This window comes from Setaria viridis, chromosome 6 (genome assembly GCF_005286985.2).
Source record: "Setaria viridis chromosome 6, Setaria_viridis_v4.0, whole genome shotgun sequence".
NCBI lineage: Eukaryota > Viridiplantae > Streptophyta > Magnoliopsida > Poales > Poaceae > Setaria > Setaria viridis.
Window position 1 is genome coordinate 21,783,536 of NC_048268.2, and position 72,089 is coordinate 21,855,624.

At 46.0% G+C, this 72,089-nt stretch overlaps 2 protein-coding genes and 2 pseudogenes across 2 annotated transcripts; 2 read left to right on the forward strand and 2 right to left on the reverse strand.

Annotated features, from left to right (window-relative positions):
* The first annotated feature begins 21,045 nt into the window (after window positions 1–21,045).
* LOC117861807 (F-box/FBD/LRR-repeat protein At5g56420-like) lies at window positions 21,046–23,702 on the forward strand (annotated as a pseudogene).
* Window positions 23,703–25,655: 1,953 nt separating this feature from the next.
* On the reverse strand, window positions 25,656–28,063 carry LOC117861808 (cold-regulated 413 inner membrane protein 1, chloroplastic-like). The gene is made up of 4 exons (XM_072294747.1): window positions 28,047–28,063; window positions 27,260–27,355; window positions 26,960–27,058; window positions 25,656–25,671 (listed from the first exon to the last, which is right to left on the reverse strand). Exons 1-4 carry the CDS (start codon window positions 28,061–28,063, stop codon window positions 25,656–25,658), a joined length of 228 nt encoding a protein of 75 aa, XP_072150848.1.
* Window positions 28,064–28,719: 656 nt separating this feature from the next.
* LOC140223207 (uncharacterized) lies at window positions 28,720–30,238 on the forward strand (annotated as a pseudogene).
* Window positions 30,239–30,872: 634 nt separating this feature from the next.
* On the reverse strand, window positions 30,873–37,500 carry LOC117861528 (myb family transcription factor PHL7). The gene is made up of 7 exons (XM_034745099.2): window positions 37,329–37,500; window positions 35,920–36,137; window positions 33,868–33,944; window positions 33,726–33,768; window positions 33,575–33,632; window positions 32,787–32,856; window positions 30,873–31,600 (listed from the first exon to the last, which is right to left on the reverse strand). Exons 2-7 carry the CDS (start codon window positions 36,119–36,121, stop codon window positions 31,142–31,144), a joined length of 909 nt encoding a protein of 302 aa, XP_034600990.1. The 5' UTR covers window positions 36,122–36,137; window positions 37,329–37,500; the 3' UTR covers window positions 30,873–31,141.
* Window positions 37,501–72,089: the final 34,589 nt, after the last annotated feature.

Genomic DNA, 72,089 nt, shown 5'->3' on the forward strand with positions numbered 1-72,089 from the left:
TAGTTTTAAAAACTCATAACTAATTCATATACACTCGGATGAAGATAAACTTTACATGAAAATTGTAGATCTCGACGAGATATACAACTTTTTAGTTCAAACTTTTTTTATTTGGTATCATCTTTATGCTCAAATAATCGACACAAGTTTCAGATCTAAAAAGTTGATAAACTTGTGTCGATTATTTGAGCACAAAGATGATACCAAATGAAAACAGTTTGAACTAAAAAGTTGTAAATCTCATCGAGAGCTATAATTTTGATATAAAACTTATCTCTATCCGAGTTCATATGAATTAGTTATGATTTTTTTAAATGTGTGCTGCCCAGTTTCATATCTAAAATTTGAATTTTAGATCTGAAACTTGTGTTGATTATTTGAGTACCAATATAATACCAAATGAAAAAAGTTTAAACTAAAATGTTGTAGACCTCGTCAAAGTCTACAATTTTCATATAAAGTTTATCTTCATCCGAGTTCATATAAATTAGTTATGATTTTTGGAAGTGTACTGAAGTTACCGCCGGTTCAACTGGCGGTAGGTTGCTTCCTCCGTTTCATTTCATATATTTTTCTAACCATATATTTTTGCAAAATACTAAAATAAAAATAAAAAAATAAAAAAATTCCTTGCACTGTTGGCCTAACAAGCGCTACAGGCCCAACAGGCGCAGCAGGCCTGATGCTACAGACCCCTACTGCAGGCCACGGTTTGCAGGCTCCTGATTCGTGGGCTCCGCCTCCAATTTTACAATCCAGTAGCCGGCCCATCTTGGGATCAGCAGACCTTGGCGTCTAGATTTATCACCATGGCGTTCTACCAGTCCTAGTTGTACTTCGATTTAGGTGCTACTTCCCACGTAACTTCTAATGCTGCTATTCTTTCATATAATTACCATTGTATCGTTTTCCTTCATCTATTATTATGGATAATGGCTTGCTTCTTCCTATTACTGCTACCGGCGTAACCTTTCATGGTCCTTGTCTTTAGTAATGTTATTATCTCTCTGAACCTTATTAATAATTTATTTCTATTCGTCAATTTACCTTTGACAATAATTGCTTAGCGAATTTGACCTCACCGGTTGTTTGTGAAGGGCCTGCAGTCTACCGTGCTTTTGTACTCTAGCATGTGGCAAGGGATGTCTAATGACATCTTAGACCTCGTGACGGATGAGGTGTTACATCGTCCTCGTCACTTTGGTATCATGATCAAGAAGCCCTATATAAGTTGGCATTGATGATTACGTCTTGTAATAAACAACAAGGGGTGATGATTTCTTCCACAAGCTTTTCGCGTGCACTGGAGACCCTCGTCAAGCAAAATAGTAATGAGGGCGTACCAATTGAGGTGGAGAAGTCCGTCGCGGCGTGGGAGACTGGTAGTTGCGGTTGCTGATAGGATGAGGGCTACCGCTTCCCCTCCTTCATGTGAGAGATCAGGCACCCAAAATGAGGGCTCTCTCAAATGTCGGGGTTCATATGAGGATATTGTTGGAGCATATTTTCGATGTTTGGGCCCTCAAAGCGTAGGAAAGGGGTTAAGATGAAGGTTTCATTGGAGTTGGTCTTACACAAACTAATCATATATAGGTGCTACAAGAATTTGTGACACTTAACAGAATTTGTGGCACCATTATGACGAGTAAGTAAAGAGATACTTAATATTTGTTATCACTCAAATCAAGTCGATATCCAAATGCGTATCTAAATTCGAGCAATCTGTTTTGTATTCGAATTGGAGAACATCTGAATTGATATTTGTATTCGAGTAAAAAGGTGGTAAAAGGTGATATCCAAATCCAATTCCATGCGAATCTGACCCGATTCTATCCCTAGTTCACACATAGCCTAGATCACTGAAGTTCTTTATTAGTTGCCAGTAACAGAGCGCTGTAGTAACTATTGGCAATTTTTGAAACCTTTGAAAAAACCATAGCACAAATATGCATCCCATGGTTATTGGATCTTCGTTCTTCTATAGCAGTGTTGGTTTTATGAATTGCATGCAACGGGATGAGGCTGCTGTGTATGTTGAGGTAGTTGCTAGTGGTAAACCGCTATGTGTCAATATTGATGCTGCTCTGAAAGGCACAGAAGCACTGAAAGTTCTTCTCCAGCAGCTCGGAGGTCTTGACGACAATCACAAGAAACGTTCAAGGTTTTCATGATTCTTGTGCTGATGAAATCACTCTCAAGTTTTCTAGGGCAAACAGATAAGGATACTTCATACTCAGCAACTTCTTAAATCCAATTCGAAACAACAAACTCAAGGGCTTGGCTACCTTGTCCCGATGGACTGATGATGGCCACGTTAACTGATTTGTTTAGAAGGAGCAGTTTTGCTAAAACTGCAGAACTGATGTTGTAAAGGTCTCATAGGAGTATAGGACTAAAAAAGATATTCTTCAGTTGAGTGTCTTATGCTGAAGTTGTTGCAGATCAAGGCTTCTAATTAAGCTTAGTAGTTCATTCAGCTGTATGTTATCCACCATTAGCAACAGCATCATGAACAGCACTATCTGAATGTCTTGTTCATGCTGCCGTTTTTGCTAGAGGATGCAGCCTGCTCTTTTGTTAGATTGAAGATCCATGATGATTATAATTAAGTACAACTCCTATAAAAGTGCACAGCTCCAGCTCGTGGAGGAATGTAGTAGACCTCCAATGTGCTCGGGCTAGATGCTATGAGACGCTCGATGCTAGAGTGCTGCCGGCAATGGAAAAGTGCACGATGCGCCGCACGGACATAAGTCGTAGCATTAGGCATCTAACTGGTTGCTGGCTCTGCCAGCATCACTGCCGCTGGGTCACACAAAACCCGCCGTCGTTTGGGTTAGGGGTACACACGGTGCTGCCGTTGTTGGACGAGATCAAGAGAGGTGAGCACTGAGTGCAGTCAAAGGACGCCACCAGACTCCAGTCCAGGGCGAGCGAGGTGAGCTCGGCGGGTTGAAGGGAGAATGGCAAACGGAGGCAAGTCGTCCAGCAGGTGGCTTCTTCTGGCGCAGGGACGCGGACGTGCGCCGGTGCGCACGAGGATGCCACCGCCGCAGGGACGCGGACGCCCTGCTCGAGCCGGCACGATGCCATCGACGGCAACGCAGCGGCCAGCAGGGGCACACATGTAACGGCGTCGACGACGAAACGGCGTTCGCGTAATCACGTCCACGCGCTTGACACGACGTGAGCGGCCAGATGTGGCAGAACTGCTCTCAAATTAACTTAGCTAAAGCACTCTTAAGTCGCCTAACACGCGATCATGTGCTTTAATCAAGTTAACTCGGTGGTCCGTCGGATTTCATCCGATAAACCACTTAACACAGGATCAAGAAAGCAGAGCTCACACGAAGGTGAGTGGTTCCAGAGATTACAATAGTCCATCTAAATTAAATAAGTGCATCAATTATTACAACATCGAGTTCGAAATTCAAACATAGTTTGCAAAGTTTCAAGCAGCAGAAATAAATAATCGGAAGCTAACGTCGTTGCAGGATATCATGAATCATGATATCAGTGATCCTGATCCTCGCCGTCCGGGGAGGGATCCCACTTGACCGTCCAACCAGGAGGAAGCTGGGGAGGTCAAGTGTCACTTGCAGCAAGCTCAGAGGCATCAACACACCTGAAAAGATGTGCCACAATAAGGCTGAGCGACTATGCTCACCGGTGGTAATACTCCACCAACACCTAGACATGCAAGCTTTTTAGCTAGAGGGGTTTATTTTTGCCAAAAGCGACTAGTGTAGGTCCTTACTTTCAATATTTTAGCCACAAATTCTATGTCCGTTTACCGGTCTAAGTTAGCATCTAGACTAAACAAGCGTAGTTTCCAAGCAATTAATGCAGGTAATCATATTAGATTATCATCGTCCTTCATTCTTACTCAATGTAGCATAATGATCAAACAGTCCCAAACTGTGAGAGACAGACGAATCGATTCGAATTTCTTAACTATGCATGGCAAACCTAATCTCACGACATCCGCGCACCGCAAAGGGTCGCTTCATTTGTCAGCCGTCCCCATCAATTACCAGACCCATGTCGGGCCCACTTCCCTTGGTATAATGCTCCATAGACCCGGCCTCTACCGTTCTATGACCGCACTTGTCACCACATGCTGCCGCAAGGGAACTCCGTTCCAGAGATAGTGGAACGATCCACTCATGTTCCGATTCAATCAGGTACTAGGCTTCCCCATCCTAGTATGTATGAAATTAGTACTCTCAACACTTGATCATGAACACTATCACATCTCGACCTTAGTCCAGTTCCATGTAGACAGACGAGGCAATCCACCGACCACCAAAATAGTTCACAGAGCCCTGCCTCGTCCATCGTCCTTATAGTTGTAACAAAAAGGAAAGCAAACAACTCCTACAACTCGCGAGTGACAGTCAATCACTCGACTTTTACCGAGTCCTATTAAGCATTGCAACTACTCGACTTAACATACTAGTGTTCAGATCAAGGGTACTATATTCATGCATCTATGGTTTCAATCAACTCCTAGAACGTAAATGCGCAATCAAAGCAATCAATTATATTGCAAGTATTTAAAGATAGTAAATCATGCTCCGAGGCTTGCCTTCACGTGGGGAGGTAGCAAACGGGTCTTCGGCTTGCTCAGGCTCGGCTCCGACGGGCTGCAGATCGGCTACGGCTCCTTCTTCTAGCGCGGTGAAGCTCGTAAGTCCCGTCTGCGAGGTTCAGCTCTACACGAAATGCAATGCATTAAGTTAATTCCCAAACTTTCTCATAGGATGTAAAATACGAGTTAGTGCTGAAGAAGAAGTTATATTAGGGCCACATTCACCTAAACAAGGTTTTACACCATCTTTATCTACATAAGGAAGGTGGGGTGTGGTACAAGCTGGGGGTTGATTTGATGGCGATTGTGTACATATAAGCACTTACTTTTATTAAACTTTAGATCGGAAAGTTATCCTATTTCTGAATGTTCTTTTGTATCTCTTCCAATATTACCTTTATTATCTTAAGGTAGCTTATACTTAAACATTTTTATAGTAGAAACCTTAATAAAACTGGACAAGAAACCTTAATGAAACTGGACATGAAATTTTAACAATGACTTATAGGGGTGATACAGAGCCTTTGATGAATTTTTCACAATTTTTTTCACATTTACCCTATTTATTCTTCCCTAAATAGGAAAGTGGTTCTTCTTTATATTTCTGGTTGGTTCCATATTTTTCCCACAAATGACATTATACCATTGACTTATTCCAAAAGGTTTCATATTTTTATCCTTTCTGATTTAATTATTATGCAAAAAGGCAAAAACAAGCTTAGATTTCCATGGCAAAACTAAACAGAGAATTAAACATCTAAGCTGGGCTCCAAATCATTTTTCCAAGCTTCTACTATCTAAAACAAACACTTGAGAGTTGGATTTAACTTTTTAGCATTTTTCTATGATTTGTTATGATTTAAATAACTTAAAAAAGAATTAAAATACGTAACATTAATTCTAGCAGTGACATGTGCTAAAAGTATTTTTATTCAAAACTACTCTTTATACTGAGTCTAGCAAAATTGGTTTGACATTTTTCTGAATTTTCTACGAATTTTGGTGAATTTTCAAAGTTAAACATATATTCTGCTGATATAAAAAGATAAACCGCGGCAAACTTACGGTCTAGCCCCTAGGTCTACGGTTTAATCTCACAAAGGCCCCTAGCTTTTGCACTAAAACCCCTTATTCGACTTCTCGATCGCAATTGGGTCCTTGGGTGCGGGTGGCAGCGGTCGGCCAAAATTCCGGCGACTCGCTGACGACCTTAGGGCGGTAAGGGGCCGGGAAGGCTTACGGGCTCACCTTGGATCGGTTTGAAGCAGTTGGGGACGACGGGGAGGCTCGGTCGAGGGAGAACGCGGCGGCGGACAGCGAGCGGTGGTGATGGCTAAGGGCGGTGGTGTTTCGGTGGTGGTGGCACTCGTCGTGGGCAACAAGCAGGCTCTAGAGCTGCGCGAGAAAGGGGCGAAGCAGCTGGTAGTGTCGACGTGGTGCGGGGTCGAGTGGAGGTGGGGGCTCCACGGAGGACCGAGCGGTGGAAGCGGAGAGCGAGGACAGGGGAGCTTCGGCGAGGCAAGGGCGAGCGGGGAAGGGGGCACTGGCTGCGCTGGGCTTCCATTTATAGGGCCAGGGCGGAGCGGCAAACGAGGTGGGGCCGTGGCTCTGGCGGGCGGGACCGGAGGGGAGTCGAGGTGCTGCTGCGGCCATTAATGGTGGCGACGCCATTGGCGGACAGAGGAGAGAGGGTTGTGTGGCAGGCGAGGCGTGCAGGCGCGGGCGAAACGAGGAGGCGTGCGTAGTGACATCGGCTTTGCTGGGACGCGTCACTGGCGAGGCAGGGAGGAGTTGTCACGGCCGGGGCAACGGTTGGCGGAGATGGCGGCACTCTGGCAGGTGGGCACGGGGGCGCGAGTTCGACAGGGCAGTGGCGGGGCGTGCGGGCGGAGCGGGGCGCGGCACAAGTAGGGCAGGGCGACCGCGCGCTCATTGGGCGTGGGGCACGCGAGGCGCCTTCCTGCCGCGGCCGAAGATCGGCGGAAGCGCTACGCCGGTGAGCAGCGTCCACGCGGCAGGTGGCGAGCAAGGCGCGGCGCGCATGTGCACGGGCACGCTCGGGCCGAGGGATCTGCGGGATCATTTCGCTGGGCCGATTTCCAAGCGTGAGATCTCCCAAATCTTGAACACAATATTAACTCCCTTTTCAAAAGTTGTAGTCCTCAGACCAAAGTCCAACTTTTGTAATTGAATCGAGTTCAAATTCACGGTAGATTTAGAGATACAAAGCTTCAAAGTTTGGAGGAACGCCGATTTTCCGGACTTAGAGGAAAATCAGCGGCCTAGCTGTTTTTAAGGTGTTTGGCTGACCTGAGCTTCAGTTTGGAAAAGCTTCGGAGGCGAATTGGACTAGAGTCCAATTGATAAAGTTGTTGTATAAGCTTAGTTCTCAAACTCTTATAAAGGATTTTTTTGATGTTTCGTTCAACTTTTGAGAGATAAGTTTGTGCCAAGATGTAGGGTTGATCCGATTTCTAGACTCAGTCTAGATTGCAATTTTTGAGCTGAGTTAACCAAACTAGGTGACTTTGATCTAGATTTTGAAGGCTTTCGGGCCAGATTTAGAACTTACTCCTTAAATCAAAGTTGTTAAGGTCTCAAAGATCTAAAACTTTGATATAGAGCTCAGCTGTATTTTATATTGGACATTTCGAAATAAAGAGCCCCAAAGTTGGGAATTTGTCTGTTTTTCTTAAATTGATACAAATTTGTACTTCGAGTTTTTGAAGGTCTTCTGCTTAGATTCCAGCAAAACACCAAAAATAAAAATTGTTAGGAAAGTTTAGTTCTACAACTCTTAGTTGGACATAGTTTTGAGTTCTTAAGAAAAAAATCAAGTTATGATTTAAACAGCGGTCAAGCTTGCGAGGGGCAAAAATGCCTTTTTACTTGCCTTCACTACTACCAAAGTTCTTCTTTATGCGCTAATGATTTTCTTTAAGATTTAAACATGGCTTAATTAGGCTAGGTTGTTACACCAGCGATCATGGAAACCCGTGACACACGCCGCTTTGCGTTCCCGCGATGGCGATTTGTTGGCATCGCGCTCGCGCAGCACCTTCGACGAGGAGGCTCTCTCGGTGGCGACGCGCAGAAATGTGGACTTCCTGGCCGCAGTGGACTTCAGCAGCGGCGACTCTCTCTAAGGGAATGTGAGCACACAGGGAGCTCGCCGTGGAGCGGCTGCGGTGCGTGCGTGCATGGAGGATGCCGCGCTACAAGGAGCCGAGGACACGATGACCCTAAACCCCAAGCAGCCGCTATGCCCTCGACCACAATGCGGCGGCCAAGAGGGGTTTCCAGTGCCGCACAGGGGCGTCGCGCGCGGCATCTTCGACCATGAGGCTAGCTTTCTTGGTGTGATGCACCGCAATCTGGACGTCGTGGCCGGAGGGGAGTTTAACAGCGGCAACGAATGGTTGAAGGGAATGGCGAGCACAGGCACCTCGTCGTGAGCGTCTTCATGTGGCACGGTGCGGCGGCGGCACGCGCATGGAGGATGCCCTGGCCGCGAGGACACTGGCACTGAGGCCCTGATACAAGGCGCCGCGAGCGATGCCGTCGATGGCAACGCAGAGGCACAAAGGGGCGCGCCGGTGCGGATGCTATGGTGTTGGTGACGACAGGGCTGGGTTAGCGTCCACGCGCTGATGTAATGAGGGCGGCCGGTGGTGCTGGAAACCCGAGGCACGCACCGCGCTCCCGCGACGGCAACCCGAGGCTCTCGCGCAGCATCTCCAACGATGAGGCTGCCTGGGTGGCGATGCCGATGCGCCGCAACGTGAACTTCCTTCCCGGTGCGGAGTTCAACAGCTGCGACGAATGGCTCAAGAGAATGGCGTGCACAGGCACCTAGCAGTGCAGCGGTTTCTTGCGGCGCGACATGACGGCGATGCGCGTGCTTATGGAGGATGCCGCGGCCACGAGGACGCTGATGCCCTGGCCCAGGCAGCCGCGACGTCGTCGACGGCAACGCGGGAACCAACAGGGGCGCGCCCGTGCGGATGCGATGGTGTCAGCGGCGACACGGCCGGCATTCACGTCCACGCCGCTGACATGACGAGGGCCGCGCGAGGCGCTGGTAACCTGTTGCGCGCGCGCGTGTTGGCGGCACAGCAGCGGCGGCGAGGGCGCACGTGCCAGCGGCTGATTGATTCGGTCGGTTGGCGTGATCGTGCCCCGCTGGCGCTTCCGCCAGCTGGCCGCTGCCGGCACTTCCTCTTCCCTTCCATTCCCTCCAGCAGCGCTCGCATTTCAAATGCCCCCCCACCTCTTCTTCCTCTTCCGCTTCAACCCCCCTCCACCTCCATCGAGAACACACGAAGCAACTTGAGCCACAAGCCTACCACCCCACCTCGGCCGAGATGCCGGGGGAACCGGAGGCCCCGCCGCATCGCGCTCTCGCGACGGCGCGTCGTGCTCGGAGTCACCGCCTGCTCCCCGATGGGTGATCCTCCACTGATTCCCGTCCGCCGTCGACGCCGGATCCCTTCCCGACGGTTTCGGCTTCCACACCGACCTCCAGGCACCCCCGCGCGCCACGACGATATCGGTCAGCCGCTCCGCCATCCCCGAGCCCAGGAGTGCCCGCGCAGGCCCACTTCTCCGGCTGCACTGCGTGGACTCCACGGGGCAGCTCCTCCTCCTCTCCGCCATGCTTGGGTCCGAGCCCGCGCGGTTGCTGGTGTGCCGGGTGGGCAGCGGCAAGGTTGCCGCCCTCCCCGTGGTGCCTGCCACTTGGGGTGCTGCCATCTCGTCCAGGAGCGCCATCGCAATCGTGGCCGATACCAGCGGTAGAGGCGACGAGTACTTCGTCGGCCACCTCTTCTACGGGACGGCGCCCTTGTCGTCCGCACCTTGGGCCAGCACCCCCGGCTTCCGCGCCGTCCTCCTCCGCCTCGTCCTTGTCCGTGCCCGGGCCCGTACCTGCAGCTTCCGCCCGGTCCTCCTGCGTCTCGTCAGCGGCCGCGCCCGGGTCCGTACCCGCGGCTTCCGCGCCGTCCTCCTGCGCCTCGTCGGCGGCCGCGCCCGGGCTCGTACCCGCAGCTTCCGTGCTGTCCTCCTCCGCCTCTTCGGCAACCGCGCGTCCACCAACAGCGCCCATGCCACTGCCCCCATCTGCGCCTCTTGCGCCTGCTCCCACGGGGCTTCATCTGCGTCTTCTGGGTTACGAGAGCGCGGCAAACACTTGGGGCTCGAAGGCCGTCGGCATCACGATACTTAGCTTCCATCCTGACTGCGTCGTCCCGCACCGTGGGAACCTCGCCTTCTTCGACCTGACATGCGGGGTAATTGTCTGCTCTCCTGTGGTCACGCACGTTCGTCAATTTCCCAATTCCCGGCCAGGCCACTAGAGATTTTGGGATTGGGATGCGGCGGTGCTTTGCTCGAAGTGATGGGAAGCTGGTGCTGCTTGTAATCCATGAGCTTGCTGAGATCGGACCAGCGATTAGTTGTTGGGCATTTCCTGATGTTGGGGAGGACTTTGTGGCAGAGTACCAGGTTCTATTCCGTGACATTTGGACGAACAACACGTACAAGGCAGCCGGACTCAACTATGGCTTAGTTCCTGCACTGATCCTTCCACATCCTCTGGACAGCAGCGTCGTTTACATGTGCAATGGAGCATCCATATTCTCAGTCAACCTCGAGAGCAGACACATTGTTGAATTTCCATAGCTCTGCTACTGTGTTTTCGTTGGGGGTGAAGCATAAACCCTGGCATAAATTGGTTCAAAACTCCTGAGCATTCGGATGGTCAAGAATGATTGGATTTTTAAGGGGGTCACCCCATTTGTGCAGATTTGTTTGGTTAAATTTAAATTGATTTTTACTTAGATTATTTTTAGAGTAAAAGAGGATTGGAAATCTCCAATGTCTTAGGCCTAATCGGAACAGCTAGCTGCAGCCACTATAGCAGCTGCTGGCAGCACAAATTTTTTTAGACACAAAATAAGGTCGGGCATGTATTATCTAGATGCAGATGGCTGGGCAGCCGAGCAGCTGCGCTATTTAGCTGCAGCTGAAGCATTAGCTAGAACAGATCCTTTAACCTTTTTGATCTTTTTTGTTTCTTTCTTTGTTTCTTAAGTTCTGGGCTGTAAGACTTTTTCCTGTCTTTTTATAAATATATAGTCAGTATATCCCCTCCTGTTTTGTCAAAAAAAAAAAACTCTGGCATAAGAATTATGGCACGTATGCTTGGAATCTTCTGCAGAACAACAGGAGGTACCTGGATATGGCACAAGGAGGAGCAGGATGGCTCGGGCCGGTTATTGACCGCGCATTGCCTGTCCCAGTGTGTGCTATGGCTCAAAGTGCATCATCCTATCTCACGAACGGGATCCAGATCGGTGAGTTAGTGGGTCCTTTGCTCCCACATTCTACTGGTGATCAATCTTATTTCTTTAGTGTGGCCAATGAAGATCAAGCACGGGACACCATCAACGAATGGAAGGAATCCGGGAAATTAGAGCAGATGTTTGTTTACTTTGAGGATGATATGGATGCTGCTGATGTTGCTTCGCTGAAGCAACTGTTCAAAGAAGAGGGGGCAGAGAGTTTGTTACTGCTCTGTGACTGATTCAGTTTGTGGATAGAGCTTCCTGTAGTTTTTTCTGAAAATAAGCAACAATATAAGGGCTTGTAGTTAGCTATTCATCTTGTTTGTTAGATATTCGGTCAAATAAGATTGGTTTAGCCGTGTTTAACAATGAAGCACTGTCTGTACTGCTTGAACTGCCTGTACCTCATGCCATGAACTTGCTTCTTTTTTCCGAATTTCCAGTATGCCATGAACTGCCGGTTCGAGTATTAGTTGTCCTTCAGTGTTGTTTTTGTTGGAGGTATGCCCTAGAGGCAATTATAGAGATGATGATATTCCATTTGTATCCATGATTTGTATATTGTGTTCATTGAATATCCATTAAAGGCTACTTGAATTGATTTACAATTATGTGAATTGTATGTGAAACTCTTTACTTGTATGGTTATTCTAAAGTTGTCCCTAGTCGGAGTTCATGTGAGGACACACATGAATATTAGACTAGCATATGTATTAGTTGATGACTATGTTTCACAAGTCATGGACATGGAGATGTTGAACTAATAATGTGGACACATGTGGAGACATGTGTTAGGACTGACCCAACACGAGAAGTAGTTCTCTCTTTAAACAACATATACGCTTTGTCCTTAGACCTGAGATTGTCGCATGTATTCTAGATGTGGATCGACCTACTTAGGGGCTATCAAACACTACGCCGTAACAGGGTAGTTATAAAGGTAGCTTTCGGGTTTGTCAAGAAGCATGCTATGAGACATGGTCAATCAAGATGGGATTTGCCCCTCTCTGATTGAGAGTGATATCTCTGGGCCCCTCGAGTGATCGGATCCGAAAATGCATGGCCATGCTACGTACGGTTAAGAGTTAACCTACAAAGGGATTCCGAATCACAGGATCGAGAAAGAGCGGTCGGCTTGAAGCTAGACCAAATATCGTGAGGCAAAGGGAATAGCATGTATATTATGTTGTGATGGTTCGTCTGATATGATCTTCGTGTGCGTATAGGAGTTGGCACGTCTTGCTAGAGGCCGCTACCGACTATTGGGCCGAGTAGGAGTACTCGGGCCATGTCTATACGTATCCGAACCCATAGGGTCACACACTTAAGGGGCTGGAAGCCCAATTCGGATCTGATCCGAGTTGGATTAGGTTTAGGAGTACTAATGGGCCTCGGATCCAGAGGCCCATCAGGAACCTCTATAAATAGAGGGGTGGGGGCGCCCTAGGGTTTACACTTTTTGGAGAAACACGTCTGCCGCGCCTCCCACGCCCTCGCCTGTTGCAACTCGCGGATCTAGCAGTCCGGCTTGCGACGCTTCCTCCCTGCACGTGTGGATACCTTGGAGGTGTTGCGCCTGCAGCACTTGGACGAGCCATCGACGAGCCGCCGACGAGCCACGACGAGCCGACGACGAGCCGCGGCACCGGAGGCGATCTTGCTGCACGTGGGAGCTGCTGGACGTGACGTGATCGACTACGTTGATCGACTACGTACGACTACGTGATCGTCTTCACTGCATCGACGCATATCTACATCTTCCGCACTAGTAGTGCGTCGAGTGGTAATCCCGTGATCCTTATACGGCAGTTCTTCCTGGTTATACGCGGTAGAAATTTTGATTTGCGCTAGTGTAGCCTACCTCGTATCCCAACAGTTTTAGTGTTAGGTAATGATGGAGCTCTCTGCAGGATTCGGTTGCCATTAGCCTTGTCTTCGGTAGTAACACAGTACCTGTTGGATATATAAGCACTTTTAGTTTTAATTTAATTCAGAAATAAATCATGAATATGATGAACAAATAGTAGATTAAACTAGACATGTCTACGCAAGGTCTACACAAGTCTATCATTGCAAATAGAATCACACATTCTACCATACTATCCAGTGCTATCAGACTGCAACAGATCATAATAGCTAGTATGAAAGACATAATTTGAGATAAGAGATCGTACGTTTCTTTCTTGATGAAGACCGGCTCCTGGACGACTACCGGATACAGTAGGCGACGACGATCAGCAACCTGACATTGTTCGCAACGACGAGTGACATCCGAGCGACGAAGAGGTAGACGAGCCATGGTGAAGGAGTCGACGAAGAACTTGACAAAGCGGAGGAAGCGATCGAGCAGTCGCGCAGAGCGCTTCCCAAAAACCTTATTCGCCTTCTCCTGATGCAGGATCGTTGAAGACGACGGTTCCGGAGACCTGCTCTCCCCATCGCCGGTGCACGCCGACAATCGGGATGGAGTAGACTACGGTGGCGGTGCAGCAGCAAGAGGAGGCAAAAACCTAACAAGTACAGACCACCTTAGGGATACCCTAACCTGGGGGCCTTCCCGTGTAGTAGTCTATATTGCATCTTTTTCATGAGGGAGGTGGTCCATATATATATATGGAGGAAAAGCCCCAACACCCTCATCTATTAGCAATATGGGACTAATAGATGGTGTAACCCCTCTTTACGCTAATGGGCCTTTGAGATTTATTCAGAATTATCATTTATATGGGCCAAGCCCATATATCTAACAGTACCAGCACGTACTAATCTTGCTAACTGCTTGTAGTAGAACATATAATCTTTTACCAAATTGTACATGTCTAACTTCATACAGAGACAACAGGTCAGATCAGTTCAGAATGGCTGCCTGCTATCAACTACGCTCATGTAGCCTATCAACTGCCTGCTATCTGTTGTTCAGTAATTTCATAGCCAATCCATGAGTTTAGAACAATCTTAATTTCATTATTGAACAATTTCAGCATTCTGATCATAGTTGTACTTATGCAGTTGAAAACATGTTTGACAGAATAGCACTTCTAGAGAAAATGTCATCACTGCTGGTTTTTAGTGATCTGACGGTGATGACTAAAACCGACAGTGATATTATCCTATCACCGCCGGTTTGTATTACGAGCCGGCGGTGATGAGTTTTATCACCGCCGGCTCGTAATACAAATCGAGGGTGATAGTTGGTTCACGGACCCGAATTTTTTATCAATTTCAATTTTGACTCAACTCTCGCGTCCGAAACTCACCCAACAGGCCAACACCCACCCAGCCCACCCCCATCCCTCCCCACCCGACCTTTGTCCTTCCCTCTCTCCGCAATGCTCTCCCTCCTCTCTTGCCGCTCGCTCCTCCTCTCTTCCATCCCTCCCACTGCCCTCTCCTCCCCTGCCTCCTCTCTCACCACCCCTCACCTCCAGCCCCTCTCCTCCCTCTCCAGAAGATGTCGCCACTCCTCTTCTCCCCCTCCGCGCACCCCTCACAGCTCATGGCTGCAGTGACTAGCGGCGTCGGGGCAAGGAGAGCGGCGGCGGCGGCGGTGGCGGCGGCCGGCGGCTCGCGGGAGCAAGAACAGCGGCCCGGGAGGAGATCCAGTGGTGGCGGTGCAGGAGGAGATCCAGGAGCGGTGGCCCCCCTCCCCCGATCTCAAATCCGGTGAGCCACCTCTCTCTCTCTCTCTCTCTCTCTCTCTCTCGGGTGGCGACGGGGCTCCGGCGGGGCGTGCTGCCAAGGTCGCGGCAGCGGCAGCGGGGTGGGGGTGTGCGGCAGGGGTGGTGGCGGCGGGGTAGCAGGGTGGGGGCTGTGGCAAGGTGCGGCCGGTTGGATCCATTGCTGCTTGGTGGCGGCGGCACGCGGCGACAGGACCCGAGGTAGGGCCCAATTTTTTTTGTTTTTTTAATACAGCTTCACCGCCGGTTCCAGAACCAGCGGTGATGGGTACCCCCGTCACTACCGAAATTGATACGATGGATCCAGAACCGACGCTGATGAGGGGTTGGGGGTCAGCAGCAATGAAGGTATGTGTAGTAGTGTAAATTAATCTTGTGTAAAGATGTCGTCACTCAAGGGTTCACTTAAGTAATAAATTTGGAATAGCATAGGTTAGAATCCATATGGACTAAATGTGATATAAAACAAATGAGTAAAATGCATGAAAGATCCATCAACTTGTAAGGAGATGTCATTGAGGTCCACAAACTCCGAAAGTGCATTTAGATCCATAAACTTGTTAAGTCGTTCATCACATGTCCTTGCCCCTCCATATAGGCATCTAACGCTGACATGGCAGACTGACTGAGCATCTTCTCTTTCATCCATCTCATCTTCCCCCCTCTCTTCCTCTCTGGCATTTCATCGAACATGTCGATAGCAACGACACGGAGCTCTTCATCTGGTTCACCTCCCGCCCCTCCACCGCATCCGTTGCCGTCAGTGCTCAAGACATTCGACAAGGGAGCCACCATGGTGCCGGCCGAGGAGATGATGGCATTAGAGGATCAAGCGTTGGCAACAGATGCGGCAGAGAGATGGAAGGTGAAGCAGATGAAGAGCTTCGTGCCACAACTACCATCGACATGTTCGATGAAATGCCAGAGGGGGAGAGAGGAAGATGAGAGGGATGAGAGAGAAGATGCCCAATCACCGTGTCATGTCAGCACTAGATGCCCATGTAGTATGGACCTACGGTGAACGGACCTGCGGTGAACGACTTAACAGTTCATGGACCCAAAAATGCACTTTCGGAGTTCGTGAACTTAAGTGACACCTCCTTACAAGTTAATGGATCTCTAATGCATTTTACTCAAAACAAATATAGGTTAGGATCCATTTAGACTGAATGATCCATAAAACAAATATTCTTTATTTTTCCGTTTGATAAGGTCTAATGCTTTTCCTCAAGTCTAATACGCATACGTATGTTTTCAAAAGAATTGATAAGGTCCTGGATGAATAACAGAGATATGCTTTTGCAAGAAATCTGCAGAAGTTTGATGTTATCATGCCTTCTCAGAATGTGCATCTAGTATATTTATGTTCTTAGCTTTTCATGGGGATAAATGACTCATTGTTTTTTCTCTCTTGAAGCTCTATAATGGTAAGCTATTTCATCTACTAATTACGTGCACTCTACTTTGTAAACAGGACATTGGATGGAGGGTGACACCAACAAAAGATGGACGCAAGTGGAGACTTTCATGGGGACTTTCAGTTGAGCGCAAGTTCTATAATTGCTAATTGCTGTGTTTGGGCCTAAAGCTTGTTAAAATTGTGTTTCATTTAGTGTAAATTCAATCAACCTAGCTCGCATGTCCTGTGCCCAAGACCTAGCTCGCATGTCCTGTGCCCAAGACTTTCAGGATGGTTTAAAACCATATCTTTCAGACAGCCAAACTGATGAACTGCAAGCAATGTCTCGTTTTACAAACCAGTAGTTGACAGTTCTTCTACAACATGTTGCCACAGGCTACAACCATTGACAAGGACACCTCACGGGTCAGCGTCTTTCTCCCCTGCACCTAGTAAACTGGTTTGAGGTGCAATGACCCTCAAAGGGGTCGTGATCTTTCTATTATGTGGCTAGGACAAATTACATAGTCAGGTCGGTTTACTCTTATCTCCAAGAATTCTAGCACTGCACAACTAGAGAGTTAAGAGTCCGAGTTCTAGTAGCAAAGAGATTACAAAGGACACATACTTCTAACTAATAAAACATCAAGTTATCCAACAGCCTCCCTCAATCTTGACATCATTCAGTTAAGATTACGTCGAAACTTCTCAAAATCTTTAACTCCCAAGGCCTTTGTGAAACCGTCCGCCACCTGATCTAAGCAACCGTGTAGCAGCTCTTTCTCTAGCAAAATGATAATCGCTCTCGATATGCTTTGTTCTAGCATGAAAAATTGGATTAGCTATCAGGTACTTTGCTCTTATATTGTCACACCATAAACACGATGATTGCTTTCAAGAAACTTCAAGTTATGTAAGAAGTGATTGCATCCAAATTAGTTCAGCTATACCTTTTGCTAGCGCCTTATATTTACTATTTAGCTTCTATGCTTGAACAAGACACAGTAGATTGTTTTCTGCACTCTATGATATCAAGTTTGATCCAAAGAATACTGCAAAGCCTCATGTTGAACTCCTATCTTCAACACTACCAGCCAAATCTGCATTAGAAAGGTGCTTATAAGCAATGAGGATGGCCTATTAATTTCAAGACCAACCTGTAAAGAGTACTTAACATATCTTAAAATGCGCTTGGCTGCAGTCCAATAAACCACAGGGGCGGCATGAAGGTATTGACACACTTTATTTATTGCAAAGGATAAATCTGGGCGAGTAAGTGTCAAGTATTGAAATGCACCCACATATACCGACAACTTTTCTGAAACAGATAAGGGAGTGGTGACAGGCTTGCAATCCTTCATGCCTATTCTTCCCGATAAATCTGCAGCATATTTTCCTGAGGTAACAGAATGCCCTGGTTGGTCTTTTTAACATCAATTCCTAAAAAGAAGTGTAGGTCACCAAGATCTCTAGGAGCAAAATCTCAGATTTTTAAGCAATGGCATGACAGCTTTATCAGAAGAGCTTGTAATGATGAAGTCATCAACATGAATGAGCACAAATATCATACATCCAACTTATTAAACTAGTCCATCAACCGTACTCCCGCACGGGCTAATATTTTTAAAAGATATTGAATTTAAAAATTATTCAGAAATTAAACTTCTAGCTAATAATAAAATTATTTCTCCTACTAATCTCTCATTTTTCAATACTTCAACATAATACTCATATAGATGTGTACTTATCTTTGTCCGGTTGTGTGATTGACTTTTAATTAGTAATTACTCTATATACTTTTTCATCCACGTTCACACTTTTTTTTTATTTTGTATCGCAACTCCATACATTGTGTTTAGCATAAAAATAAATATTCTTCATCACTTCCTCATATATATGTATAAATGGTCTACATGGTGACACTCATCATACGGATATACCTTAACTTAGTATTTCTATACTAACAATGACATAAATAGGTAATTTAGAAGAATATTTTATTTTATTTTTGAGTATTTTTATATGATGCACATGGAGATAATTAGATTAAGATTTAGGTGTTTACTTTAGGTTATTTTTCATAACGATAAATGTGGGTAACATAGCTACAAATTTAGAATGGCATTTTAAGTTATGCTTTACAATGATATGCATAAGCAAATTGGATGATGATTATGGGGTTACTTTGATTATTTTTTATAATGGCAGAACTCAATAATTTAGATATAGGTTTAGGGTTAATTTTAGAATATTTTCATAATGATAGCGACAGGTAACTTTTTAGAAAATATAATAGACTAATGACTATGATTATTAGAGTTTACATGATTGATGTTTGATTTTGATGTTTCTGATTTTTGTGAGAATTTCTAGGATTTGTCTTTTTTTTCTAGCGTGTCTCGTGAGAACTAATGCAGAGTCTCCAATAGAAAAAATGAGGCCACATTGCTATAGAACTATTGCCTTGAGTTACCTCTCATTTGTTAAATATTCAAACACAATACTTATATAGATATGTACTTATTATGTTCATTCGATTGTAATAGATTTTAGTTAGTAATTACTCTATAACATTTTCATCCACATTTATGGTCTTTAACTTTTCACTTTGCATCGTAAGTATGCACTTGAATTTGTTTAATGGATCTTAAGTTTGAGATATAATTTTAACATAGAAATTTATATTTTCATCACTTCCTCTACATATTTATAAATGGTAACACACATCATCCGTAATACCTTAATTATTATATCATATACCAATAGTGTAAGAAATAGATGATTTAGAATTATATATTGGTGTACATTTTTAATTAAGGTTATTTGGATTCAAATTTATGGCTACCTCATGTTATTTTTGATAGTGGCATATGTGGGTAATATAAATACAAAATTAAGGCATTACTTTAATTTATGTTTTAAGTATTAGTGGTGGCAATTTAGTTGAAAATTTATAGGGTTATTCTAAATTATTTTTATAATGGTATAAGTGGGTAATTTTGATGAAGATTAGGGGTTTACTTTAGCTATTTTTATTTAATGATAGTGGTGGGTAATTTGGATACAGATTTAGGGGTTACTTTAGGCTATTTTCATAATAGCATAGATGGGTAATTTTTTAGAAAATATAATAGATCCAATTACTACAATGACTGATTGATGGCCAAATATTTTGATTTTTTTGAGAATTTTTAGGATTTCTCTCTTTTTCTAGAGTGTCCACTTAGGATTCTAGGTGGCTTCACCTGAAGATTTTTAAAGGTGTCTCCAATTAGTAATAGTAAGATATAAATAAGAAAATGCTTGACTCGGAGGCTATGGAACCAAGTCTTGTAACTTGTTACTAAGTCTAGAACACGGGCTTGTTTGAACGGCCTTGTCAAGTCTGCAAGCATAGTTTGGGAATATGCTATCTTCGTACCAAACTATGCTATCTTCGTACAAGCTCTTGGGTTTGGAACTTGTGTGCGAGAAGGTGTGCGAGAAGAAATTTAAGTTGAAGTATTTTAAGTGAGTGTTTGGATACGAGGTGCTAAACTTTAGAAGGATCACATCGGATGTTCGGATGCTAATTAGAAGGACTAAATATGAGCTAATTACAAAACTAATTGCACATATAGAGTCTAATTTGCGAGATGAATCTATTAAGGCTAATTAATCTATCATTAGCAAATGGTTACTATAGCACCATATTATCAAATCAGGACTAATTAGGCTTAATAGATTCGTCTCGCGAATTAAACTCCATCTGTGCAATTAGTTTTGTAATTAGACTATGTTTAATACTCTTAATTAGTATCAAACATCCGATGTGACAGGTGCTAAAGCTTAGCATGGTGTTCCCAAACACCCGAAGCTTTATTATTTACAGTTTCGTTTGACTTGAAACATCAAGTGCCTCGCAGTAAAGGTAATATACGGTACTTCCCAACCGCCGGCGCAACTGCCTCCTTGGGGAGTTCCTTGTATGGCAGGCGGGCATGACCGTCGCTGCGGGAACTCCAAGTGCGCGGGCTAGCACGACGTAGCAGCAGACGTTGTCACCACTTGTCAGATGCCGCAGCCCGCAGCCCGCAGGTGCATGGGCCCGCCAGGTGTTCCTCCACCGCAAGAAGATGGACGGCGAGGGCGACGCGGCACCCTCGTCGAAGGAGTGCACGGCGCCGTAGCGGGTCGTCCCGGCGGTCGTGGAGCTCTGCTCAGCGCAGGCCAACGAATGGACGGACGCGCGCTGGTCAGAGTGGTTGATCTTGATGTAGCACTTCTCCTGGGAGACGCCTGTGGCGATTGGCGGCGAAGGCGAGGGAGAAACGCCACCGCCGCGGCCGGCCAGTAGTGAGATGGCCAGTAGTGGCAGCGGCGCCATTGCCCTAGTGGTGTCGTTCACTTGCCATGTCGGAGTAGGTTAGAGGTTTGATGAGGTGAATCCAAGTCGTGCTACCACACCAAATTTGTTTCAGCAAGGTGGACTCGGTTTACAGTTCGGCCGGCCTTTCAGACGTCGTCCTTCAGCGGCCCGGTCGGATTTCAATTCGTTCTTTGCCTTGAGCAATTTTATTTATAATAACTATATAAAACCTGCTAGACCGCCGGTTTCGTGGGGGATCAACACCTACGCGAGCTCGCCAACTCGCCCGCCGTCCTGCCTGGTTTGCTTCTCCCCGCTTGTGCGGAGGAGCGAGATCGAGCCAAGAGCCCAAGATCGCCGGCGAGCTTCTCCTCTCGTCTCAGGTTCGGCTGCGTTTTGAATCCTTCGAAGTTTTGCATCCAGTCGAGTTTTCACTTGGAAGTTACTAGAAAACTATTTTTTGCAAGTATATATAAAAAGGAGAAAGATAGACAATCACACGGAAATATATATGTACAAACTTTATATGCATGCTTCCTACCCCTAGATGTTTATAGGAAATTAGGAATACTTCTTTTGTTTATCAGTGCATCTATAGTTTAGTTTCAATCTGATGGCCGGTAGGAGGGACTTATACTATTGACGCCATATAGTGTCAAAATGACAAGCAATAATCTAGAGAGACAATGAAGAAAACAGGCCTTGCTTTTGGTGAAGCAATAGATAAGGAAGGAAGATCATGCATTCACTTCAAAGACCTTCCACTGGTACGTTCAACTTTCCCTCACTTTCCCTTAACCTTCATTGGGTTGATCCCTGGATGTGATACCTTTGTCGCAGGACGTCCTGTACACAACTGCGTCAAAACTTCCATCGAAACAGTTCGCAAGGACTAGTGCTTTGTCTAGTAAGCGAAGATACATGTGGCCGATTTGTCCCAGACTGACATTCGATGGTGTTGCAATGTGCAAATGTCTTAGGGCTGATTTGCCGGAACACACCCGGAGATTCGTTGATGAGTTAATGCAGTTCTACAGAAACACCATGGCAGAATGCTGGTTGAAACACTTGAAATCAGATTCGATCTTGTTGATGCCAACTAGTGTTCATCACCTGAATAATTGGGTCAAGTTTGCTGTCTCATCCGGACAAAGAACATAACTTTGGATCTAAAGCCCGAATTATTTTTCTTTCATGACTTTGAGCGATATGTGTTTCCTTTCGAACTTTTTGACAGTGGAAATATATATCATAACAGCATATGCAGCTTAGCTTTGTATCTATACATCTACACCATCCCAGTTTATAGGCTTCCCGAATCTAAGAAAGCTTAACCTACAGGCTACAGTTAGTCAATTCCAGCAAAATGGATCTCGAACACGTGCTGTCCCAGTGTTTTAATCTTGAGTGGCTATGCATAGACAGATGCAGTCTCAATGATGAACTAACTGTGAATGCCCCCCTATCCCATCTACTATATTTGCATGTTGACCGCTGCAAATTTACCAAGATAGAATTCAATGCTGTGAATCTAGCCACCTTTGAATACGATGGATCCTTTATACCTATTGGACTCAGCCACTCTTTGAAGCTACAAAATGCAAATATTCAGTTGGACAGAGCAGTTTTCCAACATGCTCTCATATCACTTCTTAATGGCCTTCCGAACGTGAGAAATCTAACTTTACGTATTGCGTGGTTATTCATTGAGGTAGTCCCCTGGAAGATTCTTTAAGATAATGTTTGACTAATAGGGAAAAAATATATGTTTTACATATTTTATATGTTTTCTCTTTCAGAAACATTGGTTGTGGGACAACCCCTTGAAGTTTTCTTGTCTCAGGCACTTGCAGTTATTCATGTTTATATATGCCAGAAATGTTGAGAACGTTCTTTATTCGGTTTCATTTATGAGAGCCACACCTTTTACTGAAGAATTGGAGGTCCATGTAAATGGCACATGTTATATCATTTTTTTTCCTGTTTAATTATTGCTAGGATCTCATTTTTCTATTCCTTTTTATTACGCTTTGATCCTATTTCATACATCTCAAATTGCTTTAAGCGGTAGTTTGGATCACAAGAATTAAAACTAGTTTTCCTAGAACAAGTTTTATGAGTATTTGCAGAAGATAAAAGGAGTTTTACTAGTACGTTAAGTACTATCACTACTATCTTCCATCCAGCGCTTTTATCTTGGTTGACTTTGGATCCGGGACTAAAGAGTCTTTAGTTCCGGGTCAATAATGAGACACCGAAGGTCACTAATGGGAGGGGTTTTAGTCCGGTTATAAAGATTTGGCACCGACACCCCCTCCCCTTTGTCTCGGTTGGAAATTCCAACCGGGACAAAAGATCCCTCCCCCCTATCGCGGTTGGAATTACCAACCGGGACAAACGATTTAGTCCCGGTGGTTCCAACCGGGACAAAACGCCCTCCCCACCTCTCTCCACAATAATATCTTCTCCCTTCTCTCCTTTTCCTTATCTCTCGGCAGGCGCCCCCTCCTCTCCTCCTTTCCTCCTCTCTCGCGCAGGCGCTCCCTCTCTTCCTCTCCCGCGCCCCTTCCCTTCCTCCTCCACTCGCCCCTCACTGGCAGTGAGGAGCGGCAGCGGGGCAAGGGCGGGCGGCAGCGCAGGGGCGGTGCAGGCGGAGCGGCGTCGGTGGGCAGCTGCCAGGCGGCGCGCGCGGGCAGCCGGTGGGCGTGGGGTGCGTGGTTTTTTTAATTTTTTTTTGAAATTTTTTAGTCCCATTGGTGCCGGTAACACCAACCGGGACTAGACTTGGGACTAAAGGACCCCTTTTGTCTCGAAAAATTAATCCCGATTAGGCATTGGAGAGATATGGCCCTTAAAGCAACTCTAAGAGTTCCCCAAAAAATTCTTTCCCAAAACAAGGTATTGGGGGCTATGCTAAAAAATTTTCCTCAAAAAAACATATCAGCCCACAACATATCGCTAAAATTACCCCCCAATAATTCAAAATAGACCACATCATCGTATTGGACCCATTAGAACCGGTTGATCTCTGATCAACCGCATGAGCATCCACGACAAGCCCGGCTATGGTGGTGCCGGCGCCGGCAGCGTGTAGAAGCAGGCGGCCTACAAGGAGAAGGCGGGGGTGTTCGTGGAGCAGGACCAAGGGTCGTACGGCGGTTACCATGATGGCGGCACCGTGCAAAAGCAATCATCCTACAAGGAGGAGGCGTATACGACGTGCGAGGGTGCCGCAGCCGGCGTGAAGAACTATGGCTACAAGCAGGAGAAGTATGACGAGACCGACGGTGGGTACGGTTCCCACTACGGCTCCGCCGCCGCCAGCGTGAAGAAGCAAGGCTAGGCTACAAGTAGGAGGCCTGCGGGGAAACCCACGCGGGTCATGGTGGTGCTCACTACGACGGTGTTGCCGGTGCCGTGTAGACGTACGCTTACGACCAGCAGGCGGCATACGGCGTGCAGTAGCACGACTACCAGAAGGACGCGTACGGCGGGGCCGTGAAGAAAGAGAAAGACAGCTACGGGTGCGTGCGCGGGAATTCGGATTGGGGAAGAACATGAACGCTAAAATATACGTGATGGCAGGCTGTTTTTTTAGCGTCGTGAAAAAATTGGGGAAGGTTTAGAGGAACTATTGAAGTTCCTTTTTTTCATTTTCCCCAAAAGAAGATATTAGGGGTAAGATTAACTGTCTTTTGAAGTTGCTCTTACCAATTGGGACTAAAGCCAAGTTTTTCGGTAGGGTATGGAAAATAGGTTAGAGTTGTTTTTTTTCTCTCTCATAAAACTGAATTTCTGAGTTTTATAAAAAAAACCAGATTACGTTAGTCTAGTTGTATCTCATCTAGCCAAACAAGATTTTAGGTAGCTAGCCCCTAAATCTAGTTTAACGTAATCCGATGTGTCTATAAAAAATCGAGATCCAAACAAATGCTAAGTCTGCAATCTAGTAATTTTTAGTGTACCTTTCATGGAACATATGCTTGCACACGGGCACTCTAATTTCACGATTCCATCATTACATATTTTCATATTTATTTTAAATAAATCAATGAGCCATGCGTAACACTAATCTGTTTACGCTCTGCAGTTTACTGGATATCTTTTATGGTTGGCAGATGTGGGCCCTCGCAGACAGGACTTTGGGCAATGTAAATATAATTACTTGAAGAACATGCGCATCACTTGATTCAAGGGGGCAAGACGACAGCTCGAATTACTTTTACATGTCGTGGAAAGTGCTCCTGCCTGGAGGTATTAACTGTAGATACAAATGAACGGGCATGTGAGGAATGTTGGCCGTATGAAGGTAGGGAACGACCCTTCAAGGATGCAAAGAGGATTGCGCTAACTTGCCTGAAAAACAACTGTCCCATAAACTGTCAAGTGTGATGTTATTTAGGGCAACTCCAACAAATTAATCTTTCCCTTTGCCCTTTCTCACTCTATCATCTTTCATAATTTTATCTTGTTGGGGAGAGGTGCTGCAGCAGATCTCCTCTCCTCTTTTCCCTTTCGTATCTCTAACACATGAGACCCACTTGTCAATAGGTCAAACATTTTTCTTCCTCTCCTCTTCCTCTCTCTTCACTCTTCCTTCCCTTTCCGTTTCTTCGAGTGCAGGAGTGGTGGAGGTCTAACCGCAAGCCTGGGAGGGCGTGCACAGCCAGCAGCGGCGGCGGCCATGGCGGCCCGTCGGTGAGTAGGCGTCATGCCTGGGACGACGGGTGGCCGGCACGCGAGCAGTGGCTAGGTGGCGCGCATAGGCGACTGGCCAGGCAGGCCCGACAGGCGGGCGGGCGACGCAAGCGGATGAGCCTAGCGGTAGCCGGGGCAGCGCGAGCAGGGCGCAGGTGCCTAGGGCGGCCAGTCAGAGGGGCGGCGGTGCGGCCATGGGCCATGGCCGGTAGCGCGCGGGGCCATCTTTAACTCGCTCGGCAGCGGTGGCATGGCCAGTGAAGGGCTTGGGGTAGAGGAGCGGGCGGCAGGCTGACGGTGGCACGGACGGCGGCGCAGATGGCCGGCGATGGCGCAAACGGAGGCCGGCTGGCCGGTGGTGGCACAAGACGGATCAACCGATCCAAAATGCACATGGTGAGCAGATCGTGTGGTATCATGTGGTTGGAGAGGAAAGGGAGGGAAGGGAGAAGGAAAAGGAAAGGGAGGGAAGGGAGAAGGAAAGGGAGGAGCAAATACCTTTTGTAAAGCCGTAAAGGGGAGGAGGAAGATAAAGAGGATTGAGAAAAAAAAAGGAAGAGGGAGATAGAAAGGGTTCTGTTGGAGGAGATTTTTTCCTTCAATCCCCTTTATAGCTGAAAAGTGGAAAGGGGAAAGAGGATCTATTGAAGTTGCTCTTAGAAGCAGTTTAGTACGGCTTCTAATTGCATGTAGCTCAGTATCCGAGCCGAGTATCCCAAGGAGCCGGTGAAGTCTAAAGAACTGGCTTCAGCTTCTCCCACCTTCCTAGTTCACTTTTCCCTCAAACGGCGGCGCGCGGTTCAAAAGGAAAAAAAAGCGCAGCAGGCAGTCGCGTCGAAGGTGCTCTAGCGTCTGTGCGCGCCGCAGGTTTCCCGTGTTCTGCTTCGTCCTTGCGTCGAGCGGCCCGTCGCGGTGCCCGCGGCACTGCAGGTAACAAGCCGTCGAACGCATGCCGTGCCGCCGGCGTGCCAGAGCGAGCGCGGCATGCTCACAGAGGCACTACGGTTGCTGGTCATGGTACACGGTGCCGCGGAGCGGAGGAGGCCAATGAGGCATATACGTGCGCGCGCGAGGGTGTGGTGTGCGCCGTGTGCGGACGGGGGTGCGCCACGAGATCGGCTGGGCAGCGGTGGATGCGGATGGCGAGAACCGAGCAGCGCGCTGAGCGCAGCCTTGTGCGGTGCGTACGAATTAATAAGCCGCATGGTGCCGCCATGACGGCGGCAACGGCGAGCACGCACGTGTGCAATCGGCGGCTGCGGGAACACGAAGGTGCCGCCCGGAGTCGGCATGATCGACTTCTCGTATACATGCATGGCTACTGCACCGTGCGCACCCTGGAGGCGGAGGGGAACACCTGGCGCCTCGTGCCCATCACCAACAACCCCACGGCCCGCCGCGAAAACCGGTTTTCACGTGGGAGAACGTTTTTTCTCCGTATTTTTTACCGTCTCCTATGATGACGTACCAAAAATTCTTGACTAGCAAGCATATATTGCTGATGAGCAATACTTCCTCTGATTTGGCATGCTGTGTGTTTTTATTTGTCATTTCAGACCACCACCATGTCCCCATCATGTTACTTTGACAATTTTCAAAGTTGTATGCTGGTAATAGTTATCTATAATCATATATATGTATTTTTTTTTGGACAAATGCAGTATGCCACTAATTTTGTATATTACTGGGCAAAGATGTTAGATTTTAACCGCATGTATTCACACATCTATTGAAAATGAAGGTAGCAATAGAAATAAGATTCCTTTGTCTTTGAATTCTCTTTTCTGGCAACTAGTGGCTGGTTTTAGTTTTTCCTATCCGAGTTAACTTGAGAAGTAGAAAGCCTAACTAGCTCTAGCTATTGCACTTGCAAAACAGCGGTAATGTTGAAATGTTACATACCTCAGATTCATCAATTGGTAAGGAACAACGCTCACAAGCAGCATTGTTGACAGCAGAAGCTCCAGTTCACCTATGATAGTCAGATGTAGGTATAAGCAACTGTAGACTTTATAACATAAGTTGATTCAGAGTCTACACTACAAGATGTGAACTGTCTTCTAATTTGGTCCAATAGAACTATGATCTAATTGTGTCTTCATTCCTCCGGTTACTTCTGTCCTCATTATAACATATTGCAGACAAAGGAAGATTAGAAAACCAAGGTATGAATTATTCTTTCCACATATAGCAACATCTTACTTGATCCATGAGATTATGCTGCAAGGTGCTTGCAAAGCAAAAAACGGCACAAGGAAAGATTTGTGTATGGATGTTCCTTTAGCAAGCAATAGCACTCTGCAAAAGACAAAAGATTGACATTGCTCAAATAAAAATCTTGCATGGTACTGCGAAATTATACTGTGTACGCGTTCCACAATCCCAGGTATTATGCGGAAATCACTAAAAAGTTAGCAGTAGCTGAATTTCTAAATAGACTATCTTTCTCCCTGTTTCATTCCATTTTTTTTACATTACTGTCCAAGTGTCCGTCCTAGGGAAGAATATTATGGATTACATGAACAGCTCGATAAATCATCAAACATCTGAACGAAGATTACCTTTGCATTAAATCAAGCTTTGCATGTTACTTCATTCTCTTCACAATATGAGCATGTTAACATTTGTGATGAACCATGCTTCTATGTAATATCTCCTATATAGTACTATAAAGTTATTACTTATTAGACGAACTCTCGGACTCTTGTAAACAGCTGATTGGAAAAACTTTCCACCGTGGTGGGTGGGACTCGGTTTACACTTCCACACGACGATTTCGATCGACTCGGCCTGCCTTCCTGTGTTTGACTATAAAATCTCCGCCTGGCTCGCTCCGGTCGCGTTGCCCCGTCGCGTCCTGCAGGGTTTGCTTTTGCTGAAGGGTGGATTAATTCACTTCCGATCCCATCTCCGGCTGGTATCTCCTCTCCTCTTCTGGCTCGGTTCCGATCCCCTTCTCGCGTTCTCCCGTCCTTAGTTGTCGCATTACCTCGTCAGAGATCGCATCTCCTTTTTCTGACTATTTTTAATAGGTCGCATACGCCGAGCATTTATAGTACGTTAATTAACGATGAAATAGCAAATTAGATGATTGCACGGAACCGCAGAATAGGAATGTTAATAGCCATCTGCTCTGTTTCTCTAAATATTCTTCTGTTGATTCCGATACAGATGGCTCAACACTTTAGCATGAAAATGACGAACGATCTAATAAGGCAAGAAAGAAATGCAGACGAAGCTCGTGGTAAAGCAATCCATGAGACTAGAAGACAATATGTTCAGTTTGAAGATCTTCCACTGGTATGTTCAACTTTTTCCCTTTTTTCAAATATGTGAAATTTAGGATAAGATAATTAGTTCTATATATTTTAAAACGGAGGGAGTATACTTTTTGTACAAATGGGATGTCTAAACTTTGCATTGGGATTTCATATCGCTTTTGCAGGACGTCCTGTACTCAATAGTGTCCAGATTACCACCAAAAGAGTATGCAAGGACTAGTGTTTTGTCAAGTAGCTTATTAGGTGGAGATGCATGTGGTCGGAGTGCCCTCGATTGACATTTATGCTGTCATAGTCTGCAATTGCAACACGGATGATGTGCACCTACACACTGATGAGTTCATTCATAAGGTTAATGCAGTTTTGCAAAAACACCAAGACATGGTGGTTGAAACATTGGAAATCAGTATTGATTTCAATGACAGCCTGATTCATCATCTTGATGGTTGGATCGATTTTGCTGTGCCATCACGGACAAAGAACCTAACTTTGGATCTAAAGCCTCAAAAATTTTGGGAGCGCAATGACCGCTATGTGTTTCCTTTCAACTTTTAGACGATGGAAGCATATCACGTCTCCAGCATATGCAGCTTAGCTTTGTATATCTGAAACTACCTTTGCAATTCAAAGGTTTCCCAAATCTAAAAAAGCTTTACATACAAGTAGTACATGCAAGCAGAAAGGATCTTGAACATGTCCTGTCCCATTGTTGTAAACTTGAGTGGCTACGGATAGACAGATGCAATATCAACGATGAACTAACAGTGGATGGTCCGTTACCCCATCTCCTATACTTGTATGTTGAGAACTGCAAATTAACCGAGATAAAATTCCATGCTGTAAATCTAGCTACCTTCAAATATGAAGGGGCCTTTATACCTATTGACCTCAGCCACTCTTCCAAGCTACAAAATGCATACTTCAGGTTGAACGAAGCAGTTTTCCAGCATGCTCTCATATCACTTCTCAAGGGGCTTCCGAACGTGCAAAATCTGACTTTGCGTATTTTGTGGCAACATCTTGAGGTAATCTCGTGGAAGATCATTGTGGTTACCATTTGACTTATGACTTATTGAACATACTAATATCATTGACCTTTTTTATGTATCCTTTTTCAGAAGCATTGGTTGTGGGATAGCCCATTGAAGTTTTCCAATCTCAGGCACTTGCAATTATTCATGTTTTCATATTCCGAACATGTTGACAAGATTCTTTACTTAGTATCATTTCTGAGAGCCACACCTTTTATTGAAAAGTTGGATGTCCACGTAAGTAACATGCATGTTACCTTTCAATGTTTGTTACGATATCCCTTTTTTTTTTCCTTTTACATTTCACATATCTGGAGTTGCATCAAGTGCTTACATAATGTCCCCTTTTTCCAGGGACCTTTGTAGCATGCCATCAATGGCACATAGTTGTTTTATTTTTACAAAGTTGTTTGATTTTTCATGGAAGTGTTTAATAGCATGATAACTCTTCATTAACTCGTGTATTGCATTTCTGTAACAACTGGGAATCCATATTACTCTTGCCATTCTTAAATATATTAGGTTTAGCAAAATATAATTAGTTCATAATGAACTAAGTTATGAACTAATTAGCTTGCCCAAAATATCATATATCTAAAAAAGGGGGAGAGCGTCGTAATATATAATTACTCAAAGATTGTATATCTTATAAATAAATTAGTGAGCCGTGGATAACACTATTATGTTTACACTTGCAGTATTCTGGCTTCGTCTTATGGTTGGCAGATGTTGGTCCTCGCCGGCAGGACTTTGGGCTATGCAAGTACAATTACTTAAAGGACATGTGGATCACAGGATTCAAGCAGCAAGGGGACAAGTCGAGCTTCTTTTACATGTCGTGGAAAATGCACCTGCGCTGGAGGGCATAACTGTAGACACAAAACAACGGTCATCTTGGGACCTTTGGCCACATAAAGGCGAGGAAACCACCCTTTGAGAAGCCAGGAGGATCGCCAAAGAATCCTTGAGCACAATATCACTCCCGCAGAATGCCAGGCTCTGTGTTATTTAAATTAAGTACACAAAGCTGGATCGGCAGGGAAATCTTACGGTTTTCCAAAGCTGCGGCCTGTCCATTGTAAGGTACAAATTCAGTAACGGGCATGCATATACTTTGTTAGCTCGTTGATTGTGTAAAAAGGAGACACTGGATAATGAGTTGGATTTTCCCTGTACCAGCAGAGAAAGTGTTCCACGAAACAAGATCCATGAAGTATGAACATTGCGAGCAGCAATGAACTACTCTGGTAGAGGATAGACAAGGAAGAATTATAGATTGACACCTGGAGCTACCGAGATGAAAATATTTGATGGTTTTTTAAAGTAATCTGATATTACTATGGAGTGCATGATTTTCGATACTTGATTTTAACTGTTTGATGTAGTACAAGCGATCGTTGCATCCGGTATAAAGTGATCGCACAGTGGGTTCAAGATTCTGATGATAACAGCCAGGATCCGTAAATTTCAGAAGAGCCCCAGCCTCAACAGGGAAGCAACAAAGAACCATAAACGGCCATGGAACATTACAGACCCATTCTAAAAGAATCTGAACTTAAATACCAGATACATTACGGTAACATCTAATTATAATACTAGGGAGTTAAAGCTACCATCCATGCCATGTGCAACCCATCTCCTCTGAACATCTAAACTCTTTTGTCTAATAATGGTATTTCTGTCAAAAGAGACCAAAATCTACCAGCGGGCTACAGACGTTAACCACATCATGTACTGCACCAGAAAAATAGCTTTGGACACACCACCAGAGGCTAATGGCTGGAGTACGGCATTGAACATTGCTGGAACTCTGAGTCCGTACTTGACTCAAAGATGTGGTGTGGAAGGGCAAAGTCACCATCAGCTATTGGGGTACCATCGCTGCTGCCCCTCTGCCTCTTGGCGGCGCGCTCATGCTTTGGACTGAGCGTTGGAGAGCCAGGCCGACAGTTGGAGTCGGGGGTTACAGGTTCACCATGAGGAAGATCATCATGTGAGGCACTCTCCATGGGCTCAACTCGGCTTCCATTGTCCTTGCTGAATGGTACAGCCTGAAGTGGAGATTCCGATGTTGGCACAGGGGTTGATGGGTTAGTTCTCTCGGAGTCGGGCAACTGTTCACTTGATGTGTCTCTAGAAGCTCCAGCACCACTGATCCGTTGCTGCTCTTCGATGATCTTCTGAAGATACTTGCCTTGTGCTTCAATCCGCAGCTGCAGCTGCCTTTGTACCTGCAGGGGATGTTTATCAGCTACAATAATGCATGTAGTGACAGTTTCTTATTATATATTGCTGCAGCAGTAGGAAGATTGTGAAAATTACCGAAGTTTATTGTCTATTTATTTACATAGTGCTCTGAGAATCTGTTCTAGTTCTGCTTCTCCTAAACTGATAAATTCACTGCTTTTGTTTACACCTATTCTCATACAGTAAATGCAAATAAGTTTTTACATATACATGTCTGACGTCTCTTTCAAATTCAACTACGCTTCAACAGAGTAAAGGCTAGCTGGTATGATTCAGATCCAAACATCTTTATCAGATATTCAGCATCTGAACATCCAGATTCCAGACACCACTATTCCTTGAAACATGGTGCAAAAGCAACACAAATGCCATTTAGAGCTTCAACTAAAATGATATAGCTTTCCAGCAATCAAGGCAGCTGATTATCATTCTAAGTCAGATGTTAAGCCATGGGTTGATACTTTGTAAGCCAACGAAAACATGGGAACTTGAAATTTGTTGGTGGTTATCCCCATATAACTATAAGCATTTATAAGCAGAACTAAATATATTTTAAAAATTGCAATTTTAAAATATCATAAAGCTAGATTATTATACAAAAAATCTAGCAATAAATCTCAAAGGATGCAACATAAAATTGATGCATATTAAACTACTCCTGAGTTTAACTCAAGAGTCTCACGAACCTAAAATGAACCTTTCTGTACAACTACAGCAGGATTTTTGTTCAACTAATGAAATCATGTAGACATTTTGGCTTGATGGATTAACTCATCTTTAGATGGAACGGACCATCATGGGATAATCCCATGATTTTGGTGAGATGACATCATTCTTCATATTTTATACTAGATATGTGATAATGATTAATGAGAAACAATTTGGTAATGGATCAACTCATTCCGTTCCTAATCAATGAAATGGCTTTTGTTCATAATTAACATTGGATGGTCCATTATTTTTACAGTCTTCAACCCAAACGCCTTATAAGTTTATCTTGGCACACAGAGTATATCAACTCAATCATACTTGTATTTTCAGTCTTGTTTCAGACTCCAAGCATGATACAGTATCCTTCATGAGATAGAAAGAACTTTTCGAAACATCAATGGCTGTGCCTACAATATCATAAACTGAACACCAATGATACCTGTGGCATCATTAATTTACCTCTAATTGTTCATGCAAGCGCTTCTGGACCTCCATCTGCAGTTTCAGGGCTTCAGATATCTGCATCGTACTGCAATACAAAATAAAAGTTTACATATCCATCATGAAACAGTTGGAAGTTTGGAACAATAAATAATTAAATATTATCGTTTCATAAAAGTGGAATAGATCATCTGCTTGTACAAAGAAAACAACAAGGTAGAGGGAAACTAATTGAAAGACCGTACTATTTATGGTGAAGTGAAAAGTCAGAAGACATGGGGTGGATCAAGGAATCAAATGGCATGTACACTGTATAGCACAGTTTAAGTCTAGGTCCATTTTTAAGTTTAACAATCTTCAAATATGCACCTGTGGATGAGGCATGCTAATAGACATAATGAACTACTTCCAATTCATATTAGGAAAAAAATACCACAGTAGGGGTGGCCCCTACCTTCTTCGCCTAAAAAAAGTCATTACGTGGAGATTCAATAAAAAGAAGCCATGTGTTACTGATTAAACCAGTCTTGTATGCATAAACCACCTGAGTGTCAATACACAATAACATCAACACAGATTTTGTTTGAATGTCAAAACTACATTCATTTCCTTAACTAATATTCTAATACAAAATTTACCATTGTCATTAGGTATTTTTTAATACTGCAAATGATGTCTGGCCATTTGAACTGAAGTCACCACAACAGGTTGCACCTGATCCACCTACCTCTTTCTTTCAACTACCAAGCAAGAAGACCTATCTTTACATGAAAGTAAACACAAACACACGGAGAACTGATACTTACGAGGAACCTTCAAGAGCTGCCAGCAAATCCCCTGGATCTTTCTTTTCAGCTTTGTTGTCTACACGACAGGTATGAATGAAATGAAGCAAAATAATAGTAAAATGGTGGTCTTTCTTGAATGTAATAAAACAAGATGACAATGGTCACCTACCATCAGTTGAAGGGTCTGGAATGTATTTTGCAAGACGGTATTTCTAGATTTGTTTTTAAAAAAAGAAAAGAAAGAAAGTAGTTAGCGAGGAGAACTGTAAGGAGTCTAAATGGTGAAGGGCTATTCATATAGAGAAGATTACCTGCAAGTGACTCTTCACATGGTATATTGTAAGTCCTGGCACACCCATAATCCTAAGAACTCCCTTTGGAGTGGCTCCTGTGACATTTATACAATTATACAATAAGCAGATGAAGCTACCTGAAATCTAAGCATATTGAAAGAACTAAAGAAGTGTCTCATATAAAATAGTTGTACAATGCAAAATTGATAAAGTAGTATGCAAACACTTCAGACATAAGTATCACAATTATAATGCCTTTAAGTTGCACCGATCTCAATATCTCAATGATTACAACTCCTAAACACTAGCATTGACCAATTCATCATAAATAAATAATTATCCGTATAATTTATATTTAAAACTTCTAATTAATCATCAAGCCATGGAGATTCTCATCATAAGCCACGTGAATAAAATGGTGAACAGGTACAACCTCACACAACAGAAGATCATTATATAGGACCGCCTACCACTATCACCAACATTGATTCTATCATTTTAAGTAGTACAGATACGATAGTTAGGACCTTGGTAATTTATACAATATGAATAGTGAATCCGCACATTTTTCTTGTAGAATTTTTTAAACTTTTTTAACTAATCGAATTTAGTAAATAACCACGGATTTCTGGAAAATTCTTTTAATCGGTATTATTAGTGGAGCATGTCCAATGTGTTAATGCACAACTGTCATATTAGCTTGGGAACTATTGTGCTATGTCTTTCCATATTAGTATTGTAAGCTGGTACTGTCATATGCAAATGAACTCTAGCGACTGCCATATTTGTGTAGCTAGTTGATACTTGCAAAGTAGTAGGTTATCAATTGGATACTTTAATCAGTTAGTGAACATTAACATGTGCTTTATGTGAAGAAATGGAAATGGAGGAATATGTAATGCTCATGGATATTTCCTAATTTGAAAAGAAGGTATGCTGCAATTCCCAAGTCTCAACACTATTATTCTCTATTAATTTAATTAGCACTCTAGAAGCTGTCTCATTGCTATTTATCATCAGTAAATGTATGTTCCAAATTTGATGCTTCAATGCTCCAAATACTATGTTTAAGATGCTATTGTGTAGAAAATACACAAAAAGCATGCCATGTGTCCCCAGTTGCAGCCTTCCTACACTTACGCATGTCTAGACCTAGCAACTTTCGAAGTATTTATATCAACAGCTCAGCATTGTGTCAAGTGGATGCCAACCCTGTGCCTGAGAGAAATATCGCTCCCTACAAACAAAACCTGATTTTGCATCCTATTCTACCTAGCCTAACATAGCTCAGCATTTTTACCAAGGACAACACATGGCATATATAATAATTCTGTGCTATAAAAGAACCAAATATTATTGATCATTATAAACTTAGAAATTTGGTCTCCAATGTTCAGATTTCTCGCAAAAACATCACACCACCAAATCGGTACCTATCGTACCTGAGCACATGCAAGCAACCTAGATATAAATCTTGAATGACTAAACTGTATCGATATCCTAACAAATCACTATTTCCAGCTACAGCAGCCATATCATTTCTGTTTCAAGAACTCACGTCATCAGAGTTAACCGTGAATAATGACCGTTACAAACTCATTTCTGGATGGTTTTGTAGTTCGTTTAAAAAATACTTATATGGCCTAGATGTAGTGCAGATAGGCAAAAACTTATATGTTCCGTCTATCCTCCTTGAAAAAAGAAAATTATGCATCTTGTTATTATCATGCTAGAACTCAGAGAGTTGGTTTTATTTTCCTGGATCCATACTTTGTTACTCAGTGTTTCTTTTAAGAAATATCTATGGCAATGAGTTGTTTATTCTCCAGCTTTTGCTGCATATCACCTTAATATCAATCTATAATAATTTACATTAAGTTGTAGTATGTATAGAGATATAGTTGCACAGACATGCATCTCATTCATCAGAAAACCATTTTCCCAATTTAGGAGACATGATTTCAAAATCAAATTCTTATTCAGAAGCCTTAAAAGATAGCATTTAATGGGTTCGCAAAGGAAAGGAAAAATAGAATATGAGGGAAACAAGTTGAAGCACAAAAAACATACTATCTGGCCCGCCAAGTTGTGTAACAGCCTCCACGAAGCGGTCATGCAGCTCATTTGTCCACCGTAACCGTTGTCTTGCTGCCATGTTAGGGTTGCTGTTTCCTCCATTATGAGGGACCATAGCGCCATCCCCTGGACCCATTTGATCATGAGGAGCAGGATTGCTTTGAGTCGGACCAATGCTCGGATTTGGCTGGTACATTGCGCTTGCCCAATGCCTAGAAATAAATGCCATAATTAAGTGATATATTATATTATTAACAACAAGAAGAGAAGGTATGCCATACAATGATTAAATAAAATGCATACTTGTTGCGTCCCAGAATATAGCTACGTTTAGACTTTTAAAGTCAAACCTTTTTAATTTTAACTATGAATAGCGAAATAATCATATAGACTGATAACATAAAAATGGAGTTAGTAGATTTATTGTGATACCAGCTATTATAAGATGTAACCTTTTCTATTTGAAATAAATTAGTTTTAGAGATATTGTTGGTCAAAGTTAAAAAAAGTTTGACTTTGGAAAACCCTAAATGTAGCTATATTCTCAGACAAAGGGAGTAATGGATCAACATTTACATTGAGTTATATATTGCCTGCAAACACAGCTATAGAAGTTTACAGTAAGGGCCACAAAAGAAAATTTTGCAACAGTTTACAGTCATAAAGCGGTGCTTCCTTTTTATCCTCTTTAGTGGTGGCTTTTGTCAGTGTTAGATTTAATCTGTAGTCTAGCGCAACTTGCTCGGGATTAAAAAGGTTTTGTTGTTTGTTGTCACACAGCCATAAAGACAAGTAGCCAGAATTAGTATCATTTCTCCTGTTGACATTTCATTTCCACATGATGCTCTGCCTATTGCTTTAATAATCTTGTTCAACAAAATTTCCAAGGAGCACCAAAAGTACTTCCATCCATGCCTCGGTATTTTGCAGATATATAAAAAATAATAAAAAATCCTAATTGGACAACCGGGTTATAGTCATGCCAAAATCAGCGAGCCTAACACCAGCACAACATGGACCGCACTAGAACCGAATCTACTTGCTACACCAGCTTAGACGCCCAGAGACGGCAAGCTGACCATACTACGAGGCCAGCTCAGTACCGGAACTTAGAAGCCTTCTGTTCAATTTGGGCCTTAGTAGACAGCAAAAGGAAACCGGGAAGGGGATTCCGGAAAAGGCAGGCGCATTCCCTGAGGGCGCGAACACCATGACCAGGGAACCGAAACGCCTGCTGAATCCGGCCGCGCGCACAATCGCGCACGCTCGATTGAAATAGGACTAAATCGAAGCAATCCAATTACACAAAGCGCTCACAAGAACACCAAGAAACCTCAATCCCCCAGCGGCGCGGGGAGACGGAAGACGAGGAGAAGGGGGGAGCACAGGAGAAGGCTACTAACCAGGGGCGCGCGGTCTGAGGGGGGAGGTGGAGGCTGCTCGACGCCGGCCGAGCGCTCCCCCTCTCTCTCTCTGCGTCTCTGGGTTCCTCTCTCTCTCTCCTCTCTCTCTCTAGGCCAAGGCGGAGGGAGAAGGGCAGGTCAGGCAAGGCCCTTTTGCTGCTGCCCTCGATTGGTCCGGCCCGAACGGTCGAGGGCAGGGGGAGGGCCAAGCTAGTGTGGGTCCCATCAGGGAGGGGGACGGGCGTGGGTGGCCTGACGATAGATAAACCGGGGGAGTTTTCTTAGAGAGATTAGGATCGTGCGCCCGAAGGTAACGAGGCAAAATAAATTTCGTGTGTAAGTATCGTGAAATATTTACTTCTACAAATTTAAACACACGCAAAATGCTTTCCATGTGAAATAAAAAATGACTTTACAATGAGTAATAACATAAGCATAAGTACGCTTGATGTTCTTTATCTCAACTTGCAAAAGAATAATCATGTGATCAATTCCCAAACAATATATGACAGTTAATCACCTTTACCTCGTATTCGTTTTTAGCAAGCTCTAACAGCGACTTGAACAACCTTCAATATTGGATTCAGCAGGACAATAATCATGTGGAACAAGTACGAATACACATCCAAAGACCATCCCCATCTATCCTATTTCTTTGCCTATGATGCGTCAAAAATAATGTTTCACAATGCCCAGTAGTCTTGTCCTCCAGGCATTCGCTTCGTGTGCTAAAAGATTGATGAAGAAATTGTACCGCATCGTAATAGCATCATGTATGTAAGATGAGTGCTTACTTCAAGTTTAGCTCTCGTGTGATGGGATTTATCGTATATTGTAAAAACACAAAGAAACGTACAACAAAGTATATTTACTCACTGTATAAATGTGCACGTTTTGAGGACTATCCCATCATATCATGTATTGTAGAATAAGCCATCCATCTCACACACAAGCAATTTCTTTCCATTCTAAAAAAGGAAACTTCATTCAAAATTCGAATTATGCATGCAAATAGATATCAACAGTCTCGAACTCTGCTCAAAAACAGTCTCGATCTGAAATACATTAGACCAAAAATATAATCATAACAAAGTATTCTCACGTTGTCCACTCACACAACAACACACCGCGACCACACCGAGCACCGAGCAGAGACTGCCTTGTGCTCGTCTCTTCTTCATTGGGAGTTTTTTTTTTCTTTTATGCTATTAAGATCGTACCCGTGCGTTGCTACAGGCAATACAAATTTCCTCGACAAGCATCAAAATGATTCATATGAAATATCCTTACAACAAGTACCAATGGAGGCATATCTTTTGCCTTAAGTACATATCATTGTCAACTTAAAGCTGTCTTATATAACTTTAAAAAAAAAGATACTCACCACCGTAGTATACTATGCATGCGTTGCTATGAGAGCTTACTATAGGAGAACAAAGAAACATTCTTTAAACAGTTTAGTATTATTCATCATAATGGCTGCTTGCAATGGAGTGCATCTGAGTTTAAAGCAACTTCGTGCCTACGGTCCATGGATTTGAATGAGATTATAGATGCTCGAGCTATTCTGAATCAGTCAACAGAACAGGTTCAAACCAAACCTGCTCAATGAAATAGACGAGCAAGTCCTCCGACAGTTCACACGGTCACCAGACTGTGAGCATGTCTCCATGCAATCCTTGTACATGTTGTCTTTCTTCGATAGAGCAATGGATTGCTTCCATTTGCCAGCCTTCTTGTAAATGTAGGCAGCAATTCTCCTCACCTCAAGCAACTCATGCTTCTCAAGCTGCTCGAGATATATGAACTAAGAAGTCATTAAAAATAGTCACCAACAGCAAACTCATGTGCCCCTTATCCATACACATCTATCAAGTATACCCATCATATGCCGGTGCCATAATTATTAGAACGATCCCATACACAAAATCAAGAAATATAGTACTTGAGTTCTTATGTCAAAACAGTGCACACAATCCTTCCACTCCTCTATGGCTCGATGGACATCTATTTTAGCAGGGATAGCTCAATCTGATGCTTCCAAAATAAATACACTTCAATAGTGGTAAATCTTTTTGCTAAACATTAATTAGCTTTAATTTTACACAGATTGACAGCATCAGGAAGTACATCCGGTGATCTTTGTTTTCATGAATAGATAGGCAGAGATATTGTCGATTAAAATAAGACAAATGGAAACGATGGCTGGAATTTGTCTCGCAAGTATTATAGGAGCAAAGCACAATGATCCACATGAGGTCTATTGCACTAACTTAAATACCAATTACCAAGTACTCTGTAATTGAGAATGACAATAGTATCGTCTAGACCAAATGAATTATGTGACAGTACAAAAAAGGAATGTATGAAGTGAAACTAACATAGAACTTAACAATACTAAATTACTTATTCTGCAACGCTGAGATTCGTCTTACCAAGAATCATTTTCCCACTACTGTCCATGCCATGCTATCATCCACCCACCACACTGATATCGTAAACATGGTTTCCTGCAGCTGATCCTTGCTACTTTTCAGAAGTACCCAAGACTACGAACAGCGCTAGCTGCCAATGAACCTCAAGTAGAACATATTTCCATCTGATCACCACATCTTTTATGTCACTTTAATCCTGAAAGAACAGCAAAACACATTCACATGCAGTGAGGCCATGTCCTAAAACAATTTTTGACTAAAGAAATAGTAATAATACAAATCAATCAAAGGAAATCTGAATAATCATGTAGAAGTTGCAGCACTAAAACATACTACTCATATCTCAAGTAAAATAATCAGATGCACAAAATAAACAGGGCTCACCGAAATAAATAGGAATAAAGTGAAAAAGGAAAGAGAGAAAATAAATGAGCACAAACCGAATACATAAGAGCTCCAGTCATTGACACAATGGTGTCTCATTGGACGGAAAGCACAGCAGCTTGATTGCCACCACTAACCAAATTGAACTTAATCATATATGATCACTGGGAGATGATGCCTTCGCAGAATTTTATCCAAAATGCCTGATAACATTTGGGCAAGGCAATTGTATCCATGCTAAAATCAACAGGTCAAGTATGGTGTGAATACCTTCATGTCTGTCTCCAGTGTGTGAAAATCATAGCCAGGTCGAATTATTCTGGCCATGATGACTACTTTCAATTTAATCGCAAGTTCAGAACTTCCATTTGATTCCAGTTAACACCAGCCAACAATATGCCATCAATTTCCATTGGTTGTACATTTTATCCATTTCATGTTTCTACAGCTGGATCATTTGTACCATACAAGAATGAATCATCGAAGCCACATTTTCCGAAGATACTGCAGATATATGGGCACATGATAAAAATTCAGAAGTATAGATGAAATCTGACCTACAATCCCAGATATGGTATGCCCCTTCTCTACTGTTTGATGCTCCGATCGAAACAAATATTAAATGTGTAAATTGTACAGGTACATGCAAAGATTAATTTTGAAGGGAGAGTATTTTCAGAGGGAAAAAGGTATTATTCATCTTATTCGACAGGCAGACAGTGCAGGATGGATTCTTAAGAATGGTTTCAGATAAATGGAAATTATGCATGTTAGGTTATACTACGAACTGTCGTACTGCCCTGAAGTGGTGGCACTAAATAATTCGGGTATGATTTCCAAGAGACCCCGAAAAAATCCATTAAAAAGATAAACCTTCTAGCAGCATTTTTTTTAATATGATAACAACACTCATGTCAAGATTCAGGCAAAAGTAATCACCGCCTAAAAATTGGTGTTTGTGTTTCATATGTTCTCAGTGTCCACATGTAAATTGTAAAATGTCAGGTAGTTCATATGTTCTCTTTCAGATTTAATCCATTTCTATCCATAGTTGACCACTCAAATAGTAATGTAATTTAAATAGAACAACCATGAAGCAAACATCACATTGTAGCTTATACATGAGTTTGAGTGCAAGGCTGCAAGCCACCATCTATTGTTACCAGGTATTAACTTAGCTCTATCGACAACAAGCTGTAGCCACCAAGGTCAGTTCCATTCAGTTCATATGCTTTGGCCAAGGAATCCATATATGGAATGCAAAACCATGCCAAGCCTCGTGTTAATGATGCGAATGGATCCACTTGTAGATGATGAATTCCGAAGAAAAAAAATATAATCTCAAAAAATTCCTCCAAAATCTTGTGCCCCAAAATACGGACTTATCCTAAGACAAGGAGGAGGGTGAGCGGTGGCGACGCAGGGCGAGAAGAGGAGGGTGAGCGGCGGCAGCATAGGGCGAGCGGCGGCAGCGTAGGGCGAGTGGCGGCGGCACGGGAGACTGGCGGCGGTGGCAGCTCGAGAGAGAGAATGGGGGGGGGATATCGGAGGGGGCCGCGGCGGGTGCGGGGATGGAGGTGTGACATCCCTAGAATTCAAAAGGTCACAATAGAATTTACAATAGATGTTTGATTAAATTGCTTGTTCTACTATGCTTGTTTAGAATAGGTGCTTACCTAGAATGGTTAATCAATTAGAACTTGATGTTAAAACTTGAAAGTAAAACTTGAAAGTAAGGATCTACTTTAGAAACTTTTGGCAAAAACAAACCCCTCAGCCAAAAAGCATTGCATGTCTAGGAGTCGGTGGATTAGATACCACCTGACGGGTAAGTCTTGCGGAGTATTAGTATACTCAGCCTTGCTAGTGTGACTTGGCCGTACCAGATCCCTCCGGGATGGACGGTTGAGTGGGACCCGTCCTCGGTGGGCGAGGACCGTGGTGAGTGATATCATGGACAGCTTCGCTATGGTATCGTGTATCGACGTTAGACTGATCGTTCTTTTCTGTTGCTTTGAACTCTGAACACACTTTTATGATTTGAACTCTGAACCACTCCTTTATGCATTTGAATCTTGGTTTAAGTTGGGACCTGTAATATGTTATCTGGATTGTTGTAATCTTTAGACTCGTCTTCGTGCGAGCTTAGTATGTTTGTTTCGACCAGAAACATGTGGTTGTATCGGGTGAAACCCGATAGACTACCATCTTAATTCGATTAAAGTGTCTATTCGTATTTGAGGTGATGTTGAGCACACTTTAGCTAGGTTAATTTGGGTGGTTCTGCCACAAGAGTGCGGAGAGCAGCCGAAGGAGATCGGATGGCAGAGGGGAAATGAGGGGAGGAAAAAAACGGGGGAGGGGGTGCGGGGGCGGACGGAAAGACGCTGACGTACGAAGTTTTTTCGTCTCTTTGTTTCTCTAAGTAGAGAAAGGAAAAATGTGTGCCTTGTGAAGCAAACAAAATACTAACCTCTGTTTCCAAATACTTATCACTTTTGACCACTTTATTTATTTTAAAATATTTGGCACTTCACGTTTCCAAAAACACTTTTCCATTTTGCCTCTATACAAATATTATAGGAATGTTCTAGAAACTCTTAAAGATAGGTTTATTATAAGGGCATTTTGAATATTTCATTCTTGAAAGGTTGAATTGCTTTGGCAACCGTGTTTGGCCAAAATTATCAAGTATTCAGAAACGGAGGTACTGTCACTACTTCGGGTAGATATTTATGTTTAAATAAAGAAAATGCAACTAAGCTCACGTCAAGGAGGAGAGCGGAAGGGCCCTCCTCTCTCTAACTACAGGCTACAGTTAAGAGCATCTCCAGTTTACATTGACTAAACTGGATTGCTATACTAAAACTACCGCAATACTTAAAAACCAACAAAAACCTGCTCCATCAGTATACTTAATAGTTTGCTAATTTTAGGTTATCTATATTCTTCTGCTCACGCGGGAGAGGAGAAAGCAACCGCTCTCGGTCGGAGCTTTCCAAGCCGCGTACGTCCCCCTCCGCCCCTGCGCCGCCGGCGTCCTTGTCGCCTCCGGCCACCAGCGCCACCATGGAAATCTGCCTCGAGCTCGATTCACGCATCCCCACGCTCGATTCTGCTGTCTCCTGCTCGATTTGACGTCCGCCGGGCCAGCCCAACCCTTAGCCGGACTCGAATTGGTGGTGAGGATGGAGGCGAGGGGCGGGCGAGCGACCACCACCGGCTCAGCCCCGGCTCGGGAGAGCTCCGCGCGAGGCTTCTGTGGCGCAACCCTGACATGCGTGAGCTTTCGCAACCCAGCCCTGGTGCGGGCGTGGTCCCTGGCCCAACCCCGAGGCCGGCGTGCTCGTCGGGGCTGCAACTCGTCGATCCCCGGTGGAAAAGGAGATGACGGCGTCGATTCAGGGCAGACGGCAAGGCGGAGCGGGGGCAGGCGAGCTCCACCGACCCAACCCCGAGGCGGGTGCTACTGGTACTTGAATGAATATAGGTCACTAGTTCCAGGTACACTACTGGAGAAGCTCAATTTTTTACAAAATCTTCTCTCCTGTACCTAAAACTGGTTTTAGGTATCCAAATTTACCAACTCTACTTAGAGGTGCTTTAATTAGCTCATCATGTCATCAGGATTGTGCTTTGGTTTTCTCTCACTCCCACGAGGAGGAGCTCAATTTCTTGGTTTCACCCCTTTGGTGGGCAAGAAATTTGATGCTACAACTCTACAATTTTTTTTTTTGCTCAGGATCATGTTCCACGTGTCGTTCATGACCGCCTAGTGCCCAAGTTTGACTTCGTATGATCAAGAGGAGACGATAGCATTGGAGTAGAAAGTGGACAAGTATTGTCGAATCAATCGATATTGTGATATGTGAAAAATAAGGTTTTGCAAATCAAAGTAACCAGACTTCAAAAAAGTTGGAAAATCTGCTTTGACTTGTTTTCAAACTCAAGGGTATATGGGACTATAGGAGTAAGAGATTTGGTAAAAACTAAGCAATCCTTCGCAAAGGGAAAACTCAACTTACTCTCAAATTTAATATACTAGGCGAAATGATGTTGCCGACTACTACTTTCTTGCGTCCAAAATTTAAAGTTTGTTCAGTCCTCCAAATGCATTGTTTTTAACTTGGTTGTGATTCTGACAAATACTTGGGTATGGACTGAAAAACGAATAGAGAGAGACAAAAGGATGACCCAGGCTCCCAGGCTTTCCCTCTCCGGCAGATTCGGAGTGCACGTGCCCACCCGAGACTGGTCCAGCAAATAATACAAAAGAAATTGACGCTTAGCTTCTTTTAAACCCCACAAGAGGTTACTGCAACACAATTAGCACATGATGATGTAACCGAGTACTAATGGTTCTTTGCATTGTAGTACTGCATATCAGAAAATTAAGTACCATTTTTTTACCACCAAAATGAAGTCTCGCACGCCTAGCAATAATCAATCTCATACGCAGATTTGATTTGGATTTATTTATTCCAAGTGGAATCAGCAAACTATGGGAGAGACATGGAGGAGGGCCACGACTGCTGTACTTTCATTTATGATTAGTGCTTATGTTAAAAACCTATTTTGTAATAACAACTACTCCATCCATCCATCTTGAAGTCTATTTTTAACCATCAAACTATCACTGAGTTTAATTTTGGCCATCCAACTTTAAAATCAGAAATCTTTGATCATCCAACTATCAAAATTGTTCATATTTACCCATTTAGCTGTTTTGAAGTATGGTTTCGCTAACGTGCACGTGTAAGTGGGGTCACATGCCAGCTCCTTTTTCTCTCACCTCCCTCTTTTTCTTCCTCCTCTCTTTCTTGCCCCTTCTCCCCACTGCGCCGCCTCAAGTGCCGTGCTGAATCCGCCCAAGCTGCGGTGGCCTGGACTTCCAATGCGTATCCGGTGGACAACTGTAGCTAGTGCAGAGGAGCTCATGAACCTCCGCCGTCAAGAGCCCAGGACATTGGCAGCAGTTGGGCTTGAGCAAAAAAACTTGCGTGGAGGTCGGGTAGCAAGCTGCACCTTGCAGAGAGGGGCCCCGACAGCTCCATTTTGCTGGTTGGAGAAAGAGGGGGGATAAGGAGAGAGATGGGAAAGAAAATGCTGATGTATGGGGTTCCACAACCACGTGCCATCCACGTTAGCAAAACCAGCCATCAAAACAGCTAGGTTGCCAAATGTAAACAGTTTTGGTAGTTGGATGGTCAAAAATTTCTAGTTTTGGAGTTAAATGGTCAAAATCAAGCTGAGGCGATAGTTCGATGGTGAAAAATGTACTTCTTCCATCCTAAAATGTAAGGCATTTTGGTTTATCTTTTAAGTCAAACTAGACTATGTTTGACCAAATATATAGAGAAGAGCATTAACATCTAATGCCTCAAATAAGTAAATTAGAAAAATATATTTCATAATGAATCTAATTATGCACGTTTGAGATCTATTGCCCTTTTTATAAAGTCGGTCAAATTTGAAGTAATTTGACTTTGAGCAAATTGAAATGCCTTGTATTTCAGGACCAACAGTACGTAAGAACCTGCTGTTAGTTCCAAAAAGAAAAAAAATCGGCAAAAACAAGAATCTAGTAAATCTGAACTAATTGTTCAATTGTAACGGTTTCCACTGTGGGAACGTGTCAGGATCCTTAATGATCTTTGCTCTTTTATACGCTCAGATTGGGAAAGGGGGAAAACACACTAGAATGTGCAATGGAGAGAGAACAGCCTAAACAGAACGTGAAAATGAAAGCATTTGTTGGTTAGATGTGGTTATACCTGCTATACACCCATATTTGAGTTTCTGACTCAATATGTGAGCTCGTATTTATGGCTCTTTGTTCCTTTGGTGGTAGATGGTATGTCCATCGATAGCGAGATATGGTGATTTCGTTAACTTTAATATATGTCAGTCCAAACTCTTGGATGTGCTCCTAGAGGAAAGTGTGTATGCATATATAATAGTGTTTCAGGTGTATTGTAATTTTTAAAAAATAATTAAAACGGTATTTTTTTTACTGCCACACGTAGATCTAGAACGAGTGTGGATGCAAGTTTGGGCTGCTCCTCTCGTGTTCCTATTTCAAATGGATAGAAAGTAGTGCAAAAGTGTGTTTCTTTGTCCCTTATCTTTTAACCACCACCATGTACAAATATTGAATGATCTTCTAGTCCTTAGCCATTGTGAATACATATAAATGCGATCCCCTAAAGCTCATTACTTACATTATTTGATAGCTACGGTTTGTTTTTAACTCCCATGTTTAAGTTCCATGAACTACAGCATATACCAGGACATGTATTTTAGTATTTGTTCATGTCCACCAAAAATAATAGAAGCTATATACGAATTTTTCGGGCCTTGATTCATTTAGTTTGTGTGAATGCAGTTGAACTAATTATGCCCCCTAATCCCTGCATTTTTCATGTTTCTACAGTATGGATAGAAAATTACCAAAACCATCACGTATGTCACCTAGCACTAGTAGAGAATTGACCTTTACTTCCGGTTGGTAGGGTGCAAATCTCTCGAAAATTCATCCGGGATAAACCAACCGGGACAAAAGGGGGATCTTTTATCCCGGGTTACTCAACCAGGACAAAAAACCCCCCATTTTATAATCCCGAGCTCCCAGGAGGCCCCCCACAAGTCACAAGTCACGCGATTTTTCACGCGAAATATGCGCGTGCGCGCTACGTGGGATTCGAACCCACAACCTCCAGCCTCGCACGTAGCTTCCTTGCCATCCCACCTACACACCACATCTGACTATATAGTGGATACTATCGTTTTGTATTAACTCGTGGGGGACCCTTTTATCCCGGTTGGAAACACCAACCGGGATAAAAGAGCCCCTTTTATCCCGGTTGGTATTACAAATCGGGATAAAAGGGTTCGAGAGATTTAGTCCTGTTCTAGTGACCTCGTTGGGGACCCTTTTATCCCGGTTTGAAACACCAACCGGGATAAATGACCCCCTTTTATCCCGGTTGGTATTACAAACCGGGATAAAAGGCTCTCAACCCTTTTATCCCAGTTGTATAGCGTTTGTGATTCCCACATAAGCTATTTTGTTGCAAATGCCAACCCCTACTTAATTCTGTGAAATCAAATTTGTTTCATGTGCTTGAATTAGGCTTATTCATCGTATTGCCGTGATATTTTTAACTAACAAAAATCAGTACAACAACATTTAAGGTATCATCAACCATTTTTTGGTGGAATTCCAAAAGATGCCAAGATTATACTCCTGAAGTATCATCTAACTTCAATAAAGACTATGTTGGTGGCTTTCAATTACTGAAAACAAATTGAACCGGTTAATGTGTGTACTTGGTTTTGCAACAAAATAAGTTAGGGTGAGCAACATCTTAAAGATGAATCTCAAAATAAGTAGCATATGGGTGGTTTTCGCTATGTTCCATATAGAAAAATGTTAGCAAACACGCCAGCTTCACCTATGCATTACACAGCGTGCCAATTCAAAATTAATAGTATGAGTTCACATCACAATATTTAGGACCACACACTCCTAAGAGTATATCACTTCTCTTCCTCAAGGCATTTATCTTTTTATTTGCTCTTTTGCAAAACTACGTGCCACACCTACATGTATTGATGAAAACCGTAACCAAAATCTTGTTTACCGAGCTCGTTTTCAAATCATTTCCATATAAAGTGATATCTTATCCGACCATTACTGTATTTAAATTTGAATTTTCTATTTTTTTATTATTGTATTATAATCGCCACTAAATAGTTGAATAATGAAATCGGAAAAGTTCCCGATCCACTGGCAGTTGTTCCGTATAGATGATATCATTATCAACTTTTTCCGATCATTTTCCCTGCCTAGATAAACGACCTTCCATCAAAAAACCAGCTCCGACAAGGGCTCTTTAGTCCCAGTTAGTTTAGTTCCAGTTGTAATGGTTAGAAATAATGAGAAAATCTGGTAGAGCATTTAGTTATGGTTGGTAACACCAACCGGGATTAAAGACCACTCATTTAGTCTCGGTTGGTGGTTCCCACCGGGGATTAAATGGCGATTTAGTCCAGGTTGCAACCAACAACCGGGATCATATTCCTCTTTTTTTATTCCCCTGATGGACTCTCTCTCCGCACGGCCTGGCGGCCTTTATCACCCCACCGAACTCATCTCTCTCAACACTACCTTATCCTTTCCCCACCACCGGCCTCTCTCTCCCCCCTCCACCGCTTCCTCTTCTCCATCTCCAACTCTATCCTCCCTCCACTGGCTACTAGCGGCGCGCGGGTGTAACGACTCTCCCTAAATTAAGTGCTTTTAACTATAAACCAGTGGTTAATCCCTAATGAAAGTAAGGTGAAATGACCTTTATAAACCTAAGAAGCTCTTTTTGGAGTTTGAAATAAAGCTTGAAATTTTATATACAAACTTAAGTTTCTGGCCAAATAAGAGTTGTAAAACTTTTTAATTAAAACAACTTTTGTTAAAGACACTTTGACTAATTCGGAGTGGAAGGAAGTCAAAAACAGCAATCAAAACCGGTTTACTAAAGGACCCTAAAAATCTCTTTAAGTCCTGGAATTCAGGTTTTCCTCCATCCTTGCAAGCTTTCATCTCCCGATTTCCTATCTAAACTCAAGTCAGGGCCTGAATGAAAGTTGTAGTACCTCGAGTGTGTTCCAGATTTTTGGCTAACTTTGGCATGAAATATCTTCAAATCCTTTCACAATCTAAACCGACACCTCAAACAAAGTTCGAAGGACGTCCAGAGTTGAGCAAGTTTGTTTAAAAGAGTTTTGGAAGTTGTGTTGAAAAATCGGGAGAAAGATCTCCGCAAAGCTGGTCGGGCTTGCTGCCCGAAGGGAGCCTCGACGCCCGCGCGCCAGAGCATGTTCGCTCGCGTGCCGCGCGCCGCGTGGACGCCGGCCACCGGCAGCTCGCCGGCGCCCTATCACCAGCGCGACAGCGACAGAACGAGAGCCACAGCGCCCAACCCGCGCCCGCGACAGGACGGGGCGACCGCCGGGCTAGCCAACCGCCGGCCGCGCGCGTGCCGCCTTCCGCCTGCCACGGCTCTGCTTCGCCAACCCCGTTCCGCCCATCCGCTGGGAAAGCTGTAACGCCCACGGCGTCCCGCGCCTCCGCCTGCTTGCCCAACCCCCACGGTAGCCCTCCGCCTCGCCCGCCCGACAGACCGGAAGCCCCAGACGCGCGCCGTCCAAGGCCAATCGCCGCCGAAGACCACCCGGAGCTCCGCTTCCTCTGCCCAATGGCGCCGCTGGCCAATGGCCGCCTTGCCCGCGCACTCGCCGCTCCCGGCCTTATCCCTTCCCCACCGGAGCCCCACCTCGACCCTCCGCCCCACCACGGCTCTATAAAAGGGACCCCCTCACCGGCAATGCCACCCCTTACCACCGCCCGCACCCGCGCCACCGCTTTCTCCTCTGCGCCGCCGCTGAGCTTCTGTGGAGCTCACCCCTTTGCGCCACCCCACACTCCCGCGACTTCGCCGTCACACTCTTGAGGAAGTTCCCCTCTCCGCTCAAACCGCTTCTCCCAACCCACCAGCCGCCTATTCCTAAGCACGGTGCTACAGCTTGCTTGTTGTCCACAAGAAGCTCCGCCACCGCTGGAGCACCGTTGAAGCCTCGCCGCCGCCCAAGCCTTAGTGCGTACGACCTTCCGCCCAAGTCTACTCCTTTTCGACCCCAAGGCTTCACCGGTAGACCTGGAGGTAAGCCGCTGACCCCTTTTGTTTCGGTTCGCCCGACCCCTTTCTGTTCGGTTCGCCCGACCCCTTTTCGTTCGGTTTGCCCGACCCCTTTTCGTTCGGTTCGCCCGACCCCTCTCTGTTCAGTTCGCCCGACCCCTCTCTGTTCAGTTCGCCCGACCCCTTTTCGTTCGGTTCGCCCGACCCCTTTTCGTTCAGTTCGCTAGACCCCTCTCTGTTCGGTTCGCCTGACCCCTTTTCGTTCGGTTCGCCCGACCCCTCTGTGTTCGGTTCGCCCGACCCCTTTTCGTTCGGCTCGCCCGACCCCTCTCTGTTCGGCTCGCCCGATCCCTTTCTGTTCGGTTCGCCCGACCCCTTTTGTTTCGGTTCGCCCAACCCCTTTCTGTTCGTCTCACCCGACCCCTTTTTCCTTTCGTCTCGCCCGACCCTGTCAGTTTTGCCAACCCTTATCCGCCTCGCCTGAGGACTCGGCTGTATCTTTTTCTTTGACCCGAGGGTATCGGTGAAATTTTTCGGGGATTTCTCTGTGTTGAGTCTGAGGACCTCGGTACGGTTTTTCCTTAAATCTGAGGGTTAGACCATCAGTTTCTCCCAATCCGACCCTTTTATCCTGTTCTCCACTAACTGAAGTTGGACTCCCCCACCATTCCTGTAGCTTTGCTACAAGTGTCTGAGTTAAAACATGCGAGTGTGTTGAAATAACCATCTAAAATGTTTAACCTCTACATTGCATTTCCGTGTAGAGTTAAATCTCGCCGACGGAACTTACAAGCTCCACCCGGCACCGGAAGAAGACCCCGCTGAGGAGCTTCACCCCTTCGAAGACGAGCTCGAACCGGAGCAAGACCCCGAGGACCCACTAACTTTTCCTGAAGGCAAGCCCCGGTGCATGAATTCCCTGTTTTACTTTTATACCACTTATTGATGCTTATGATTGTGCATTTACGTTGGTAGGAGTTGATTGGAACCGTAGATGCATGAACTTAGTACCTTGATTTGAATACTAGTTGCTAAGGTCGAGTAGTTGAAATGCTTAATAGGTCCCGGTAAAAGTCGAGTGATTTCCTGTCACTCGCGAGTTATAGGAGTTGAATGTTTCAGTTATGTCGCAACTATAAGGACGACGGACGGGGTCAGGCTTGTGTTCGATACTTGGTGGATTGCCCCGTCTGTCTAAATGAAAATGGACTAAGGTCGAAACGTGTCGGCGTTCGTGATCAAGTGTTTGAAAGTACTAATCTCATACCTAGTATGGGATGGGGAAGCCTAGTACCTGATTGAACTGGGACGTGGCATACCCTCCGGCTGTCCTTGGAACGTTGTTCCCATGGTGCATCATGTGGGTGTAAGTACGGTCACAGTGCAGCAATAGGCCGAGACTGTGGAGCATTGCACGCCAAAGGCAGTTGGCCCTGACACGTGCCTAAGGGATCGATGGGGACGGCTGACAAATGAAGCGACCCTTCGTGGTGCGCGGATGTCGTGAGATTAGGTTTGCCATGCATGGTTAATAAATTCGAATCGATTCGTCTTCCTCTCACAGTTTGGGACTACTTGATCGCTATTCTGCACTGAGTAAAGATGGAACATGATGATGATATTAATCTGGATGCTTGTTCTTTAATTGCTTGGACATCATGCTTGTTTAGTATAAGTTGCGAATCTAGACTGGATAAAGAACGTAGAACATGAGCTGAAATGTTGAAAGTAAGGACGGACTTTAGACGCTTTTGGGAAAGAAAACCCCAGAGCCAAAAAACCTTGCATGTCTAGGTCTTGGTCATGTTTTTCCCCGACGGGTTAGTCTTGCTGAGTACTAGTTGCTCAGCCTTGTTGTGGCTAATCTTTTTCAGGTAATGTCAATAGTTTGGTTGCTGGTACCACTTGGCCTACCCAGCTCCCTCCAGGCTGGACAGTCGAGTGGGATCTCTCCTCGGACGGCGAAGGAAGGAATTTTTGATGTCATGATCGGCTCCGTCGTGATGTCATGTATCGACGTTTAGCTTCCGCTGGTTTTATTTGAGTTTCGAACCTCGCTTTTCGGTCTGAATTTCGAAAACTCTGATGTAATAAAATGTTGAACTATGTTGTCGTGATGGAATGTTGTAACCTCTGTGCTACTCACCTTCGCGTGAGCGATGCTTCTCGATCCTGTTTATGTGGTTAATCGGATGAAATCCGACGGTCGACCAAGTTGACTTGCTTAAAGTGCATAATCGCGTGTCAGGCGACTTCAATGCATTTTAGTCAGGTTAATTTGGGCGGTTCCGCCACAGCGGGGCTCCCCGACCTGGCCAGAGGCTGCTGGCGCGCAGGCCTCCCCGGCCGAGACCCAGGGCGCTAGCCGCCACCGGCACGTGACCCGCCGACCATGCAGGCACGTAAGCTCTCCCCGGCCAACCGCCGGTGCACGTGCGGCCGAGATGGCGAGCGGGGGAGCCTGTGGATACGAGAAGCCGGTGAATGTTTCCTTTGTGAGTGGTAGTGCATGATTTGTTTGTGAATGATTCATTTGTGATTGTGCTATGTTGTGAATCAAATCGAACTCATGTGTTATGAATCAGAATCTTGCGCGAATTGATTGGTTGTGTGTTAGCATGTCTCTTGCTTCAATTTGTGAAGTGTTAATTGTTTCTGTGGTGGGTTGGAGCTTGGTGGTACGGTGGTCGAGGTGGAGCTATAGGGTAGCGGCGCGAGCAGGCACGACGGTGGTGGCTCACTTTTTTTGGACCTTTTTAGTTCCGGTTGGTATTGTAATACCAACTGGGACTAAAGGTGGTCTTTAGTCCCGGGTGAAATACCCGGAACTAAAAAGGGGACCTTAGTCTCGAAAGATTAGTTCCGGTTGGATTTTCGAGACCTATGTGTCTCTCCAACCGAGACTAATGCTCACTTTTCCACCAGTACTACGTGGCAAAAGGATGATGTGCCGGCCCTCATATAAAAGTTACTTTGATTTTCACCTTTGCATATATAAGAATGGAGTTCTTATCGTGCAGTCCTACTCTGCATGATGATGAGCTGGTCGCTGTGGACAATAACACAAAATGTTGTATATTTTTATTTGGATGGTTCTGTTGGCAACCATTTTTGGAATAATCCGTGGAATATTCCCTAGAGATACTCTCCTGGCTGTCAATGACCAAAGTATTTCTGGAGCCATATAGGGGCGTAGTGGTATGTTATTATTGGGCAGTAGGGCATACACAAAGTGGGTTCTAGTGGTGATTGGTAGTAAATTCAAACATGTTTAGGGGTCCTCTCTGCTATAGGTTAGGTAAAACATACTTTTCAGCCTCTCAAACACAAAAAAACCTTTTAATGATATTCAATTGAAATACAAAAAACATACTTTTTAGCCTCTCAAAAACAAATTCCATATGATCATTGAAATACAAAGCTATTCAATTGGGCCGAGCTCGGGCTCCAATATTTGACCTGAAACTTCACCAAACACGTGAAAAAGCTCGACCCTAACCCAAAAATAACCGGACTGGCGCATCCATAGAGCAGGCTTTAAGTTGATTACAATGGATGTAAGGTACCACTTGGTACTTCTAGGCATTTTTTAATAAAATTTTGCTGACCGCTGTCCAAGCTCAGTGTCAGACTTGGGCCTGAAAAAAAAACTTTTTTCAACCTGAACTGAACCCAGGCCTAACCCAGTCTTTGATTAGATCTATCGTACTCGAGGTCCCAAAGTATTCCAGAATTATTGTCGATTATTCAATTGTTGACATATACTTTTTTAGGAGATGCTGGTTAATTAGGTGGTAATCAGGTAGTTTCGAAACTTACATATGCATCTATTCTCGGTTTAGTAAGTGCAATTTTATTTTTAACGAACGGTCACGAGATTGTGCCTATTTCATTAGTTTAGAAGAGAGAGACCGGTGCGAGTGCAAAAAATGAGGGTTAATTTACAGATGTAAGATTAAACTTGCCAGATCCTTAGCTCCTGCCATCGTCCAGGCAGTGGCCTCCTCCTTTATCTTCAACATAAGGTTGGTAGTGGAAGTTTCGTGTCATCAAAAAACTCTCGCGTTTCGCTCCTTCCATAGTTCCCGGATGATCAATAGGGTTAGGCTTCTTGCAGCTCTATGACTCATCGGGTGCGAAGTGGTGATGTTTGTCCACCACTGGAGCACATTCTCATTAGGTCGCCACTGTTGGGGTTGTAGGGTCGGTTGCCTGATCCATTCTGCGGTGAGGCTCCAAATCTTCCTTGTGTATCTGCATTCTGCTATAGGAGATGGTGGGCCGATTTCGTAGTTGTAGTTCTGTGACAGAGCGGACAAGTTGGGCTGTGTTGCCACCTACAACGGGCCAGCTGATCTGACGTCCATACGTGGTTCTGGGTGACTAGCCATGCGAAGAATTTGCACTTTGGTGGAGCCTAGTTTTTCCAAATCGTGTTGTTGTGTGTGTGTGTGTGGGGGGGGGGGGGGGGGCTCAGGTGCAACCGTTGAATCGAGCTTTGTATGCTGAGGCGGCCGAGTATGTCCTGCTGGCCGTTAGCTTCGATGTGATCTGATCTTCCTGATGTGGATGGAGTCATACTTCGTGTAGTAAAACCCAAAGGCGCACGAATTCTTCTAGGTGACTTGTTATTAACCCGTTGTTGCTCAGTGCTTCCTCCACCGTCCGCTTTTTAGCCTGTGAAATCTTGAATAAGTTCGACGCAATGTCCTTAGGTCTCCGCCCCTGTATCCACCCTGAATGCCAAAAGCTTGTTCTTTTTCTGTTGCCAATCGTAATATGTGTGCAAGCTGCAAAAAGTAGGCAGTCAGTTTCAACGTACGGGGTTTCGGTTCCTACCCATGCTTTTTCTGGCGATGTCCATTTGTGTCATAGCCATCGCAAACGGAGCGTCCTTGCAAACCGCTAAAGGTCGAGCACTCCTAGCCTGCCATTTTCTTTGGGCAGGCATGTTCTTGCTCAGTGACCTTGCATTTCCCTCCTGTCAAAGCTGCATCACCTGCCCATAAGAATCATTTCCTCATCTTGTCGAGATCCTCTAATAATTCTTTTGCCACCTTTAAAACTGTGAGCAGATATACTGGTTGCGATGAGAGAACCAATTTTGTTAGACTTGCCCGTCCTGCCTGGGTGAGATGCTTGCCGTACCATCCTGATACTTTTGCTGCAGCTTTTTTGACCAAGGACCGAAACTCCATTTTCTTTAACCTTCTCACAGAGAGGGGTAGACCTAGATATGTGATGGGGAATTAAGTTCTCGTTACTAGTAAGTTTTGAAGAACATTGTCGAGGTTGATGTGGCCGCAGTTGATTGGAGTCACGCTCGTTTTTTGGATGTTTGTTTGTAATCTAGTTGTCACACTGATGGAATATAGGATTTCTCTCAAGTTATCAATGTCCTTTCGAGTCGGTTTGATAAAGATGGCCGCATCATCCGCATACATTGACACCCTAAACCGGGAGATGCATCCCCCTAAGCTGTCGAAGAGGCCAAGTTCCGTGGCTCTGGAGAGGAGGCGGTGTAAAGGGTCAATGACAAGGATGAATAGGATTGGTGACAATGGGTCTCCTTGTCGTATACCGCGGCCGTGTTGGATCGGGCTTGACGGTATGCCATTGAGCAGGATTTTTGAAGATGACGTTGTGAGAGATGCTGCTATCTAGTTTCTCTAGCGCTGTGGAAAACCTCTTTGCTGGAGAAGTGACATAAGGTAGTCCTAACGCACCAAGTCGAAGGGCTTAGAGATATCCAACTTCATCAGGAGAGCCGGCGTTCTGTTTCTATGAAAGCGCCGCGCTATATTGCGGACGTAGAGGAAGTTATCATGAATGCTTCGTCCCTTTATAAATGCGCTTTGGCAAGGTGAGATTAGTTGATGCCTATAAGGGGCCAGTCTGAGTGCGAGGATCTTGCTAATTATTTTGACGAACGCATGTATAAGGCAGATTGGCCTAAAGTCCTGAATGGCCTCCGCTCCTTCCTTTTTTGGAATTAGAATAACGTTGACCGTGTTGACTAGGTTTAGGTGTGAGCATCGGATGCTATGGAAGGAGTTGACTACTGTGACGATGTCTTGCTTGATTATGTGCCATCAAGATTTGAAGAATAGGCCTGTGAATCCATCTGGGCTCGGTGCTTTGTCGCCAGGTAGGTGTGCTATGGCGCATTGAATTTCTTGCTCGGTGATGGGTGCATACAGGGAGGTTCGGTCGATTGTGGGAAGTTGTAGGTTGTCCCAGTTGAAGTCAAGTGTTCTCTCCGTTGGGTTTGATAGGTGAAGTGTTCATAGATGATCTTGTGTTTATCTTGATGTGGGGTTGCCCATCCCGTTCCCCTCCTTAGTCGTTGAATGAAGTTCTTACGCCTCCTTACGTTTGCCTTTAGGTGAAAATAACGCGTGTTTGCATCCCCTCATGCAGGTTTGTGATTCTGGAACATTGCCGTTTCCTCGCCTTCTCAATTACGGCCCAGCCCAAGATGCGCCGTTTTAGTTTAGCACAGAGGAGGTATTCCGCGTCAGAGAGATCCCTCTTGTACGCTGCGCTGGCTTAAAGGCGAATTGGTTCAGCCTGTAGGCGGCAAGGAATCGTGCAAGACCATCATCTATGCTCTGGAGCTTTGTTTCCTGGAAACAAGCAATCTGGCAGCGGGTCATTGCAATGTTCTCGTGCACTGCCAAGCATCTATCTCCGGAGTACAGGCCCCGAACATTCCAGCAGCGGATATCGAAGTCGTTTCCTACCATGTGGTTACCGTTTGAAACTCAGAAGTGGTGTGACCCCCATGCGGCTGGTCATTTGTTGCGCTGGATTGGCAGTTCGCGGCGTCGCTCATCATATAATTTGCCCGAAGTTTCAAGCTAGCAGGGCAGCACCATAGTCGCTGATTCATTGGGAGGGGTGCGTCCGAAGGTTGTAGCCAGCAGGGTCGTATTAGGTTCTTGCCCGAAGGTCGCAGCTAGCAGGACGGTAGTATGAAAATGAAACGAAGAGCAGGAAGCAGACGATACATGAGAAATAGATGTTCTCGTGGAGGCAGATAATGTCGCCGGTCCTCTAAGTTGAACCGGCCGCACTCTCCTGCTGCAGATCCTCTGCTGCCTCACCCGCGTGCTGAATCAGTGCGATGTTCGTCTCATCGTCGTCTTCATCATCCAGGCCAAAGAGGGCTGTCATGACAGCCACAATGTGCTCCGGCAGCGGCCCGGTGAACATGGTGATGAACTCCTGCAGGATCTCCTCGATCGGCCTGAAGTCGTCACCGAAGACCCAAGCTTGCACCAAAGGTTGCGTTGCGCACGTTCGACCGCTGGCACGGACGGCTTCTTGGCAAGCTGGGCACTGCGGCGTACGCTCGTCATGTCGAAGGTCTGCCGCGGGCGCTGCGGCCTCTTTGGCAGCTCGCCGATGAGGGCCGACGTTGGCGTGGAGAAGAGGTCGCCGACTTGGGCCGCAGCGGCAACCGGAGCTTGGTCTGCTTGGTCCGGTTTCCGCCTGGGCCGTATCGTCGCCCAGCTCCTGGGCCATGGCCTTTTCTGGGCCGCTGATTCCTCCTGCCGCCTGGGCCTCGTCACAGCCCAGGTCTTGGGCCGCGTCCTTGCCTGGGCCCTTGGTACCTGCTCCCGCCTGGGCCAGGTCAGTGCTGGGCTCAAGGCCCATCACCGCATCAGGCTGAGCCGGCACTGCCCTGTGGCCAGTCGTGTGTGCCGGCCAGTCCGCCGTGGCCGGAGCGCTGGGGTTTCCGGCGGCGCCGGCAGTCGGCCGCGCCGTGACCTGCAGGTGGTCCAGCGCGCGCTCAACTTCCTCCATCACCGGTCCTTGGACCATCGCCTCCTTAATCCTGCCAAAGACACGGTGAGTAGGGATGAGCTGCTCACATGTACCGGACCAGGCTTTCCCGCGAGCGAAGCACGCCGGCGAGTCGTCGAGGCCGATCTTGTCCACGAGGAGGCAGGCCTTGGCGATGTAGTCGCCCGCCTCTTTAACCCAGCGATTCTGCGTGTCGCCAAGGAGCGCCGGCATGCTGTTCCGGAGCGCGGAGGCCAGGGCGCAGAACAAGGCCTGCAGTGCCGCCGGTGGTAGGGACTTGAGGTACTCAGGAATGCAAATAGATATTTGTTTAGAACTTAGCTTCCGAAAGGGAGTAGGATGCGCTTTGGTGCAAATCTATTTGCAATTCCATGCATAATTTTGATTATCTTTCATATATATACTGCCATCATTCTCCATTTCCCTAATGTTTTCTTCGGGCACAAACTGAGACAAACCAATTGCTGATGCCACTTCAGCTTTGGTCATCATTAGAAATTTTCAGAGATCCTACTTCTAGAAAATGGGCACTGAATCATTATTTTTTTGTTGCATACCGGACAAGCATCTGCATGTAACTAAACACGCTAAATGAGGGATGTTAGGATTTTTAGTCTTTCAACACTGGAAAACTTCATATATCTCGGTTTTCCCAACCAGGATTAATCATTCAGGGCTGAAGGTCCGGGTCTAGCCATATCTTTAATCCGGGTTGGTAATACCAACCGGGATAAAAGAGTTTTGCGCCGACCCCCACACGCACAAGTCACAAGTCATGCGATTTTTCAAACGAAATATGCGCGTGCGCGTTGCGTGAGATTCGAACCCACGACCTGAAGCCTTGCGCGTAGCTTCCTTACCATTTCACATACATAACATATCTGACTGAGTAGAGGATGCAATCCTTTTGTAGTAACTCATGGAGGACCCTTTAATCCTAGGACTAAATCCCTTGGAGGCTTTAGTCTCGGTTTGTAACATCAATTGGTACTAAAGCTATTTCTATGGACAAGCTTTTTATCGAGGATCACATTTAGTCCCGGTTGGTGTAAAGCCTCTTTAGTCCTGGGTCAAAAATAATCGAGATTTTTATTGAGGATGGAAGTTCGTTTTTCTACTAGCTAGATTGGCTGAAATAGACATGCGTCACGTTACTGTAAATAATACAACAACGACTTTGCCCTACAAGATACGAGTGTCACTACCGGAAACAGGAAGTTTGCCGAGTGCCTGAGGCACTCGGCAAAGGCCCAAAAACACTCGGCAAAGAGTTTGCCGAGTGTAACACTCGGCGAACGGTACTCGGCGAACTTTCCTATGGCAAACGGTGGAGTTGCCGAGTGTCGAACATCGGGCACTCGGCAAATGATTTGCCGAGTGTCAAAAAGCACTCGGCAAACATTTTCGAAAAAAAAATAGAAATAGCCGCCGGCCGCTGGCCACCGCCACCACGCCTGCTGCTGCACGCCGCCTCGCCCGCTGCCACCCGCCACCAAGCAGCCTCGCCCGCTGCCGCACGCCGCCTCGCCCGCTGCCGCATGCCACCTCACCCCCTGCCGCACGCCGCCTCGCCCGCTGCTGGATCCGCGCCAGATCCGGAGGGGAGAGAGCTGAGGGCCGCCGGATCCGTGCCGGAGGGGAAGAAGGGGGCGCGGATCCGGCCTGAGGGGAGGGAGCCGAGGAAGGAGAGGCCGGATCCGGAGGGGAAAAAGGGGGTGGCGGCGGGCGGGGCCGGGCACCGGGCGGTAGCGGGGCCGGGGGCGTCGGGCGACGGGCGACGGCAGGGCCGGGGGCGCCGGGTGCCAGGCGGCGGGCGGCGGCGGGGGGAGAGAGGAAGAGGTGGGGGTAGTGGCGGAGGAATGAAGGAGATCGAGGGGGCCGGGTGCGGTGCGCGACTAAGTGCTGCGTGGTTGGGAAAAAAAAGGTCGCCGAGTGTCCTAGGTGTGACACTCGGTGAAGGGTTGTTTGCCGAGTGTCTAACCTAGGACACTCAACAATTCTATTTTAAAAAAATTTAAAAAATATCCAACAGTTTCAAAAAATTGTCAAAAATTTACATGAAATAATATATATTCTCTATTGACTAATCTATTTGTCTAACCTAGGACACTCGGCAAATCTATTGACTATACAAAAAGTTTTGTAGTCAAATCAAAACTCGACCGTCATTTTGACTCCAAATCTTATGCAATCCTTCTCAACGTTACTATTCTTCTTCTGAAATGCTTCGGTTTGTAAACATCGTACGTGACGAAATGTGCAAAACATTCTCAATTTTTTTCCACAGCCTCCACGTATGATATCATCACATCATGACAAATCTCATGATTTTCAGACTTTGCTTGTTTTTTTATAATTTAAAAATACCACTGCCACACGTTCGTGGTCGTGTTTCCTAACAAGATGTTCGAAATTTTTTGTCATTTCATGGGTTAGGTCTCAAATTGGGCCAAATAACATGAATATCATTTTTCTACTCATTTTATTCTATAATTTGAATCAGTTGCGGTTCAAATTTGAATTATACCAAAAATTTTCTTGAAATACAATTAATTAAATAAATATAGCAAACAAATTCAAAAATATACTAAACTTTAACATTGAGTACCACATGTTATATATGGGGAGTAGAAAAAATTTCAAGGTGGAAAGAGGAAAAAAAATTGTTGTTTTGCCGAGTGTCAAAAAAAACACTCGGCAAACCCACTCTTTGCCGAGTATTTTTTTTGACACTGGGCAAAGTCGAATGTTTGCCGAGTGTTCTTAGCCCGGCACTCGGCAAAGAGCTTGTTTGCCAAGTGTCCGAAAAAAACACTCGGCAAAAAAAAACACTCGGCAAATTTAAGGTTTCCGGTAGTGGGTATGTTCTCCGATTTCTCCCAAAATATGATCAAGCCATGCATCTGAAAACTGAGGATGTATTTCAACACGATTTGCAGTTTAGGTCGGGCCTCATCAGGAAGAATAGCTTGTTGGCGATGGTAAATTATATTGTAGGTTATTTTTGTCTCCAGGTGTGTGCCCTGCTAATCAAGCTCAGGAGAGCTGTTGGATAAACCAAGCGGCTTAATTAGGAAATACTCCATCTAGTTTAAATTGTAGGTCGTTTTAACTTTTTAAGGTTTAAAGATATTATTATTCATCTAGACATATACTATATCTAGGTGATTACAACGACAGATGGAGGGAGTAGTATAGATCGCTTGTCAAATACTAGCCCAAGTGACGACATCGACTTAGGAAATTTGCTGATGAAGATATCAAACTCATAATGGTATGTGTTGTATTTTTACTAGACCTAAAAATTTTGCAAATATTTTATAAACTTTACAAGAGATAAAGATGGACATGGTATATCCCTCAGCCAAATTTTAATATAAAACTCAACGAAGTTGCAAATATTCAAAAAATACAGATTACGAAATCAGTTTTTGAAGGCCGTCTTTAGGGACTCTAATACAAATTGAAATTTTGAAAAACATTTCCCATGGCTGTATTGTTACAAACGGTCTTACACAAGAAACATATCTAATGTTTTATAAATGGTTCTTAAGGAAACCTTAAAAATTGAAAACCCATCTCCCAAAACTATAAGGACAGCCGGCTGTAATTTAGTCTCTCCGTACAACCGCACATTTTAGGAAGCCAAGACCCAACCACCGCATGCGATTTTCCCTTTTGGCAAAAGCTGTTGCAAGCTGCCCATTTTTTCCCACGCCTGGGGCGTTAGTCACCTTCTGGATGCAGTAGCTGTCGCTGCTGGCCGCCAGCACACTGGCTACCTCCCCCCAAAATAATTTAGTTGCTTAAATGCATCTTTTATACCATCTTAATTTCAACTCAAGGTTGCAGCTAAAAGCAACTTTTTAGGATTTCGTAAGCAACGCTTTGAAAAACTGCAAGCAACTTTAAACATATACAAACACAGGTAGAAAATAGCTTTTATCCCGGTTGGTAAGTCTCAAATCTACCGAAAAATCATCCGGGATAAATTTGTCAAGACAAAAGAGTCCTTTGGTCTCCGGGTCGTTCACTCGGGACTAACCTTTTGTCCCACCAAAAGGGACTAAAAAGTTTCGAAAAAAACAATAGAAAAAATAAAAAAACCACGCCTGCGCTCGGCCAGCCACCCGCCCGTCGACGGCGCGCGCCGCCCGGCCTCCACCCACGCCCATCCCCCGCTCCGCCTCCGCCTCCCCCCGCCACACCGCCGCCCGCGCTCGTCCCCCGCTCCGCCTTCGCGTCCCCCTCGCACCGCCACGCCCGCCGGCCGGCCACCGCCCTCGGCTCCGCCCCTTGCGCGCTCCCCACCGGCCACCCGCGCCATGGCCGCTGGGCGCCCCTGCTATGTGCCCCACCGGCCGCCCTCACCCTCCATGAGTACCGTCGTCGCCGGCCAATCCACCCCACCGGCCATCCCCCAGCCTATCCACCCCGCCGCCGGTCTTCAACGCAAGGTCGGGCGCTGCCACATTGCCATGGGACGCGCACACGAGCGCGCCCGGCGGTGCTGCCCCCTGCTATAGGTGGAGAGGCAAGCGAGAGGAAGGAGAGGGAAGAGGAGAATAGGGAAGAAGGAAGGCATGCGCCGGCCGGCCGGCCCGCCTCCGCCCGCGCCCGCTCGCCGCCACCCGCTAGCCTCCGCCGCTCGCCCTGCCCTCACCTCGCTGCTGCTCCTCACTACCAGTGAGGGGCGAGCAGAGGGGGAAGGGGAGGGGCAGCAGCTAGAGAGAGGAGGAGAGGAGGCTTCGGTGGTGGAGGGAGAGGATAAGGAAGAGGGTGGGTGCTGTTCAGTGAGGATAAGGAGGAGGAGAATTAAAGAGTGGGAAGCGTTGCATGCACGCGTGGGAGGAGTGGCTTTTTGTCCCGGTTGGAAATTCCAACTGGGATAAAAGCTCTCCCTTTTCTCCCGGTTGGTAATTCCAACTGGGAATTCCAACCGGGATTAAATCTTTTGTCCCAGTTGGAATTACCAACCGGGACAAAGGGGGGTCTTTTATCCCGGTTGGAATTTCCAACCGGGATAAAAGAGGGGGGCGCCGCTATCAGATCTTTTCAACCGGGACTAAAGTCCCTCCCGTCGGTGTCCTTTTGGTACCTCATTTTTGACCCGGGACTAAAGCCACTTTAGTCACGGGCCCAATGTTAACCGGGATAAAAGGGGTAGGATGTAAGGTCAGTTCTCTACTAGTGAAAGGCATTTTCACCCATGTTTGAATCCAAAAACATTCACGCAGTATAAAAAATATCAGCATACAATGTCAAAGAAAAGATTGGAGCTACTACAACTACTTAATGGAGCTGCGCACGAATAAAATCGAGGTTGAGCTTTGAGCTGCAAGTTCACTGCTGCCGAGTGACAATCTGATGAACAAAATAGGGAAAAAGGTTAGGGCACCTGAGAGAAATTTGCTTAAGGGAAAGACATGCTGCACATACCACACCTAATAAACCCTTATGACATGGTAACATGTAGCAAGATTTTTACATAGATTTTTACATATATTCTTGTAACCAACCGACCTCTAACCCTACCCCCAGCAATATAAGGCGAGGCAAGGACCCCCTCCAAAGCAATTCAATCCAACCAACACAAAGGACGTAGGGTATTATGCAATCTAGCGGCCCAAACTTGTCTAAATCGTGTGTCTACGTTTACCTTTAAGTTCCTGATCTCGACGAGCCCAACTAACCAAAAGTATTATGCAATCTAGCTGCAGGACACGCTCCGGGTGGTCGGACTGGTCAAAGGTTATGGTGGACCTTGACCAGTCGAGGAAGGCCGGGGTAGTGGGGTCGGCCGCGTAGACCTCGCAGCATTCCAGTTTTCGGCGGTGCTTGGAGTCGTAGGCCGCTAGCATGCCGAAGATCATGAAGCAGCCATCCACGTTGGGGAAGCCGTCTTCTTCTCTCCAACGTCCTTCCTCTCTTCTTCGGGCTTCCGTCTCTGGTCGCCCTTCACCGGATTGCCTACAAAGTACATCTTCATGAGGTTGCAATCCCTGTAGGTAGGCTTGACAGGGAACTCGTGGTTTGAGCACGGTCCCTCAAAGCAACTTGTCGAAGAAGCCAGGGGTGCCCTCGGGAGGTGGCTGTTCCCGTTTGCGCTCGGCAACAGGCACGAGGGGAGCCTCGCGCCGTTGCTTGTTCTTCTTCCTCTGCTGGCAGTTGGAGGTGCCCTCGTCGGCGTCCTCCTCTCGTTTTTCCTTAACTTTAGAGCGATCAAAGATCGCCCCGACGGCCTCTTCGCCCGAGGCGAAGCTAGTGGCGATGTTGAGGAGCTCCTCGGTGGTCCGTGGGCTCCTGTGTTCCAGCTCGTGGATCAGGGGCCTGCAGGAGGTTCTCGCCAAGAAGGCTCCGATGATGTCAGCATCGGCGATGTTGGAGAGCTCGGTGCGCTTCCTGGAGAAGCGCCGGATGTAGCCTCGGAGGGACTCATCCGACCCCTGGCGGCAGCTCCAGAGGTCCCAAGAGTTTCTGGGACGCATGTACGTGCCCTGGAAGTTTCCTATAAAGATTTCCTTTAGGTCGTTCCAGTTCCGGATCCGACCTGATGGAAGGTATTCCAACCAGGCTTGCGTTGAGTCGGTTAAGAACACATGGAGGTGTCGGACGATGAACAGGTCATCATCCGCCCCACCGGGCTGACAGGCAAGCCGGTAGTCACTGAGCTAAAGCCCAGGGTTTGTCTCCTCGGAGTACTTGGCCACATTGGTGGGCTGCCTAAAACGTGCTAGGGACGGTGTGTTCAGGATGAGTGCGGAGAAGGCCCTAGGCCCCACTGGGTCGGAGCTTGGGCTCTGGTCTTCTTCTCTGTCGTAGTGGCCACCACGGTGTACGTGGTAGCCACGGTCAGGTCCGTCCTCCCTGTCCATGAAGGAGCACCTCCGTGCGTCCAAGGTGTCACGGGCGTCGCGGACGAGACCAACGCACTGGTGGACCGATGGGGCTCTACCACCTACAGGCGGTGGGGTTTGCGAGCGGGCGCGGCCCGATTCCCCCGGGGGGAGGCTGGTGGACAGACTCCCCACACCTTTCGGGAGGCGCGGTGGGCGCTGCCCTGCTGGCATTGTGCCCGCGTCGTCGGGACGCGGAGCTCTCCGCTTGCTGGATTGCGGTGCACTTAAGCAGGTTGCACACCTCTTGGTGGGCCTATCGCTCCTCGGGTATCGCTGGCTCGGGGAGTCATCGGAGTAGGGCCGCTGCGGCAGCGATGTTCTGGCTGGCATGTGTGAAGAGTTGAGGATGACCCTCATCCTCACAGATGCGCCACTGGACGTCGCGTGCCCGTTGACGTGCCCCGCCTTTATTGCAGGGGTGCTCGATCTCCTGATTGGGCACCGCGCACGCCTCCGGCAGCCAAGGCTGCTCCAAGACCCTGGTGAGGGCTCCGGCTGTAGCTGCGGTGCGTGGTGGGGGAGTGCGCTGCCTCCCTTCGCCGCTTCCGTCGTTGGACCACGCGGAGTGCACGTCGGCCATGAATCACTCACGCGAGGGGTGGTGGCTCCTGTTGTTGGAACCAGTGTCGGAGGCCGTTTCCATTACGCCCATGAACTCGTTGTTCGCGGGTGGCATGATCATGGATCGTGCTAGGAGGTGACCGTAAGTTGTCATGGTGTTGCGTAGGCCAAAGGGCTGCTCCTCCAAAGGAGACCCCGTGGTGCGCACCCTGCCGCTCACCACCATTCCGGCGGTGGAGCCGGAGGTGACGGGGTGAGCGGGCAGGATGAGGAGAGGAATCAGCTTGATTCCCTCTCCCGTGGCGAGGAAGTCCGGGCTCCCAAAGCGGATGTGGGAGCCAGGAGCAAAGCCGATGTCGTGGTAGGCCATCCGAAGTCGGTGATGATCGTCGTACGCGCAAAGGCCCTCTACCTGGCGTGCCAACTATCGGTGTCAAGAATCATGGGTTAAGACTCCAGCAAGTAAATTTGTTTTCTATGCACGTAAGGCTCATATGGTTGCACGAGAGGACACGGGATTTATACTGGTTTGGGCAGGAATAGCCCTACGTCCAGTGTGGGAGGCTGCTCGTGTTACTCGTGCCAAGTTTGTAGTAGGGGTTACAAACGGGTGAGAGAGGGAAGTTGGTCCCAAGTCTCTGTGGGTGTGTACTGATGCTCGTGTGGAAGGGTTGTGATTTGGGGGTCATTCGGTTCCCTCCAGAGCCATCCCTTTCTCGGGCCCCCTGGTCCTCCTTTTATAGCGTAAGGAGGACACAGGAGTTACAGTCGAGCCAGGAGTAAAGGGGAGTAAAAAAGGGAAGCAAGGAAGGTAAAGCATAGGGAGATGGGCCGAGCCACCGGGGTTGCCGCCTTCCCTTCTTATTTCTGCATCTTGTTAGCATGGCCACTGAGGAGGGGTGGTTGCCGTTGGATCCCATCGATGACCCAGCGGTCAGCCACTGTAGCCGAGCACGCGAGACGTGTGTGGCGATCAACCACTGTAGCTGTGCGAGTTGATGATGATGACTGGCCACCGTAGCCGTGCATGTCGCGGATGACGGGCGACCACTGTAGCCACGCGTGCTGACCGGGAGGCGCGGCTGACACGCCCCTGCCGCCAGGCCGAGCAGGAAACCGTGCGGCGCATCCTCCTTTGTTAGGCATCATGGGCGATGAATGCCCTATGACGAATGTCACAGGGGAGGGTTAGGACGGTGCAGCTGTAGCCCTGTGCAGTCATGGCAGTAGTGCGCCGCCCGAAAACCCTGGTGGGTCACGTCGAGGGTGCCTCTCCGTGTGTCAGAGTCGTATTCTGGACATGGGCGTTCCATCGGTTGCATTTATGGTGAGATCAGTGGGGGCCCACAAGATCAGCGCCCTCGTCTGCTGGTCCACACACGTCCTTGGGCGAGGCAAAGCTCTATCCTGTGGGTCCGGATACGTTCGACCCTTAGCGCCCGGGGTCGGGCGAGACGGAGCCTTGCGACGAGGGGTCGGGCGTGTCCGACCCCTTGCGCCTGGGGTCGAGGGAGGCGGAGACCTGCTGCGAGGGGTCGTCGACCCCTCTCTCCTGGGGGTCGGGCGAGGCGGAACTCTCTCGGCTGGTAAGACGAGCTTCTCGTACTAAACTCATCCTTAACGAGCTTACAAATTTTTAATGTAGTTTCTTGCAATTTTTATTCAGAAAAGGTGGTTTTAAGGTCTGTTATTTTCCGTACCATGCTTCAAGCTCTGATACCAGCTGTGGCGGAACCGCCCAAATTAACTTCGCTAAAATGCACTTAAATCGCCTGACATGCGATCATGCACTTTAAGCAAGTCAACTCGGTCATCCGTCGGATTTCACCTGATAAACCACTTACACAGGATCGAGAAGCATTGCTCACACGAAGGTGAGTAGCACAGAGGTTACAACATTCCCATCACATTAACATAGTTCAACATTTATTACACCAGAGTTTCCGAAATTCAAACAAGTTTGCAAGGTTCAACAAGACAAAGCAAACAAGCGGAAGCTAAACGTCGTTACACGATATCATGATGAAGCTGATCATGACATCAATAATCCCTGCTCTCGCCGTCCGAGGAGGGATCCCACTCGACTGTCCAGCCCGGAGGGAGCTGGGTAGGCCAAGTAGTGCCAGCAGCCAAACTATTAACACCATCTGAAAAGTTAAGCCACAACAAGGCTGAGCAACTAATACTCAGCAAGACTGACCCGACAGGTTATAACTACTGCCACCAAAACCTAGACATGTAAGGCTTTTTGGCTTTGGGTTTGCTTTGCCAAAAGCGCCTATAGTCGGTCCTTACTTTCAATATTTTATCTCAAGTTCTACGTTCTTTAACCAGTCTAGATTAGCAACTTATACTAAGCAAGCATAGTTTTCCAAACAATTAAAGAACAAGCATCAAGATTAATATCATCATCATGTTCCATCTTTACTCAGTGCAGAATAGCGATCAAGCAGTCTCAAACTATGAGAGGCAGACGAATCGATTCAAATCTATTAACCATGCATGGCGAACCTAATCTCACGACATCCACGCACCATGAAGGGTCGCTTCATTTGTCAGCCATCCCCATCGATCCCCAGGCACGTGTCAGGGCCAAACTTCCCTTGGCATGCAATGCTCCACAGTCCTGGCCTCTTGCTGCACTGTGACCACACTTGCACCCACATGATGCACCATGGGAACCTCGTTCCAGGGACAGCAGGAGTATAAGCCACACCCCAGTTCAATCAGGTACTAGGCTTCCCTATCCCATACTAGATATGAGATTAGTACTTGGAAACACTTGATCACAAACGCCGACACGTTTCGACCTTAGTCCATTTTCATTTAGATAGACGGGACAATCCACCAACCACCAAAATAGTTCACAAGGCCCTGCCCCGCCCGTCGTCCTTATGGTTGTAACATAAGTAAACAAACAACTCCTATAATTCATGAGTGACAGGAAATCACTCGACTTTTACCGTGCCCTATTAAGCATTGCATCTACGCGACTTATCATGCTAGTGTTCAGATCAAAAGGGTGCTAAGTTCATGCATATAAGGTGCCATTCAACTCCTATAAATGTAAATGCACAATCATAAGCATCAACATATTGCATAGTTTAAAAATAGGGAAGCGTGCACCGGGGCCTGCCTTCAGGACAGGTTAGCGATTCCTCGGGGTCTTGATCTAGCTCGGGCTCGCCCTCTAAGTGATGAAGTTCCGCAGCAGGTTCTTCCTCCGGTGCAGGGTGGAACTCGTAGGTTCCGTCGGTGAGATTAGCTTCTACACGACATGCACATGCAGAAATTTAGTTTCAACTAGACACGAACACGATCGATGCACGGCATTGATTAGGGTAGAAAGGAAGTTGCCTATAGACCACATTCACCATAGAGTTGGATTTAACTATTTAGCACTTTTCTTGTATTTACTATGATTTAAAAGGCCTAAACAAGGGGTAAAACCATAAGATATTATTTACAATAGTAACATGAGCAAACTTATTTTTGTAAGAAACTAGACATAACAAGGATTCCAACAAAAGTAATTTGGTATTTTTCTGATTTTTCCTCGATATGAGATGTAACTTCAAAGTTCCTGTCAATTCAAAACGAGTTAACAGTGTCGGGTCGGGGAAAACTTACAATCTGACCTTTAAACTTAGGGAATAACTGTATCGGGATCCTCAAATTTAACACAGAGAAGTCCTCGAAATTTACACAGATACCCTCAGTCAAAAGAAAAAGACACAACCGAGCCTTCGGGTGAGGCGGATAGGGTCGGGCGAGGCGGACAGGGGTCTTGGGGTCGGGAAGAAACAAGCCGAAGCGGAACGGCGGAAGGCTACCAGCTTCGGGCGGCGGCGAGGTTCAGCGGTGCTCCGGTGGCGGTGATGCTTCTCATGGACAACAAGCAAGCTCTAGAGCTGTTCGAGAGGATGGTGAAGCGGTTGGTGGTGTCGGCCAAGCGTGGGGTCAGGCGGAAAGGGGAGCTCCACCGAGAGCTCAGGCGGCGGCGAGTGCGGTGGAGAAGAACAGAGCAGGTAGAGCGGCAAAAGGCGGTGGTGGCGAAGGGGACTCCGGTAAGAGGCTTTGGTACCTTTTTATAGATGTGCGGAAGTGCGCGGAGGAAGGAAACAAGCTCGAGCGGGCGAGAGGATAAGATCGAGGAAGAAGGAAGTGCTCTGTCGCGGTGGCGATTGGTCAGCGCCTCTATTGGCCGGAGAAGCGGAGCTCCGGGGACAAGATCCTCCGGGCATTGGGCAAGGGAGATAGCGTCAGGCAAGCGCGGTTTTTGCCAGTAGGGAGGATTGGCGAGGTCGAGCATGTGTTTGGTCGCGTCAAGCGCCAGATTGGGGGTGGCGGCTCGGCTGGTGTCCTACGATGGCATGGCGTACGAGGGGAAGGAAGAAGCGGGCGCTTGTTGGGCAAGCGGGCGAAGGCGTGGGATGATGGTGGCGTGGCGGCTTTTCCGGCGAGTGGGCAAAGCTCTGGTTGGCGGGCGTGGATGCGCGACAGGGGCGAAGGATGTGCTAGGCCGACGATTGGCGAGCACGACGCTCACCCTGTCTTGTCGTGGGCGCGGGTTGGGCGTCGAGGCTCCCATCTTGTCGCTCCCCCGCCGGGAATAGGGCGCCGGTGAGCTGCCAGTGGACGGCGGCCACGCGGCGGGCAACGCGCGGGCGATTATGCCCGGGTGCGCTGGCGTCGAGGCAAGATCGAGCAGCGCACACTATCGACTTTGGGGGGCCACTCCTCACGATTTTCAAACTAAACATTTGAAAACCCCTTAAGCAAACTTGTAGTACTGTGGTTGTAGTTCAACTTTATTAATAGTATTTGCTCAGATTTTGAAAGGATTTGGAGGAACACCTTCGCCAAGAGGTGCATTCTGGACGGTTTTCCAGACTTAGAGCTGGAACGCCCAGAGGGCTGAGTTGACTATTTACCCAACTTTGACCAAAATTTTGAGCAGGTTCGATTACGATTTAGACCTGGGTCAGTGTAACAAACTTGGAACACACTCAAGGGACTACCACTTTTATTAAAGGTCTGACTTGAGGTTAGATATGAATCTGTGAGACAACAGGTTGCCAAGTCGAAGAAAAACTTGAATTCCAGGACATAGGTTGTTTGTAGGGTTTTATAATACTCCTGTTTTGATTCTTGTTTTTGACCTTCTCCCTCTCCGAATTAGCCAAAGTGTCTTTAACAAAAGTTGTTTGAAATTAAAAGTTTTACAACTCTTATTTGGGCAAAAGATTTAAGTTTGTATATAAAAACTCAAGTTTTAAATTTAACTCCGAAAAGAGCTTTTTAGGGTCAAAAGGACATGTTACCTCTTTTGCTTAGCGACTAACAACTTGTTTGGGTTTAAGTACACCTAATTAAGGCAGAGTTGTTACAGCCTACCCTCCTTAAGGGAGTCTTGTCTCGAGATTCAAGTGCAGAAAGGAACTAGGGTGGCTGGTGCAACGCACCTCCCTGATCGAAAAGAAAACCGCGGAAGTTAGCGTTGAGATACTCTTCTGTTTCCCACGTTGCTTCATCTTCCGTATGGTTACTCCATTGAATTTTGTACATTTTTACCATTTGTCTTCGAGTATGTCTTTCTTTCCGATCAAGGATCTTGACAGGATATTCCTTGTATGATAAATCGGGTTCGATTTCCAATTCTTCCGGTGCAAGAATTTCGGTCGGAACTCGAACACACTTCTTGAGTTGCGAAACATGGAAAACATCGTGTATCGCAGCAATCTTCTCCGGGAGTTTAACTCGGTACGCTACAGGTCCACAAATTTCTACAATCTCATATGGACCAATATAGCGTGGAGCCAACTTTCCTTTCACTCCAAATCGCTGTAGGCCCTTGGTCGGTGATACTCGAAGGTATACAAAATCTCCAACCTCAAATTTGATAGGCCTTCTCCTCTGATCAGAACAGCTCTTTTGTCGGGACTGGGCGACCTTAAGATTTTCTCGGATAACTCTCACTTTTTCTTCGGTCTCCCTTACCAAGTCGGGTCCATATATCGTCCGCTCTCCTGGTTGTGACCAACTTAGCGGGGTTCGGCATCTACGTCCATACAAAGCTTCGAAAGGTCCCATTTTCAAGCTGGCTTGGTAGCTATTGTTGTATGAGAATTCTGCTAATGGCAAACATTTATCCCAATTCTTGTCATAATGAATGACACAAGCGCCTAGCATATCTTCCAATATCTAGTTGACTCTTTCAGTTTGTCCATTGGTTTGAGGGTGGTATGTGGAGCTACGAATTAGCTTAGTGCCAAGTGAAGACTGCAATTGTTCCAAAAAGTGTGCTACAAACTGACTACCTCGATCAGAGATGATCGTTTTAGGCACACCATGCAAGGAAACAATTTGGTCAAGATACAACTCTGCATATTTCTGTATAGTGTGGGTAGTGTGTACCGGAAGGAAATGCGCTATTTTGGTAAGTCGGTCCACTATGACCCATATGGAATCATGCTTGCGAGAGGTATTGGGTAATCCGACTATGAAGTCCATGCTTATGTCCTCCCACTTCCACGAGGCAATAGGTAGTGGTTGCAAGGTGCCTGCTACCTTCAAGTGGCTTGCTTTAACTCGTTGACACGTATCACATTCTGAAACATATCGTGCAATATCTGGTTTCATCCTACTCCACCAGAAATTTTGTCGGAGATCGTGGTACATCTTGGTACTACCAGGGTGAATTGAAAACTTGGAAAGGTGGGCTTCATCCATAATCTGTTTCTTAAGATCAGGATCATTCAGAACAACCAGTCGGGCTTCATAATGTACAACTCCCTTCCAGTCCTGTCGGAAGTGCTTATATCCCACATCTTTCTATGTGAGCTTCTTCTTAATAAGTTTTATCTCTTTATCCTCCAATTGTGCTAAAACAATCTGGTCATCCAGTGTAGGCTCAAGAGAAATATGACTTAAGGTGCCATGGGGAACAATTTCCAATTTAAGCTTGGCCATCTCATG

Coding starts and splice junctions, on each gene's coding strand:
- LOC117861808 (XM_072294747.1), bottom strand. Junction 27,059..27,259: donor AGCATAATCTCATGGATCAA/GTAAGATGTTGC, acceptor TAAAGTCTACAG/TTGCTTATACCTACATCTGA.
- LOC117861528 (XM_034745099.2), bottom strand. CDS start 36,121: ATGTACCAGCCAAATCCGAGCATTGGTCCGACTCAAAGCAATCCTGCT. Junction 33,945..35,919: donor ACAACTTGGCGGGCCAGATA/GTATGTTTTTTG, acceptor TAAATGTCACAG/GAGCCACTCCAAAGGGAGTT. Junction 33,769..33,867: donor ATGTGAAGAGTCACTTGCAG/GTAATCTTCTCT, acceptor AAACAAATCTAG/AAATACCGTCTTGCAAAATA.